Here is a 72,089-nt window from a genome sequence, read left to right as displayed (position 1 = left end):
TTGGCTCTTTTGAGTTATCTGGGCAAATATTTAAGTCTTCTGTTACAAGTATTTCTGGAACCTGCACATTATTTTGACGGACCAGCTTTCGGCTGGTAGGTTTAACTGATTGATGTTGGGGTTGGGTTTTAGAGATAGGACGATTTTCTTTATGAGGTGGAGAGCTGTTTGTTATTTTCAGGCTTTGATATTCATGACATGAAGATTCTTGTTTTTCAAATAAACTAGTGTGCTGAATCACAGAGCAGGTCTGAAGTGCTGGCCGTCTAGGGCCCTCAACAGCTACAATAGCCTCATCTTTGCACTGTCCTGATGAGAGAGCCGAAGGCGACAATGAGAGGTCATCAGAATCAAAACTCTCCTCTTTCCTTCTCTTACGCATTGTTGAGACTCCAGCTCTGACTACATGGTTACTTAGCTGTGAGCTCTCCATTGGACTCATTACCATTTCATTTTGGGGATAATGTGCATGGCATAGGTTTTGCTTGTGTTTCTTATAACCTTCCCAATCCTTGCAACCAGTGCCACAGGCCTCACATTCATACGGCTGTGGTTGACATTGCCTCTGTCCAGATACTGTGGTTACACTGTTGCAGGAAAATGTATGCAACATCTCTTGTTCTTCTTTTGTAGGCTCAGAACCTACAGGGATTTCGATGGCTGGTTGCCTTCTTAGTGTTCCAAAACGGCGCGGCGTTTGAGTTTCAAAAGGTTTTTCATCAAAGGACTGAGTTTGACGAAATTTACAGGGAACAGTACTTGAAGTGTCTAATGAACATGATGCAGATGGCATTGAAAGACTTCTCACCATGGAAACAGTAGATATTTGGCAAGAAGGTTGTTCCACTTTTAGGGATGCATGATGAAATTTTTCGCAGGGAACTCCCATACTGATGGAGCCTGTTGTTTTATACCCAATATTTCCAGATTTAGGGCTGTGAATAATGGGTTCTTTGATGCTAGGACTCTTTTGGGCCTCTGAACTATTCTTTCTAGTCAGTGAAAATCTCCTTGGTTTTACACTGTCGATTTTACTGGTATCCACCACAGCCTCATTGATAGTGATGAGTTTTGTGATATGATCAATAACTTGCTTCTTGGGGACACTGAATGAGATGTTTTTTTCCTCATGACTAAGGAGATTCTGGTCATGATGACGGGACATCCTCTGTAGTTGTCCAAGGCGTCCATATTTACCAAGGATGATCTCCGCATAGCTTTTGGCACTTGTGTTTGTGGGACTGTCTTGTGGTTGCTCTGTACTTTCAGAACGGGAGAAGTAGCCAGATTCTGTACTGCCTCTGCTACCTAAAATGAGAGATGAGTTCTTTTCATCAGAAGAGTCTTGAGAGCAACGTTTCCCTCTACTTAGACGAAGGGCTAGTCTCTTTTTCACTGCAAAGGAGTCATTGCTGGGTCCAGTTCTATCCTTTGTCACATCAACTTCAGGATTCTTACCCAAGGCCACACTGTTTTGTCTATTTGTAAGAGCTGAAGCAGAGGATAGGTGTCGTGTTTCATCCTCTGATTCAGTGACCTGCTCCTCTAAAGATTTTGGCTCCCCAAATGCTAAGCCTGCCTTTACCTTGTGGGTATGTGATTTGCGGTGTTTGTACAGATTGCTCTTTGTCTTAAAAGAGAACCCACAAGGGGCACAAGGATAGGGTCTTTCACCTGTATGAGAGCGAATGTGTTTCTGTAGAACACTGGGCTTTGCACATGCACGGCCACAGTAAGTGCAAACATATTTGCCTGGTTTCTGAGGTTTGCGCTCACGTTTCTGTTTGGGATTGTCCTCATGAGTTTCTGATGCAGACTGGATAGTAGGGTCTTGAGTGCAAGGTAAGCCTCCTAACGACGAACAGGAAACTGTAGCTTCTTCTGTTGCTGCTTCTTGTTTGTGTTCCAGCTCTGTACCAGAGACAATGCTCTGACGCTGATGCCTAAGACGTTTACGTTCACGGTTATGTCTTCTGGTCAGCTTGGGCACCTGTGCTGTACATTGAGACTTTGGGCAAGCAGTTGGTTGTTGTTGAGAGATCCGGAATGGAGACTTGCACTGCAGACCTTGGTGAAGAGATTCTGATTGATGTTGTTCTTGACCTCCAGTCTGCTCCCCAGTTGTTTTCTGACAATGCAAGGCCTCCATAAACAAGAAGGAAATCCCCAGGTAGACACTTGATTTGCGTCTGCCTCAACCAGGCCACAGAATCAAAGGCAAATCTTTATCTGGATTTCACATAAGGTGGTTTGGCCAACTTGCCTACCTCATGTAAGTGGCAGGCTTCATGATTGTTGCTTTATTGACTCAATCTTAATTGCTGCATAGCAAACAATATCAACTTCAGAGCAGTGAATTCAAATAATCCAGTTGTTTGGGGAAGGAATTCCTATGTAGTGCTGATCCAGTAAAGGTACCATGGAGTATTTATCCAGTCTTCAGACTCATTTGAATGTATGATTCCTGTCTTCTGAACATTATGATCTGTGAATACAAAAAAATTATAAGCTCATTAAAAAAAGATAGGAGTTAGTCAACAAATTATCATATTGCCTATTTCAAATGAATCAGAATCATAATTTCTTCGACTGTCATTGTGCACAAAGAAAGCACAACATAATTTAAAAACTGTTATACAGGTATAATTTTTCCTAATTATTTTTAACATTCTCCTGCCTTCTGATGATTTTAAACACAAAACCTTTTTGTGACTTTTGTAGAAAACATTATGTCAATTAATTTCAGAAAGCCAAGCTTTTCCTGTGTCACTTTCCTAAATTAATGACCAAAGTTATTCTTTGCCCCCAAAAAGAAGCAGTGCTCTTTTTACTTTTTGTGCAAAGATCACTTTTGGTAAAAAAAAACAAACAAAAAAACATTTTAAGATAGTGCTAGCTTTAGAGCACAGGGCTCCAAAGCATTTCGAGAAACAAACTGTCAAACATACCCTAAGTTCTACTTGAGGACCAACACAAACAATCCTAATAAAAAGCAACTCAATGTGCCTTTGACTCTGGCCTTTTATGTCTGGAGCTTTTTAAAAATGACCATCTTTACTACAATCTGGCCCCAGATACGCAAAAATGCGTAACAGAAACCAAGCTGTCATTATTTATGAAACGATTTTTTAAAAAATAGAGAACTTGTGTACTGGACTCTTGCTACTTTTTTTAGATTGAAAAGAAAAACAGTTGTTAGGTGTTACCAAACTTCACCTAAATATCCGACCGAGCAGGTGTGACTACCAGCATGCCAGCAGAGGGACACTCCGAAGATCTGGATCACACATGTAAGGAAATACATCAGTAATATTCTTCCAGAACTATTTGTTGCTTCCTCTGACATCAATCTGAAGTCCATATTTGTACAGTGAGAAAAATAATTCATAAGTGACAACGCTGTAGGGCAGTTCCCAAGCTTTCTATGATTGGACACCTAAGCAAATTCACCACACTAGCTGTGTTTCATTAGCCATAAAACTGTGCAAATTTGGTGCATTCCATTAAGCAAATATAGTTTTGTCATTTAAATCCATCCAATATAAAAACCAGTACTGCAGCATAGTACAGCGGAGCACAGCAAAGACGCATGTAGTGTGGGCTTACTGGTGCTTAAAAAACCTATTTAAAATAAAAACAAGCAGTGCTTACCTGGAGGACGGGGTTTTTTTTTTTTTTTAAATGTGTTTAACATATTACCAAGCTGTGGATTCTAATATCTGGTTCTTCTACAACAGTGTAAGCCTTTTAGAGTCACATTAGATCTAATATTTGATAAATATAAGCCATGTTTCTAGATCCTTCAAAGATCCCACCAAATGTAGCGGATGAATGGCCATTAGCTATCAGTTCCTCCATGAATAAATTTCCCACTGCTATTATGTGCCAGCACACTGAAACAGTAAACAAGGCATCCCACGCACAGACCAGCTGGTTTCTACACCCACATTCTGGTGGAAGACGGCGAAGCTGCTGGATAATATCCAAATGACAGATAACAGGTTGATAACCATCTTTGAATTAACTTGTGGGAGAACTATACATGTGAAATTTGAACCTTCAACAAAACCATTTATGTTATAATAGGGTGTGTGTGTATAGAGTTTGTGCAAGTTATCTAGTAACATTACAAACTATGCAACATGCTTTCTTTAACTGAGAACAGAAAAAATAACTGTAGACAGTAAGGTAGTTACATATGTACAAAAAGGGTCTTAGACTATTTTCAGTCTTGAAGATGTTAACAGCTAAATGCTGAAATACAAAAAACAACTGTAAATGCATTTTTAATAGGATCTTCTCCATTAGACAGTGTCTCATTTAATATCTTGCAATTAGCTAATCTCCATCTTCCTATACTGCAGCTTACAGACATATTCTGGTGACATCAACAAGTGAGCTGTCAAAACAAATGAATATGAATTTAGCTTGAACTAAATAACATTATCTTCCATCAATATTCCATCAGAAATAAGATTTTAAAAACACCTTTGTAATAGTGTTTTTACAAAAATCACTATTACAAAACATTTCCAAAGTGTTTATTTTTGCTTTTTCAGCTAGACTTCCCAAAGCATGACTTTAACTCAGCCTGTAGTCGGGCTGTTGCAAGTTTGAGTTGAGACTGATGTGATGCATATATCTTTGTAAATAAAGAGTACCATGTGGTAAATGTGTTTACATCTCACACTCACTCACTCAACGTGTGTTCCGGCAGCAATTGGCCCTGTGTCTCCGCTGTAACTTGATCATGTTGATGTAAATTAACCACACCACTAGCCAATCACAGACAACTCTTTCATCTAGGATTCCTTGCAAATCCTGCATTAACCCAGATAAATAACAACCAGTCACAAACAGAAAGTTGAAATACTTTCTGTATATTTTCTGTATACTTACTTTCGGTACCAGGCAGCAGCCAGTGCCGAACAAAGATTACTTATTACTTAATCTCGTTCACCCAGGAGGGATTCAGAGAATCGCCACTGCTTCTGTACATCAAGACGAGCCAGTGCAGGAGGCTCAGGTATCTGGTTAGGATGCCTCCTGGGCTGCTCTTTGGTGAGTTGTTTCTGGACACGACCCACTAGGAGGAGGCCCAGAGGAAGACCCCAGACACACTTGGAGGGATGATGTTTCTTAACTGGCCTGGGAACGCCGTGGGATTCCCCCAGAGGAGCTGGACCAAGTGGCTGAAGAGAAGGGAAAGAAAGTCTGAGGCTCTCTGCTACAGGCTGCTACCCCGCGGCCCGATCCCAGATAAACGAAAAACAATGGACGGGTGGATGTTGGAATACCATAGTATATATAGTGAATATTTCTTTTTTAAAAATTTTTTTATTACCCCTCCAGGGGGTCTTTTGTGGGCTCTAGTGTCCCTTATATGACAGTAGGCTGACAGGAAAGGGGGAAGACATGAGGCAAATATCGTCAGGTCCGGGAGTCGAACCCGCGACGGCTGCGTCGAGGACTGAAGGCCTCCAAACGTGGGTTGCACTAACCCCTACGCCACCATGGCGAGTATTTCTAACTTAAAACAGAACAAAGCTGAACAAAATATTGTAACATAGAACAGAAATTCCATAAAACAGAGCTTGGCATTAGTGAAACTTTATTCTATTTGACTTTTAGAACCAGATTAGATAAAGGCGATCATAAAATTGCAACACATAAGACTAGTTAAACCTAGATACAATGACTCTACATTGACTCCTCGTGATCGTCTTGTCTCGTCTGCCACCTATATCGTTACGCCGATTGAAAAATACCTCTATCAGTTTTGTCAAATGGCTTGAATGCAGAGCGGACAACACAACTGGAGTTACCATGCTGCATGGAAAATGCAACTAAATGCAATATATTTGACAAAACACACCCCGCCCCCAAAATTAAAAATCTGGAATACACACATACAGGATTGCTTAAAAAAGCTTTTTTTAAAAATCTTGACAATTTCCTCTTCTCACTCTAATGGGCACCCAGCAGTGGTTCCTATGGTAACGGCTCTAAACCATGTGGTAGCAGATGGAGGGAGAGCTGGAGGGCTAAATTTATCTTCTAGCATCCTAACGGACAAAAGACAGAGAGAGTGAGAGAGAGAGAGAAGGGAAGGCAGGCTAAGGTGCCTCCCCCTCAGGAGCTGCTTCTTTTTGGGAGAGAGTACATTGCTAAAAATCAATAGTTTAGAAGCCTTGAATTTGTACAGCTATGATTCTGCATCCTTGTAGATGGTTTTAGGAGGAACAATATCTCAAATGTAATGACTAGTATTGAGTTTTCCAATGAGGAAAAAAATTTAACCCTTCCTTTGCTACATTTTACCTATTAGGTATGACCAGCAGACACATTTACTAATTATTCAAGGATGCAAGATTCAACTTATTTCATCTTAATAACAGCGTTTAGCTCCCTTATCTGTGTTCCCACCATGACGTCAGCTGAGGAGTTCATCAGCACCTTTCCATGGTCCTCTCAGCTGTATTGTACACCACCTTCCCCTTTGTGTGTGTGTGGGGGTGTGTGGGGGTGAGTACGCAGAGTTAAGGACTGCTCCCACAGGTCTACGCGAGAAGACTGGCTGCACAACACAGGCAGCTCATTCACTCCCAGTGCGAGCTGCAGGCTGTAATACACACACATCCCACAGACTTCACACTGCATGCATCATCCTCTGCTCCATTCAGACACAGAGACACACACACACACACCCCATGCTTCTTACAGAAGATGCACCGCCTGCACACCTATAAAATCAGCACAAAATGTTCAGGTCCCCTCCGAGTCTCCCAGAGTACGACAGCGCAATAATCCTTGTTTTTTTCCCTCTGCCGATGCAGTGCTTGCTTGCAGCAACAAAGGCATGAATGGAGCAAACTGACGCCGTCACGTCACACACTTCAAATGGTCAGAATGAACGTGGATGACAAAAAAAAAGAAAAAGGAATGAGTGTGAGGGCTGATTTACCTGGCTGCAGGTGGGGATGTCCTCGGCTTGTGAATGACGGGAAGCAGAGAGGAGGAAGGAGAGACAGGAAAAGGATGAATGAGAGTGACGGTGACGAGAGGTACGCGAGTCTCCACTCTACGTGTGCTGCACTGACAAACAGGTAGCTGAGTATGTTACGCGTGTGAATGAGGAGGAGGGGACACTGTGTATACCCCCCCCCCACCTCGTCTCCCTCTCGTTGGGGTCAAAGCTAAGCAGCAGCTCCATATTTGTAAGTTGACGTAAGCTCGTGTTTCTTTTGGCAGGCATCTTGGTCTGCACAGCTGGCAGGGACGCAGGGCGAGTGGGTCGCCGTTTGATGCAAGTCGAGGAAGAGACTTAAGAAACACACTGTTCCCATTCAGGTCGTCTTTACATCGACGGGTGTGCTTTGCTCTCAGAAAACCCTGGGAAGGTTGAGGACATGTAAGGATTGAAGAATGGAGAATGTCCACAGTGTTCCTGCCAAGATCAGGCCAAAAAGAGTTCAGGCAAACCTGACATCATCGCTTTAATATGCTACTCTAAATGACTTAATGTTCATGCACATGTGGGGCATCGAGAGGGCACCAGCTAAGGATTACATAAAGGCAAGGAGTGAGCTAATCTGGCTAGCTGTTAAAGAAGAAAGAGGGGAACGGAGGAAGGCCAGATGCGTCCTTCCTTTAGAAGGCAACAAGTTCTTGTGAATCAGACTGGAGAGATGGTCAGGTTTATGGCCAAAGCTCTGGGTTCTAAGTGAAATCTTTATATTCAGTCATTTGGAACAAAAAGTTCCTGCTGTAAAACTTTTTACTTTCACAAAGATCAAAAATAATCCTACATCATTTCATCTGTTTCTTTTTGTGTCTTTGCTCTGTCTTCTGATATTACCCAGTCGCGGCAGATGGTTGTTTGTACTGAGCCAGGTTCTGGTTCTGCTGGAGGCTCCTTTAAAGGGGAGATTTCCTCCTCTCTACTCCACGGTATGAGGGATTACTGTAAAATCAATAACACAGTGCAAGCCGTTGTCTACTGTCATTATGTGCTCGTCCAGGAGGAGTTAATGCTTCAAGTCAGTAGCTGCATTGTTATTACAAATGTGCCCAAAACTACGTCGATATCATGCTAATGGCTTAAAACAAAAAACGTCAGAATTGTGGTGTTTCCACTAAATAGGAAACACAATTAAAATTATACGTTAATAACTGTTTACGCGATAAGTCATTAAAAATCATGCTGTGCCATCATCCTTTCAACTACTTCCTGTCTTTATGGTTTGATCCAGTGGCAACATCCTGTTGTTGATCACGTGACTCATGTGATGTGAAAAATGTGTTTCCATTCCAGGTACCTTATTCTAGCGCCAAAACGATTTAGCAAAGATTTTCAAAGTTGGCGTGCTTCCATTAAACAAATCAGTTTTTGAAATGTCAAATTGTGTGAGTGTATGGTCAATGGAAACACACCTACTGACTTGATGCAATCTGCTGGGCTTCCTTTGATAGAAACGGTTTAAACTATTTTGAATAACAAAACTAAGTGTACTGTACTATTTGGTAACTAGAATCAATAGATATGATTGAATTTAAATAATTTTTTTGCAAAGTGCTTCAATATGACATTTGTTGTGAATTGGCGCTATGGAAATAAACTGAATAGAAATTTCTTAACAGTCACTGTGTAACTTTGCCAAAACGACGTCTATAATTTTCTCTGAAACCATCTTTGATGTCACCAGTGACGACATCAATTGCTGGTGGTCTTAGTAAGTGGCCCCCAACCCTGGTCCTCAGGCCCCCTGTCCTTCATGTTTTAGATGAGTCCCTGTTTCAATACGCCTGACATCCGTTCATCACGGTCTCCATAAAAGAGATGTTCCTGCTCTCAGGAACATAAAATAATGTATCAAATTCTTAAATAATTATAACTAGTTTTTAAAATAAAATCAATACATTTAATTGATTCTATATTTACTAAATTATTTCTGTATTTATATCCAGTTTTAATGAACTGACATATTTAAATGAGCATTTCTTTGTGTGCTTTTAGGTCTCTTTTTCAACAAGAGCATTTCCACCGCCTTGTGGTTCCCATGAAGCATTGCAGGCAGTTGAGGCTAGCAGAGTTCAATGAACGCCTTGAATGTTCCTGGCTGTTTTCAGGAAATGGAACATGAGCTTAAATCCTCAGGATTTAAGTCCCACTGCAACACTGCGACATTTTGGCTATTTTAAGTTTACAACAAGATATACTAAACACTTGCCACGCCATTTTGACAAATGTTTACTGAGGTTCGGATCTGCTGAAAATAAAAGTGATTGCGACCTTCAATATTTTGGTTTGTTTATTCTTATATTATTTGACTATGACACAAAAACCAATATTGGTTTTAAATCTACATGTCTGCCTTCTTCGATGTGACAGAGCTGACAGTGTTAGACTTTTCCATGGACGATGCTCAGACTGTGCAGCTGGGGCTTATCTGCTTGGCCTTGTCACAGTGTGAACATCCTGCTAGATAACACGTTTCTACAACACTTTTATTCTTAGCTTTGTAGGACGGTGGTCATTGTGAGACAGGTCCATCCTGGACAGATGTCTACGTACTCAAAACAAAGCACAATTTAGTGAGACTGAATAAGCTGGCAGTCACGTTTTTGGACTGTGGAAGGAAGCTGGAATACCTGGAGAGAGCCAACACATCCACGGGGAAAGCTAGCAAATGCCAACCAATAGCATCGCCCCGAGGTATTTCAGCTTCCCAAGCTGCATTTTGTTTCTGATATTTTACATATGCAGTAAGAAAAATTTCACACATTTTTAATTTGGAGTTGTTCTATGAAAAAATCTGCCAATAGGTTAATCCACAAATCCTGAACCACGAACAGGCTGCCTACTTCCACAAGTCTCCTCCTCAGAGCCAAGCTTCCGGCTCAGAGCACCCCACGCCACGCAGCTCCTCCAGACTAGCGGCAGCAACAGTTAGCAAACACCAGGTGGAACTGTGAGTGCTTAGCTTATCATACAAACTACTCTTAAGAACGGTTGTGAACGGCATAATGGAGGAGAATTGTTGTGATGACGTACTGAAGCCTGAGTGTTGGAAAGAGTAGGAGTTCTTAAAAATGACAGAGGCCAATTTTAAGGCATCAAACTGCAAAGTCAAATTTCTTTTAAGTTATGTTTGACACATACTGGTGGTGGGACTTCATTGACATTTTTGATCAAGTAAATTGCATGGTTTGTAATGAATTAATCTTAAAAGGATTTTAATCGAAACCCACATAGACAAAATAAGCAATATTTTTAATTAAAAAGCCTTTTGCTGACAAATTGAGTCAACAGATATACAAGCTAAACAAGTACAATATTTATTGTTTCTAGTCTGTTATTTATGTTATTCAACCTTCAGATTGGTCCTAAGTGCTGTCATACCATTCAAATTTTAAGTGCTTCAAGAACCTTATTCATGGGAAAAAAATGTTTCATAAATGTGGACTGTGGGCGCTGACATTAGCGTTAGCATGTTGCTGCAACAGGTTTAGAATTGAGAAGCTATTAGGCTGTAGCTTTGCTCATAAGCTAACTCCTTTTAGCACAACTTGACCACAACAATAGTCTTTGCCAACATCCAATCAGATCCATTTTTGAAGTAAAAATGTATTTCTTTTTGGCCAAGCGGAGCGGCTTTGTTTATTGTTGCTTGTGCGTCAGATTTACAGGCGTTCCAGAAACACAGTACTAAAGTTCCAGATTGGGGCTTTGACATAGTAAAAAAGAAAATTTAAATAAAAATCTTTAATCTGTTCAAATCTGAGGAGCTACTTAATCAACATTAACATGTTTAAAACAGCATTTGTACAACTACTGAAGGTAACAGTTACTTAATTATACTAATTAAGTAATTAAAGTGTACCTGTAAAAAAAACATAATTCTATCCGTTTAAAAGGCCATTAAACGCCACTGACAACAAATTGTTGGTCTGTGCTGCTTTACAACCTCTGAAATGCATTAGTACTCACTATTTAGAATCAGCCACAGCATGTCTGAAGTGAAATGTTGTTGTTCAAACTGTTTAGATTGAGCTCAACATAAAAACCAAGGATGAAGAAAGTCTTTTTCTGGTCAAGACTTCCCAGCAATAAATAAAACTGTCTGGATCTACAAAGCAGGAGTGTGCCTTTTACTACAGTTTGTATGTGCAAAGGTGTACCCAACCAATAAATCGAGCAGTAGAACCACAACCACAAGGTCCTGTTGCCTTCCTGCAGACACCAAGCCACAGATTGACCAAAGACCCCCACCCTTCATGGCACAGCCACAAGCCATAACAGAACAGATGCACGTCTCAACCCTAACCTGCCTTGATGGCCACAGAAAACAGCAGCATGACCAAAGCAGAGCAGGCTATGCTGCCTCCATTTAAACAGTCCACAGAGATAAATAGTTACCTAGACTACAGAAACCTTTGCAAATGAGTTCTGTGTTGACAGATGTTTAACAGAACCCCGCTATGGTGGACACTGCTGGTTTAGATTCTGTAACGCAATTCTATGCTTGTACTTCTATAAGGTGGCCCTTTATAGAAGCCATGTTGTCTTCCACTAGCTTTTTACACTTGCTAGTGAATGCATCCATGACATCATTTTGGCACTAAAAGTGAGAAATATTAATCCAGAAAGTAGTTAGTGTAGTCAAAACGATCCATGATTTTAATGTGACGGTTGGTGTTTATTCAGCTTCCCTTCTGCATTACAGAATAAAACAATACAAAGAGCTGTGGAAACATTTAAAGACTGGGTAATGTTATATGTTAATTGGTTAATAAAATGAACTTAATTAATAACAAAACTGTTAAAACATTAATTGTGATTAGTCACTGTCAAGGAAACTCCCTTTACAAAAGAGACTTCAATGGCTTTGTTTTTACTCAGACTGTGTCTCTGTAAAAACAAGTGTTGAAATAAATTTTGTATAAAACATTCAGAATATAACTCAACTAAATTACATTACAAGCATTTATTTTGTATATATTTAGAGCATTCACTGTTTTAAAAGTGTTGTCAATTAGTGTGAACTGCAGTTTGGAACCTCCCAGAACATTTCTTCGATTCCTCCATCCTCAACAACAGGTCCAGAGTCCTAGCAATGTCAATCACAATCTGATGTGGCGCTGCTCACACCCTACCCGTCCTCTCCTTGCTCTCTGCTACGCTGCTGTTAGCAGAGCCTGCCATCAATGCTGAGGCTGGTTAGCATGGCCACGGATGGCAATAACTGGCTAACTTTTGTTAGCATGGCCACAGATGGAAACCGGTAAATGTTTTCTTGTAATGGTGAATCATTTCTCCACCATTAGCATATTTAACAGCGTGTACTTGAGGTTGACTGACAGCATTTAGCTCCTCCTCCTGGCTCTCATTGGTTGTTTCTGACCTGGAGAGCCGCGTTTATTCAAGCTCAGGGAGGAGCAGAAGGAGATTAAAAAAAAGTTCAGATTATCTGTCTCGTATCACACTGTCACAGCAAAGTGACAGCGTTACAAAATATGTGAAATACATATATATTTTTTAAAAGTTTCATACTGCAGCTTTAAAGTTTCTTTGTTTTCCCTAATGCTTTTTAAATTTGTGATTTATTAGTTCTGATGTTTTCTTATTTAATAAAGGAAGCAGCTCACATGCACAGTTAACAGTTCAAATAATAATGTGCTCCACCACAGCTGTAACTTTAGTGCAGCTCCTCAGCTGCTGAATCCCAGGCCAGATACTGTTGCTGCAGTTCTTTGGACGGCAACACGCAGATAAAACTGTCAATACTTTGTGGTCTTAAATTACAGAGCAGCAGCGCTGGCCATGTGCTGTACTAGCTCACTGGGCTATTGACCTCCTGAGTGTTACAGATAATTACGTTATCTTAATATTCACGGAGAATCAGTAACATGCTCATGTAAAAAAGAAGTGTGAAACTGCATTTACAGTTGCGATAAACTATAAAGAAGGATAAAGAATGAGGGCTTTGTTCACGGTTAGAAAAAACAACTTATTATAGAAAAAATGACCAGCAGATTGCTATATTTGACTCCATATCTAATTCAGGCTGTCTATGTCAGTGTTTGTGCTTTTTGAGAGAGTGGGTTTCTGTTTGACCTCTGACTAAAACTGAGCATACAGTTCAGGGTTTCCCCCAGAAAAAACCCAGTGATGGGGGCGCTGGACACTGGGTTTATTTAGTTTTTAAAAAATGGCTAAAAGTTTCAAAATATCACTAGGTGTTATCGGAAGACATTATTTACAATACCTAAACACAAACCATAAAGTCTTAAAAAAGGCAAAAAAAAAAAAAAGAAGGAAAACATGAAATCAACAAACAATACTTAGCCTGGTGGGTGGGAAGGTAAAGCCTGGTGGCCCCCCGGGGTTGCCAGGGGAAACCCTGCAATTATTACCTCCATGATGACAATCTGTGCTGCTGAACCCTTGGCTTCCTCTCACTGCATTGACCATTTTTCTGAGAACTAAGAATCAGTAGATCAGAAAATATCTTAACATTAATCTCATTGATGTCTGTATGAGGGATTTAAAATAAAGTTTGAGGATTTTTCAGCATTTAAGTCCTAGAATGTAAACTTAGGCAATTGTTGATCAATGACAGATTTTGAAGGAGCTGAAAAAGTGCTGCAGCTTGAGGAGGAGCTGTGTCACGAAGGCGGGGCTAGGTCCACCCAGGAGTTTTGAATGGTTTCCATGGAAGATTAAGAGATTTCTCAAACATGCATGAAAGAATCAAAGCATCACTTCAGGTATGATTTTGATGCAGGAATAACATTGTAACATGATGGAAGGTGCAAAAAAGGTTGATTTAATAAACCCTGAGGACATTTTACAGAGCTGCTGGAATTGTTATTAAGTTTTTCTGAGGAATATTTTGCAAGCTGTACATACATTTTATTCCACTTCACATACTTCACATGTATGTCCAAAAGTTATGTTCATTGACACATAAAATCTCAATAAACTACATTGCAGTTCGAAGAAGTTATGCGACAAAATGAATTGTGGACACTTTTGCAACAAACTTACGGCCATCAATAAAGTTTAAAGGAACAGACGTCTCTGTCTGACTGAAGTCATCAATCAGTACTTCACTGAACATACCGTTCTCCAGTCAGCTGTCATGCTAATTAGCCCCCACTGAATTGCAGCACACAGTGGCTGTGGCTTGTTAAAAAAAGTTGCTCGTCAGTTTGCTTAGTGCTTTATTGGGGTAAAAAAAAAAAAAGTTGCTAGAAAAAACACTCTGTTGGCAACAGTGTAATTCGAGCAGCCTTCCTCCTGTACACACTCTTGTATTGATTTATTGTGCATCGTTTGAGAGAGGGAGACGGTGAACATGAACAAGTGCCATGAAGTTGAAGCTCTACTGTACAGTAAAACATCATTTCACTGTTGCTTTGTTTTCCTAAAATCTTCTTTTAATTGTTACCGTTTGATGTTTCAGTGTAACAATCAGCCTTTAGTGTCCAGCTAACTGACACGCAAAGCTAGGTTCACAAGAAAATGAGATTTCAGCACCATATTTAACAAAACAAACCTTTTCACAAACAGTGAGAATGTTTGACAAAAGCATCAACTGTGTTGTAAAGAACATATAATCAATGTGGAATATTTCAGACCAGACGTGAGCACTCTGTATAGAAGTCTTTGTGTTTTTCTAATTTGATGCAAAGAAATGCTAAAAATGCCACTTTTGTGTTTTAAAGGAACTTTGTTCAGTGTAGAATTACGCAGATAATTCTACACTGAACTATCTGTGTACCTGATCGTTCCAGGTACGTTGGACATCTTAGAGGATCAAACCCAGAGGATTCTAAATAAACTAAAAAAGGAGAAATCATTTCAGTTTACAACAGACCAGGAGCTCTGAATCACATCCCAACTTCAGTGCGGCTAACTGTTAGCAAGTTGTAATAATCTCACAATCTTTACAAATTTCATCTGTGACTTGGGTTTTCTACCGATATCGCCAGTATAAAAAATGTCATACTTTAAATTTGTCCTTGAGCTGTGTGCAACATTAGCCTAGCTGTTGCCGCCGTGTGGGATTTCTCCCATTGAGCTGGATTTCTCCTGTAGAATTTCTAGCAGGCCAATCAGCGAACAGAAGCAGAAGTTGTGAAGGGTGATGTCGATTTTCTGATCTTTCTTAAAATTGTAGTCTGCCTGTAATTTTGCAACAGCAACAGAGGAAGTGATGAATGCTGTTCAGTCCCTTAATACCGGCTGTGGACACAAATTTTCTGAAGTTATTACTAATCTTTGTAAATGTCCTGCTGTGTGGCTGTTTCACACCTTTTTTGGCATTTGGTCTGGCATATCTCAGCTTCAGTGGAACATCTATAACTCTTGGACTTATAAAATGAACGTATCCTACTGGACTAAGTGCAAATTACACAAAAAACAGTCTGTGAAAAATTCTAAGACCCACTGGTCTAGTTCAACAAAGTGTGTGACCTCATGCCTGTAGGCCAACAACAGAAACCAGGAGTTACATTTTCTCAGAAACTTTGAAGACCTTTGATCTGAGTTTTGAAATATGACCTTGACCTTCCTGGTTTCAAGTCTTCAATCTGGTTTCAAAATGCTGAAAAGTTCTGTATGTTTGAAAGTGTCCTGATTGCATTGTTTTCAGGTCAAAGGAATAAATTATATAATGACAAATTGTTCTTTTCTACTAAACCTTGCAGATAATAAATATGTTGTTTCCACAGCCAGTGAGAAAAACTTCTCCGGCATTAAAAGACAAGAGAAAGCTAAACTAGAGGGCTAATGGAAAACTAGTGAATAGCTGATAAAAACCACATGCAAAGCCAGGCTGCTCACAGCCAGCAGTAGGTCTGCATGATGTGATATAACTCATATACTGTAGATCAATACTAATACAGTTGGGCCTCATGCATCTAGCTGTGCTGGGTGCTTGGCTTAAGCAGATTGCAGATTATTAAAAAAAAGTGCATCACAGGCTGCTGGTATTTTTTTCAAAAGAAAGAAAAGGTTTACCTTTCTTTGCCACCACTTCATTAAGAAGCAAATTTATTTACAGCGTCACACGCCGAGTTTATACTCTGTACAAACAAATTTACAAAAAAGGAGGGTTAGGGTTAGGAGGAGTAAATTTCCGCCAAAGAAATCTCAAAACTTTTCTTGAAAAAACCTGAAAATTTTCAAAAGAAAAATTCCAAAAGTCAAATTTTTTAAACTCGAGATATTTCCTCTCCTTCCTCTCCCTGGGCTGCCACCTTATCATGGTGGAGGGGTTTGAGTGCCCCAATGATCCTAGGAGCTATGCTGTCTGGGGCTTCATGCCCCTGGTAGGGTCACCCAAGGCAGACAGGTCCTAGGTGAGGGACCAGACAAAGCGCAGCCCAAGACCCCGATGATGGAAAAGGCCTTTGGACTTCGTGTTCCCTCACCCGGACGTGGGTCACTGGAGCCCCACTCTGGAGCCAGGCCTGGAGGGGGGGCACGATGCCGAGCACCTGGTGGCCGGGTTCTTTCCCATGGAGCCCGGCCGGGCTCCGCCCGAAGAGGAAACGTGGGTCCCCCCTCCCATGGGCCCACCACCTATGAGAGGGGCCAAAGGGGTCGGGTGCAGTGCGAGATGGGTGGCAGCCCAGGGAGGTCCTGGCAGTCCGATCCTCGGTTGCAGAAGCTGGCTCTTGGGACGTGGAATGTCACCTCTCTGGTGGGGAAGGAGCCGGAGCTAGTGTGTGAAGTTCAGAGGTTCCGGCTAGAAATAGTTGGTCTCACCTCGACGCACGGCTCTGGTTCTGGAACCAGTCTCTTTGAGAGGGGCTGGACATATTTCCACTCTGGAGTTGCCCACGGCGAGAGGCGTCAGGCAGGAGTGGGCATACTTGTTGCTCCCCATCTCGGCGCCTGTACATTGGGGTTTACCCCGGTGAACGAGAGGGTAGCCTCCCTCTGCCTCTGGGTGGTGGGACGGGTCCTGACTGTCGTTTGTGCTTACGGGCCAAACGACAGTTCAGATTACCAACCCTTCTTAGAGTCCTTAGAGGGGGTACTGGAGAGTGCCCCTCTTGGGGACTCCCTTGTTCTGCTGGGGGATTTCAACGCTCACGTGGGCAATGGCAGTGAGACCTGGAGGGGCGTGGTTGGGAGGAACGACCCCCCAGATCTGAACTCGAGCGGTGTTCTGTTGTTGGACTTCTGTGCTCGTCATGGATTGTCCATAACAAACATCATGTTCAAGCATAAGGGTGTCCACACGTGCACTTGGCACCAGGACACCTTAGGCCGCAGTTCGATGATCGACTTTGTCATCGTTTCATCGGATCTGCAGCCGTATGTCTTGGACACTCGGGTGAAGAGAGGTGCGGAGCCGTCCACTGACCACTACCTGGTGGTGAGTTGGCTCCGGTGGTGGGGGCGAAAGCCGGTCAGACCTGGCAGGTCCAAACGTGTTGTGAGGGTCTGCTGGGAACGTCTGGCAGAATCCCCTGTGAGACGGAGCTTTAACTCCCATCTCCGGCAGAACTTCAAACACGTCCCGGGGGAGGTGGGGGACATGGAGTCTGAGTGGACCATGTTCCGTGCCTCCATTGTCGAGGCAGCTTATCGGAGCTGTGGCCACAAGGTTGTCGGTGCCTGTCGCAGCGGCAACCCTCGAACCTTCTTGGTGGACACCTTCAGTGAGGGATGCTGTCAGGCTGAAGAAGGAGTCCTATCAGGCATTTTTGGCCTGTGGGACTCCTAAAGTAGCTGATGGGTACTGGTGGGCGAAGCGGCATGCAGCTCGGGTGGTTGCTGAGGCAAAAACTTGGGCATGGGAGGAGTTTGGAGAGGCCATGGAGAAAGACTTCCGCACGGCTTCGAGGCGATTCTGGTCCACCATCTGGTGTCTCAGGAGGGGGAAGCAGTACAGCACCAACACTGTTTATAGTGGGGATGGTGTGCTGCTGACCTCGACTCGGGACGTTGTGGGCCGGTGGGCAGAATACTTTGAAGACCTCCTCAATCTGACCGACTCTGCAATATCGCATGGACATTTGGGGCAGTTCCCCTGGATTGGCAGACTGGGGTGGTGGTCCCCCTGTTCAAAAAGGGGGACCAGAGGGTGTGCTCCAATTACAGGGGGTCACACTCTTAAGCCTCCCTGGCAAGGTCTATTCAGGAGTCCTGGAGAGGAGGGTCCGTTGGATAGTCGAACCTCGGATTCAGGAAGAGCAGTGTGGTTTTCGTCCTGGTTGTGGAACACTGGACCAGCTCTACACCCGCAGCAGGGTCCTGGAGGGTGCATGGGAGTTCGCCCAACCGGTCGACATGTGTTTTGTGGACTTGGAGAAGGCGTTCGACCGTGTCCCTCAGGGAGCCCTGTGGGGGGTTCTCCGGGAGTATGGGGTACTGTATGACCGGTGTCAGAATCTGGTCCGCATTGCCGGCAGTAAGTTGGGCTCGTTTCTAGTGAGGGTTGAACTCCGCCAGGGCTGCCCTTTGTCACCGATTCTGTTCATTACTGTCATGGACAGAATTTCTAGGCGCAGCCAAGGTGTTGAGGGGATCCGTTTTGGTGACCTTAGGATCGCATCTCTGCTTTTTGCGGATGATGTGGTCCTATTGGCTTCATCAGGTCGTGATCTGCAGCTCTCGCTGGAGCGATTCGCAGCCAAGTGTGTAGCGGCCGGGATGAGGATCAGTGCCTCCAAATCCTACTAGGTTAGGACTATGTCTCTCGGCTGGCCTGGGAATGCCTTGGGATTCCCCCGGAGGAGCTGGAAGAAGTGGCCGGAGAGAGGGAAGTCTGGGCCTCCCTTCTGAAGCTGCTACCCTCACAACCCAACCCCGGATAAGAGGAAGAAAATGGATGGATGGAGGGATATTTCCACAATTTTTCTAGAAAATTTATGACATTAATCTCGAAACGTTTAAAAAAATTCTGTTTTTGGCCAGAAATCTATTACTACTTTTTTTTCCTATCTAAACAAACTCACGCAAACACAAAAGTTTCTTGTATTTCTTGAGCTTGCCTGAAAAGGCAAACCAGCTTACTTACATTTCAAGATGATGTAATGCAGACAGAGAAGGAGAGACAGAGAAAGAGAGAGAGCGACCCATATGTTCTCCTATTTCACCAACAGAGAATCAACAGACAGGGACTCAGCAGCCTGCCAGAGAAGCCTGGCTGTTCAGGAATCCATACATTCACACACACAAACACATATCGCTGCTGTAACTCTACACAGAGCGAATGTTTTGACATCCACTTATGATGCAGAGCAGTAATTGGGACAAGGCTGGCAGAGATGCCGTGGTTCACCTGTAGGAGCTGCTGCAGCAGAGCCAGCAGCAGCTCCGTGGGAAATCAGGCTACCAGCGCCGCAGCCTCTATCGCACAGAGATCACGGACCACAGACCCACAGAGGGGCCGGTCCACACCAACCCACAACTGCTGTTACGTAACACTAAATCCTGCAGTCTGCTTCCTGCGCTCTGGAATCCTCCCAAGCTTTAAGGACGGCGGGGTAAACATGGAGACGACGCCCAACAAACTCAAGATAATAGCATCAAAAAAAGCAGCTCCAGTTCTGTCCTGTTCTGCCTGCCTGTGCAGCCGGGGAATCCAAAGTCATTTTTTATCTGGATCGACTCGCCTGGCTCAAACAAGAGAGAGAGATTTTTGCAGAAATCCAATGCTGCACATCTTTCTAAAACCACCTTGTGGTCTGGACTTCCTCTGGCCCAGTCCAACACCTTCTTTTCCAAACTTTTGTTTTTTTTATTAGAGTTCATCAAATCCAAAGCACTTGGAAATCTGTAACAGTTCAAATGTTACTGTGTGAAAAGATGTGTGTGAAACTGGCCCAGAGGACAGTAAACAATGACTGGGATTAATTGTGACAAATTGATGGGTTTTTTTTAAATTGCCAACTGATTTAGTAATCGATTAATCGTTAACTGCAGTACACAGGCTCAGAAACGGCCATTTGCTGAAAGAGGTAATTAAGCCAAAACTACACACAATGTAAAGAAATAAAAAAAGACTTTTTGTCCTATTAAACAAAAACTGTTTAATAGGATCTTTTTAAACAGAATTTCAACCAGGTAATGCTAAAAATTTGCCACACGAGAAACCTTTGGTAGAACATATTTAGTTATCCAATTGTTAATCAGTTAATCCATAAAATAATCAGCAGATCAGTCCTTCAGTGTATTGATGTTCAGTCCAACAGAAAGGCCTGAGCTTCTCACATGTTGCTGTTAGAAATGTTTTTTAGCTGCAGAGTCCTCCTTTGTTACAAATGATCAAGCGTTTACTAAGGGAATGCTGTTACCGCATGTAGGGCAATAAAATGTTAATTTTCTAATTTAAATAAATGTTTATTTGTATATTTTAATGTATTTCTAAGATTGTATGAAAAGACCTAAGTGGCTAAATAATAAAAAAACAATCAGAAAATCCCATTTTTAAAAATCTGACTAGATTGATTAATCGTCTGAATAATGTTTTTATCCTCAGAATAATTGATTAGTAAAATAATCGTTAGCTACGTTCCTGAATGAAAGCTGTGATGTTTGCAGAACGGCCGTCTGACTCCAGGCATGAATGCGGCTTCGTGTCGTGGCTTCTCTTCATGAGTTCACGAGGTGATTTGTGAATGAGCGCTGCAGCTGATGGACCTTCTGCCTAACAGGCTGCTCTCTCTGCAGGGGCCCCGCAAAGCAGAGGCCCCTTCCACCTCGCGGAGCAACCCAAGCTGAGTCCATACGCTCGCCTCCGGGGTCACTGATGGCATCCTCTTCCTCCTCCTCCTTCTAGCAGAGGATGCTGCTCAGCCAAGGGAGCGACACACGCTTCCCTCCACACACACGCCGTCCCTGTAGATACAACATCGGAGGGAGAACAGTGCACAGGTGCAAGCTTTCTTTCCACTAAGCTTCCAAAAATCACCGGCGAAGAAATATGCAGCCAACACACTCAGATGTAAAAGAGTGTGTCCTTTCGCTAACAATGAAGGGAGTGGGTTTTTTGTGTAGGGCTGGCTGCTGGTGAGGAGGGAATCTGTTTGCACACTGGTGAGCTGGTGTGTCAGAAGCCAGGGAAGACCAGGGTCACCTCCACCCTCCAGCTACACACACACAGCTGTGTTTGCCCTGGAGATCCTCACACACCTCGGTGCTCGTTGTTTACGCTACGTCTTTAATCCTGCGTTCTTAAATGATAAATGTGTGATCCACGACAAGGGATTTGTTTAACCCCAGAGTATATCAGAAGCAGATTTATTCCTCTCTCATAAGCCAAACGCTAGCTCAGCAGTCTCCGCCACAGCACCGAGCGTCTCTTTCATTGTTTCTGGATGTAGATTTGATGTGTTCACCTCTGGCCGAGGCATCAGAGTACACCGAGGTTTTAAAACGGTGCAGTTCCAAACCTGCTACGATATTCCACTGCGCCATTCCTTTGGTTTAAATTCATTTTAGTGGAATTTTAGTGAGAAAGCGGACTCTTCTCCAGCTGTATGGAGCAGAAAATGTCACTCCAACCCGTGACTTCTGCACTTGGAAATAAAGATTTTCCAGTTATGATGCAGAAGCTAAAGGAGCATCACCCGATCAAGGTAACGCTTCTAAAAGCACACGGGGAAACTTGGAGTATTGCAAAATGACATCATGATCTGCACAATAATCACTGGAAAAGTACATGTGTGTTTATCCACATGTACAGGAGATCCAGAAAGTATTCACAGAGCTTTACTTTTTTAAGTTCCAACTTTTTTTAAAATTAATATAAACTAATCTCAGTAATCAAAATTCAACATAAATACTATATTATGACAATGTAGAAACATTGTTTTGAGTGTTTTGCTCATTTATTAAAACTAAAAAACCAAGAAATTACATGTACTAGTGATGCACCAGCATAAAAATTTGGCTCAACATTGTTATTATCATTATTGACGTGATACCAATTTTAAGCATAAATGACCCCATCGCTGACTTCACCACTCTGTTTCAGTTAAACTCCCCACAATCCTTTGCTGCTTCACTATCACTGTTACATCAAACAGCAGATAATGGCCTCCAGAAACAAACGGCAACAAGATGGAAATAAATATCGATTGTTAATATCGGCCCAGTTTTTTTTAATAGGACCAAAAGTGATATCTTATTTTTTAAAAATGACAAACATCGGTTTTGTTTGTATTGTATGTTTCAAATGTTTTCCAGTTCCTGTGTTAAATGTTCTTCAAAAATGACATTATAATTATTTGTCTTTAGCAGACATACTTCTATTATTCCATTAATTGAAAATGGTCTGAGAATACTAATATTATCATTTATCGCAATCATTTTTGGGACAATTTATTGTCCAACAAAATTTGTTATCATGCCAGGCCTGGATGAGACTCCCAATGGCTACACCATAAGACCGAGGCCCCTGAATACCAATGTTGTCCTCTCCGGCTCTGCTGCACTCCGCTCAGCTCAAAGGGACCTTTGATAGAGACATTGGAAAAACTCAGACAGTAGCATTTCATAATTCAGCAGGTTTCAAGACACACTCAGAGACTCTGCAGGCAGCAGAAATCTTTACCATCCCACCACTGTGTGTGTGTGTGTGTGTGTGTGTGTGTGTGTGTGTGTGTGTGTGTGTGTGTGTGTGTGTGTGTGTGTGTGTGTGTGTGTGTGTGTGTGTGTGCGTGCGTGTGTGTGTGTTGCTGGGTGAGGCCGGTGCTCAGACTGGGGTTTTTTCAGTCCTGACTCATGTCCTGTATCAAGAAACCCTCCGACATGAAGCAACTGCCATTGAGCGTAACAATACGGTCATTATACGTCACTAAAACATCAAGGAATTCTGAACACTGATGAAGCCTTGTGAAGTGGGAACAGCAGAGGATACGCGCTTATTGGGCTGGGCAATAAAACAATAACAGTAGCTATCGCGATCGACACCTGATCAATATCAATAGAAAATACGTCTGGTAGAAGTTTGATCATTTCACTGAATGTTAGCAAGTGAACTTATCGACCAACGACCTGGCTTAGCTAGCTGCTCAAGCTCTCATGGCCAACGAAGCTAGGTTGTTGACTCACTCATTGGTTACCAAGCAACAACTTGTTGCATAACAGGTGCAGTAGCAGTTTCCGTTTTGTCCCCAACATGGTGGGACGTTCTTCAATCGTAGAATGTCCCCACGTCCTCCGCAAAGCGGACGTCCGCCAAACAAAAGTCTAATCAATTATTATCAACACTAACTGATGTGACAGGGTTTCCCCCTTTTCAAATTACAAAAAAATGTGTGCACAAACGTACATTAATACTACTACTAATGCCAATAATAATTATATATATATATATATATATATATATATATATATATACATACTGTATATGTACATGATAAAACAGTCAAAAATATTTAAATGGTATAAAAAAGACATTTCATTTCAGTTATCACCTGTGAGCTTGAGCGGTGCATGCATGGCTCCTCTGTGTTTACATCTGGACCATCTGTAGTGTATACCACTTTAAGACAGACACTGACATCAATGACCTCTTACTGCTGGCTTTCCCCCCTACTTTCAGTATATCTGCTTATGATTAAAAATGTTTCTTTTTTCTCTCCATCCATTTTAGAATCCAGGTGTCCTCAGCTGCCCTCTAATCCAGCAGCACAAGGATTTACCTGTCCACTAAATTATTTTCTTGCACCACCCTTGTACCATTACATCTTATATCCCTTAGAATACAAAAAATGCCTTCAATGTTATAGGATTCCATTAGTGCCAAAAATACATTTAAGTGTTTATGTAAGATGTGTGTAGAGCCTTTATGTAATGTAACATGTCTAAGTGCATATGCAAAAAAGAGATATGCAAACGTAGATTGGTGCAAAATACTTTCATAGCCACTCAGTTTTCTAGTGTTTCAGGAACTCCTGATCAGTCTTGTACCTCCCTTGAAAAAATCCATCTTTAGAAATGTGGACTGTGGAAGCTGACAGTGATAGGGACATGTGCTGCTGCTACATGTTTAGCACTGAGATGCTATTTTTGGTTTGAAGAGATTTGCTGATAGTCTAACTCATTTTAGCATTTTTTTTAAAGAAAAAGTTAGACCCCAGTGGGCTAAGAGAAACAGCTTTGTCATTCATCGCTTTGAATGCAGACTTGTCCGTTTGATTTACAGGTGCACCAGAAACCTGCAGCAGAGGTTCCGGCTCGGGACGTTTGTACGCTAAAGAAAAAACGTCCCAGACCTAATATATATTTATAAAACTTTTCTTTTCTTTTCCTATATTCTTAGTTGAACAAAAATAATCAAAATGTGTTTTTGTAATTATATTAAGTAGCTCAATAAAGTTAGTCACAAATTATAACTTCTTTTTTTTCTGGATTTTGTCTCTTTTTCATATGACACATTTTTTATAAAGAAAAGCTAATATTTTCTCTGTTTTTATTTCATCCCAGTGTTCACCATTTTGCCTGGAATATTTCTTATACACTATTGTTACATAAATAAATATCCCATGGTGTTTGGCATTTTGAATTAATCCGACTTGTTTATAAAGAAACAAAAAAACATTTTCCAGTTGTATAGCTATGAAAGGTTTGCATAACATATCACTTAACATATCATATGCACCTTACTTATACATAGATGTCAGTCGTTCAAATGGACACAAAGGTGTTACATTACATAAGACTGCTACAAAAAAATCTTAAATAGATATATTTCTGGCACTAATGGAATCCCATATAATGTTGCCAAAATAATCAGACCCAGTGAAGGCTTATCCACTTGCTCCTCACACTAACATCCAAATAAGTGCAGCATTTTAAGCTGAGCAGTTATTATGTAATGTTATCGGCGATTTGATCCCAGAGCGGGACTGTTTCTCATGCATGATGTCATGTTGGATTCCTGATGTGCAGAACCGGGGAGCAGCAGTGGGAAGGCACAACGACAGCGCTGGGTTCGGTCTGAGGTTTTTTCTCCAGCAAATCTCACATATGTGAGTCTGCGAACCGTTAGGGACGTCACCTCCAAACACACGAGCAACAGAAGAGAGTAGAAAAACAAATGTATAAAAATAGAATAGGGTATGAAAGCATCTCCGAGCATGCTCTCCTCGGGCATGCGCACTTAGAGGCGTTTTATTAAATAGGAACTTTGCAGATTTTTTTTTTTTTTTTTGAATGGAGGCTTGTTTGCTCCAGGCGATGCGCAGAGAGCTCCTGTCGCCAACAGCAACGCCGCGTAAGGCGGACTACCAGCGGCCAATAACCGCAGCCGTGACCGATGACACACCTGTCCTACAACCTCATTTTTTACAATTATTTTTTTTATGACTACAGCTACTCTTATTGATTTCAAAATCCTTAAAATACGCGTTTTCAACACACAGCAGCGTATGTAATTGCGATCTAAATTAAAAGAGCATATTACCACCGCCTGAACTGCGCTGAGCCATTTCACCGTCAAGTCAGAAGAATTTACAAGCCAAAGAAAATTAGCTTTCAAAATAAGACTCCATGACTGAAGAAAGCTTGCTACCATGTTCGTGTTTCCGTCAGCTTCCCAGCTATTTTTTAAGCAAAAGAATGTGTAAAGCCAAGACTCAATGCTGCGCGCGCCTTATTCATTCAATGTAAATAAGATAAAATAAAAAATACAAAAGCGTTTGTTTTGAAGCGCAGCAGCTCCAACTTCCGGTCTGTCTGTGCTCGACTTGCCGCAGCTCGCCGCCGCCTCTTCTCCTCAGCCTCAGCAGACAATGAATGAAATCAGTTTTCTGGGGGTGAACGGTCCAGTTCCGGTCCAGTTCGGGTCAAAACAACGCAGTTAAAACCAAAGGAAACAGAGAAGCTCCCAACCATTCCTGTCAGCCTCCTCCTGCAACAACCGCTTAGCTGCCTTTTATTTCCCCCCGTTTGAAACAAGATGATGGAAACCATGCTCAGCTGTCAAAATGTAGCCTATAGAATATTTCAGGTATGTAGGCGACGCAGTAAATGAAGCGTTTGAAGCCATGGCCGGCTGAGCCCTCAGTCTACAGCCTAATGTGGCTTACCTGCTGGATGCTGAAGTTCACTTCTCTGCGGCTCTTTCACGGCTTCTCAGGATCCGTCAAGCCGCGCGACGTGAACTGGGACAAGGCCGGAAGTGGTTCAAAGGAATTTCAAAGTAAAACCCCGAAGGCAAATCTTATTAACGCTTTAAGGACTTAAAAACTAAGTAAACGTCTATTTTTGTTTTAAATTCAAAGTCTTCAAAGCCAAAACAAAAAACTCTGTGTTTTACTGAAATTTTACTTTTCATAGTGTAAAGCACTATTGATTCGTCCTTGCTTCACTACTGCAGGTATCACCAGGACAGAAAGTCTTTGAAAGCTGATGCAACAATTTTGCCAAAGGTCCTGTTAAATGTATATCAAACATTCCAGGGCTTATATTCTTTTTTTTTTCTTATTGTTGTTTTTGTTTGATTTTATTTATTTTATTTTTTGCCTATCAATTCTGTAACGTTGGTACATTTTAAAATCAGACAAAGGTAGTGTAATACTAAGTGTACTTTCCAAATGATGATTTCATTTATTAGTCATATCAGCTTTATTTATAAACCACTTTAAAAACATCAGACACTGACCAAAGTGCTTTAAAAAAAAATCCACCAACATGACTTTTTAGAAGTTTTTTTTTATTATTAATCTAAAAGAAAATTATTAAAAGCAGAAGCAAAATACAAGTAGTGTAAACAAGTAAGTATGACAGAGACATGAACAAAATCAGAAAAGGAACAACTAATACATGGTTGAAAATCCAAGGAGAAAAGGTGGAGCCTATGCAGATTTATAATTTGTACTGGCAAATTGTTTCATAATTTGGAAGCTGACAAAAGCCTGATCTCCCCTGAACTTCCAGCATTTCATTTGGTCCTGTGTAAAAAAAAAAAAAAAGAAGTGTGCCATCCTTGGCAGCATTTTAACTTGTAGATGAATCTTGGCACCACATGGCAGAAGACATAAAGAGGCAAACCTCCCCTGGAGCAGACAGACAGGGGAGAGCCCTGGACCCCTGCTCACTGTAAACAGTGGAGCTCACTGTAAAGCACATGGTTGTAGACCCTTGGCTCCCGGGTCTGATCTGGGCTAACTCCAAAGAAACGAGAAACACCCTCCACTTGCACCGAGTCTTACATACCAGACTGACAGGAATATGGGGCTACCACTCAGTCTGCACCACAGGGCCTTCTGACCAATAGAGGCAAAGCGGGTCAAATGTTTTGCCTAAAGACATAACACCAAAGTGAGTGAGATGGACAAAGCGGGGGTTTGAACTGGTAGTCCACCGGTTACAGGACAAACCTCTACCTCCTGAGCCACTGTTGGCCAGGAAGGTACAAGAAGCCCCCTCTGCTGGCCCATCACCTACAGTGAGCAACGTTGGGTTTTGACACCATGTGTGCTGAATACATGGGCGTAGGTTTGGGTATGGACGGTCGTGACATGTCACGACCAATATTCAAGGGATATAAAATAGTCCCGACCAATTTTTGCCATATAAATAAAAAAAAAAAAACATATGTATTTTTTAACAAAAACAAAATAAATAAACAAAAATCTACATTGATTAGTTTAATATTTCAATATACTACGCAGTGGTAGTATTCATTTTAAATGCTGGTGAGTTGGTGAGTAAGTTGTAAGGTTCCACCAAAACTTAAACCAAACCTACGACCTTGGCTGAATACCAGATAAGGGCGTGGCCCTGGTGTGTCATTTCGGAGGGGAACAACCTACAGTAGCATTGGGAACATCAAGCATTACTTCTGTAGTAGATAAGGACCAAGTACTGATGTGTGAGATTAATTCATTCCAGATATGGTTGCACTGTGATGGACTGGCGGCCTGCCCAGGGTGCACCCTGCTTGCAGAATAAGTCATGTAACTTCATTATTTTAAAATTGAAGAACAAAGGATTTGTTGGGGCTTTGTAGCGTTTTCCGCTTATAATTCCAACAGTTTTTTTTTTTCAAAAGAAAAACATAATTTGTACACAATTCACAGGCAATCTCCCAAACTTCTACACAAGTTCAGGTCAACGAACAATCAGTGAATTGCATAATATCAACAATCCTTCATCATTCACTTTACATAATGCAATTTTCCTTGATAAGTTTTGTCTTTAAATTGCCGGTGAGTGGTTTCCAGTTTCTATTCGCTGTAATCCTCCGATCTGTTTGAAGTGATTTCTCCTCTCCGGTGGTTTTGAATTTATTCCTTCACGAGGGACTGACAAGTTTGACTCATGATTCCAGAGATACTGGAGCCCAGATTCAAGCAGAGAAACTTTAACTTTAATAATAATTACATTAACAATAAATTATGAATAATTATATAGACCAATTTTGATTCCCAACACTGTCTAGCCACTCTTTATTCCACCATGTATGTGTTTGTGTACCTGTGGTAGAGGGCCCAGCGGTCTACTTCAGTTAAAAACTCCATGTCAGCCTGGTCCTCCGTCCTGGGAGCTTAGCTCAGTGTTTACCTGCTCCTCTGTGAGGGTAACTGAAGGCTCCACCATATCTCCTCCAGAAGGCCTTTCCTCACTATCAGGCACTATAGAGGATGCACTGGGAATTATTGCAACATTTATACGTTCCTCCCCACACTGTCCCACTTTGCTGTGGAGTCCAATAAGACTGGAAGCCCCCCAGCCCAGCTGTGAGCAGCAGGCCAACCTCATGTTGTTACATAAGCCAGATGAGGCTCTGATCAGTTGCATAAGCCAGTTATAGAATCAGGCTCCACTGGGGGAGACTCTCCTCTGCCGTTTTGTGATTTCATATATTCATCTCTTTCCCAAGAGGATCATCTGTCGACCGCGCCCACCCAGCATCCTGGAGGACTCCGAGCGCCAGGCAACCCAGGTGGAGAAAATACACGCTGCAGCAGCCAAGTGGGGGATGCACTTCTTTAAAATAGCTGGCCCCAGTGGTATTCATTAGACTGCTGTGTGGGGCTCATTTTTAAACTTGTCACAGGAGTAGGTGGGAAGAGAACAAAATGTTGTCACGGTGTACAAGAAAAGGCCGATGGGCTGGAGAAGATAAAGCACTATACAAGTACAGACCTTTCATATTTAACATTATATACATAATTGCACTAATATTCACCCCATTGCAGTCAGTGTTTAGTAGAAACACCTTTGGTTGTTATTCCGCTCACCAATTGTGGGAAGCATCTGCATAGTAGATGCAGCTGCCTTGGGCAGTCGGACACCATAATCAATGCTAAAGCTAGTTAGCATGACCACCGATTACATATAAGCAGTCTTCCTCTAAAGGCAAGTTGCTTCTCTGCCTTTAGCACAATGAGTATACAAGCTTGACTGACAGCAGTAAGACCCTCCTCCTGGTTCTAATTGGTTGTTTCTGACATGGCGCATTTCTGCAGATAGCAGTAGGACCACAGAGAGGAGGTGGAAGATCTGGACTGTTTTCACAAATGATGTCTCATGTACTATTGTCGATATTGTGACAGCTTTAACAAATATGTAAATATAAAAAAAAGAACACGTTTACATTACACATATCCTCTTTAGAGGGAGTATACAATTATACATTTGCATTTGCACTTTTTAGAAATCAGTTTTGCAAATTTTTTTAATCATGATTGATTTGTAAAAAAAATCAATAAAATAATTCAAATAAAATGTCCGGGAATGAATACTTAGGCTCTGCAAATTCATTTAATTTACAGCAAGCCTATGTGTTTACAGGAAACAAATAGGCTGTTGAAAATAAAACGAGCCAGTTTGATTCAAGCAACGAAGATTGAAACCAAGGGGACAGCTGAGGCGTTGTTTGAAAGTAGTTTAATAAAAGCCATAAAAAGACAGACAGTAAACCAGTCTCAGATTTAACCAGCAGGAATAATACAACCTGATATTCATTTGTGTTATTACATGAACTAATATTTTTATTAAACTGTTCTAAGAAAATATCTTTGGCAGATTTAATACAAAAAAGAGCCTTGTGTGCAGAGCTTAAATTTGGTTGTTTAGTTCAGAAATCTGTTTAAAGCAATAAACACAAGTCAAAGATTGTCCCTCTGGATGAGACGTTGGAGCATCAGTGCGGCTCTGCAGAGCCTTAGAAAGAAATTAGGTTTCCTCAGCAGCATAACTAAACCTGGAGGAAATATGCTTGAGGAAGCAGCTAAAGCTTGTGATTGCACGTTGTTTGTCAGTGTTTCACCAGGAGAATCATGTGATCAATGAAGAAAGTGAAGCAGGACTTATAGGAATCCTGACTAGCCTGACATGGTGGCTTTGTGAGAAACCAGGGTTAAAAACAGAAAGATGAGGAAATCTTAGTAAGCCAACACATTAACTCAAAAGGACAACAGCGTCACCTGGAGGACAACATCTGATCTTCACTCTGCTGTAACATAGTAATTGAACAATACAAAGGCAGAAACCAACAATAAGGTACTTCTGTTGCGACTGGGGACAACAAACCCAGCAGATGTGTTTAGAAACATTATTATTTCTCAAAACACACTAATTAGAGCAGGGGCCAAAGTGTGTCCTAGGGGCCCATTTATGGCCCTTTAAATGATTTTGTTTGGCCCCTGACCACAAGTCAAGAGTGATCAAAATTTGACCGACATAATAGAAAACAGCTGACTCAAAATTTGAAAATGTTTTTTCTTTTAATAAAGGCAACAGTTTGTGTTTAATATTTATAGTAATACATAGACTTGATACAAATGTTTTGTTGAGTAGGTAAAGCTGAAAATCACCAACTAATTTTTGCATTTTTAATTTTACACATTTTGTGGAATGCCAGTTTTGGCCCCCAGGGAAAAAAAAAAAAAGTCTGGACCCCAGTGAACTAGAGGGATCTGTCCTGATTTCTTCAGCATGTAAAGCTCTCAGTAACTATGACTAACAGGGAAAGACCTGAACAGAAAACTGGAATGTGATTAAAGCTCAAACTTCTAAATTCAACATCCCATAACTACACACACACAGTAACGTCAATATATGGACAGTTGGAGGAAACACAGCGGTACGTGCAGCGCGCTGAGATTTCTAGCTGAAGTCTCGGCCAGGAAGCGCCACAGGAGCCACCAGGGTCCACAAGTAGAGGGCCAATCCAATCCAGCTGGAGCTGATCTTCACCCACACGGCCGGCATGGCCGTCTGCATGGTCTTGTTGTCGGTGCCGGGTCTGGGGATTCACAGGGCAATCAGCTCAGCAGCGGGGAGTTCAGGAGTCTGGGTTATGGGTGGGATACTTACTGATACCAGTTGGTGAGGGTCATCATGATGTAGAGAGAGGCCAGGAAGAGGCTGACGTGGAAGAAGGAGTAGCTGTACGTGACTCCTTCCTCTTCGTTGTCCACGGCCCGGTGGACTCCGTCCTCCCCGGCTGAGACGTCCTGGTCGGCAGTCAGACCCTGGCCCTCCTCCGTCTGCATCAGCTTGTTCACCTGGGAGTTGTTGGAGGAGCGGATGCTGCGGGGAGAGAGAAGGCAGCCGGTCCAACAGCAACACACTGCAGCGCAGGGCGAGGAGCCCTGGAACTGTCTGAGACTCTGCAGTCGACTCACCCAGAATGAGAGCGCGCTCACAAAACCCTTAAAGGCTCACAAAACCCTTAAAGGCTCACAAAACCCTTAAAGGCTCACAAAACCCTTGCAGGTGTTTGGAGTTAATTAGCTAGTTAGGGTATGACGGCAGTTTTTATAAATTATATTTTTCACAGTATTCTAGTTTTCTAAGACACTAAATTTAGAGTTCTCATTATCCGTATACCACAAACACCAAAATTACAAGAAACAAAGGCAATAACAATAGAGTACCTGGCATAGATTGTGCAGAACAAGAAGATGAGGAGTCCCACAATGCTCTGCGCGTCCCACCACTGCACGTTGCCTGGAGCAGGTGTGGGAGAGGGGTCCACAGGTGACGCAGTAGGCTTGGACTGGACCAAACTCAACAGGCTGGGGTTACATTGCTTGTCTACGGTGAGGAGAATGCATAAGGATTACTGACTGTTTTTACTCTACTTGTGAAACAAAGCAGAATGACGTCTGCTGGGACTTACTGGGGTTGTTGGTCATGGCTGACCAGGTGAGGTACATGGTGTAAAGGGAGATAATGGAAGCCTGGAGGAGGCCTGAGGTGGGCTGAGCCTCCTGTGAGCAAATGGAGCAGAGAGGCGCTTTAACAGGGCCGAGCCCACTGGAGACACTCCAATCAGTCTCCCTAAAAAGGTGTGATCGCAACTACTAACACAAATTCAATCATCATTCATATATTTTGCAAGTTTCTCCAGTCATCAACACTTTACTGCAACTCTGGCCAATCACCTTAATGTTTTCTGTATTTCCTTATTCGTCTCATGTGAACTTTAAAGGCAGCTTACGTACATAAAGGTGTATTAGTGCCACCTAAAAGTTCCACATCCTATGACTTCTTAAATCTACAGAAAAGACACCTAATATTTGCCTCCACAAACACTGGATTGCCAATCCAATACTACATAGAAACAATGTGTGATACTTGAGTTGCCATTTGGTCCAGCAAATGTTTCCTTTCATCCAAGTCTTTACAACAGTTTAAGACAACATGCTTCACAGTTTCAATACTCTGACAAAAGTCATAACACATAATATAAAAAGAAAAAAGAAGAAAAAATAACTGCCAAGATAAGAAATAATTATCCTAACCCACATGTTAAACAATTCCATTTTTGTTGTCACCACTTGGTTATGTTCTGTGTCTTAAATGTCTCCATTAATTTTTTTTTTCTTTCACACGCCTTTGTTGTTCTTTTGTTTTGGATATTATCTTTGTTTGCTCTTTTTGCTTAATATTTGCTATAGATTAATACCTCTGTTTGCTACTCTGTAATGTTTGTTTTGTATGCTAATTGGTGAATAACAGATCATAAAAAAGCAAACAAAAAATCCACTGGCATAGAGAGAACACTCTACAAAAAAGAAGATACATTGGCGTGTTATTTGTACTTTAAATTCTAACTGTGCTAAAACCCATCTATGCAGTGGAATGAGTACCTGCTTTTAATCAATATTAAGAAATTACTGGCTTACAACAAGCTTCTACAGTTAGTTTTGTCTCATTTCAAGTGTACCAAGAAACTCGCTCTAGAAACTAGACCAACAAAAAAAAAAAAAACTTGATCAGATTCAGTGTTTTTGCAGTGCAACGTTACCTGAACTTTGGGCAGAATGGCCACAATGGACACAGCGATGCAGAAGAGGAAGTTGAGGCTGATGAAGACCTTGTGCTCAGTGCAGTCGGCAGGTTGGGTGTAAAACACATAGAAGAGGACGACGGCGGTAAAGGCCAGGGCGTAAAAGGCGAAGGTGAACGACAGCAGGGCTGGAGAAGGAACGACAGTCACGGAGTCAGAGAGCGGCTCCGCTGGTCGGCCCTACGACACGTCGACACGGGAGAGCTTTCTACCTGCAAACCAGCACTTTGTGTTTCCGTTCTCGGCCTTCTCTAGCCACGACTGGTTCCAGGAATGAGCAAAGTCGACCAGCAGGATGAGCTGGATGATGATGAAGATGAAGGAGCCCACCACGCCAAAGTAGTACCACACTGACAACACAGAGGAGGCAGCTAAGTGACACTTGTGACGTCACGCAGATGCTTGTTTGCTGTATACAACAGGCAACGTACCAGTGTTAAAGGTGCCATCAGGAATGTAGAACGCTCCCACAGTCAGACCAACCAAGGCCAGAAACTTGAAGAACCAGAACCTAGAAAGGGTCAAAGGCCACCGTTAGGCCTGTCACAATAACACATTTTGCTGGCTAAAATATGTTTAGCGCAATCAAAAATGATTGCGATAAACTGTAATATTGTCATTGACTAGAGACAGACAAGCCATCATGATAAAGACATGATAACACAAGTTCACCTTCTCAAACACTGATGGAGTGTTTGAGAACACTTTATCAACATGGCGAACCCTCCACACTGGAACCGGAAGACATTTTAAATATACAAAATAAAAAACACACAACAACCAAAAACAATAAATACACCCGAAATAAGAAAACCACACATAAACCATGAATAAAATGGTTTATAATGTCTGGTTCAACAAAATCGTCCTTCAAAAAAATATTAATCATCAGAATGGAAGCTCATTTCAATTTATCACACAAATAATTGATTGATTATTGTGACAGACTTGGTTACAGTCTTGATTAGAAACATTCTCACATTTCATTTGCTCCAACTATTTATATCTGTCTTTTTCTACAGCACATACATTTTTAATTTTCTCTTCAACTTTATTTACTGAGAACTGGTTTGAAGTTCAGCAAACGTTTGTACTCAGCAGCTTTTACTGACACCTTTAAATAAAATCTGATGGAACAAAGCCTTCCCAAATCTCTAATCAAATATCTGCTGTGTGTAATTTCGTCTCAGCTTCAGAGGTTTAGAAGAAAATATCAGAGAACAAACAGCTTCCTGAAGACAGCAAACAGGTCAAGGGTCAAGTTGTGGAGAAGCACAAAGCAAGATTAAGATGATACTTTCAGAATATGGAGGCACAAAAAACACAATGGTTCATCCATCACACGTACACCCATGTCAGCTTGAGGTGGCAACAAAACAAAATGTCTTTACCTTTCTAAAACAATGGCCTAACTAATTCTCAGAAGGTGATTTTGGAAAAAAGATCACTTTTGGTAAATAATGAATTAGACCATTATTTTTAGAAAGGTGACTATGGGGAAAAAAGCCAGTTCACAAAAAAATCTGCAATGCACACATTTGACCATCAGATGTCAGTGTGGCGCCTCTCTGCTGTACCAACCCGTTTTGGATGCTCGCTCGGGGGTCCTTGCTGCTGCGCACTCGGATCATGATGATGGAGAACAGGAAGAAGAAGCAGGCCATGGCGAAGCACATGCGGTACACAGACTTGTAGCCCACAAAGATGTCACAGTTCACACCCGAGATGATGGTTCCACTACAGAAACCTGGAATCTGGGGTGTCACAGAACACCCACAAAAACACGGGCCCGGGTTAACAACGTTGCTCGTCTTCATCTACTGTAACACATCCCTGTTGTCCAATCAGATTTTATTTCCTGTCAAGTACCTTGTTCAGATGTTCCTCCATGCCCGGAAGAATCATAATGCCAGACACCAGAGTTCCCAGCAGCAGCAGGAAGGAGAAGGCCAGCCGGCTGATGGTGGAGTTGTATGTGGAAGGACAGCATGACGACAAGAGGCAGGAGGCCGAGCCGCACAAGCAGGACGCCTGGAGGAGGAATGGAGTGGGGATATTAGGACTGGAGGTAGAAGAGTGTGTAGGGTGGGATGCATGTGTTGGTCAGGCATGGGGGGAGCAAAAATGTTTGCTCCTGGAACCCACAGGAGACCAGAACCAAAGAGCTACTTCACAAGTTTTAATCAGGTTAGGACAAAAACAATCAATCCTCCTCAGCAGAGCACTGCAAACCGGGTCACAAGGGAGGTCCAGCACGAGTCACGAGAAATACACCGAGATCATCCATCCTCTGTACACCATCAGCGCGCATCACCTCACACTAGTAGATTTAATAATAATTATTATAATATTAATAGATTTTGATTATAATGCCCTTTATATCTTGTGATCTTAAAAGAAATTTAAGGGGTGATCACAGCAGCTATCAAGTTTCACACTTGATAGTCCGGTAGACTAGTTCGATTGGGTTTAAGAGTTGCAACATCTCTTTCCATTTTTAGCTGCTGCTGCTCTTCTTCACACTGCACTGTCAAACCAACCAAACACTTAGAAAAACCTGTTCCCCAAAATTCAAGAATGTTAGTGAAAGCTTGGTCATTTGTAGCAAAAGATGGATCCTGTAGCTAAGAAAATACTTCTAACATCAACATGTGAAAAGCTCAGCCCTTTCTGCTGGATTCAGCATCAATACACTATTTTTAGCTTTCAATTAACCGATTAATATTTGGATAGCAAAAGGTGCTAAAAAGGAGTTTTTCTTTTTTCTACAGAACTTGAACCAGGTTTCGCTAAAACTCTGAAACATGAAGAGTTCTGGGCAGAACACGTGTTCTTCAAGCAAGGCTTTTCACATTTGACCTCGATGTTGAGTCACAGAAGAAACTTTAGCATTGATAGAAATTTCGTCCATTCCTGTTTGGTACAAACAAAAACAGTGACGTCATGTGCCAAACAAAACACGGAAATGACGCTGCAACCGTTTAACTCGCTGTTTCTAAAAAAGTGTTCTGTTGACAGTCAATAAAGTTATAAGGTCCGCCACAGAGGGCCACTGTTCCGAAAACCGAACAATGAGTCAAATATTTAAAAATTATACTTTAACGTAATTTTGCTGTATTAAACGTAACGAGAGTTGATAAATTATACAGCTTGAAGACAAAAATTTAAACACAGGCTGAACTACGTAGCCACTTGTTTAGAGCAATTGTGCTAAAAAAAAAACAATAAAAATCTCGTACGCTAAATATTTTTGTCTTTTTGGGGCGTAGTTTCACTTGAAGCGGTGTTGCTATCCAGACAGGCGTCTCTGGTCGAACAACGCAAAAAAACAAAAAAACTTTGCTAATTGATCAATAGTAACGAGAGAACCCATATTATATTCTACGAAGGAAGCAGAGTTGGTACTCACGCAGCTGGCAAGAGAACCAACAGCCAAACAAGCTCCCATTATGGTTTATTTCTCCGTTCGGTCTACAACTGTATGAGCTAAAAAAGTTCAGGAAGAAACTCAAAGAAAAACGGCGACGTCAAGTTGCTGTAAAATAGGAGACATAAATCTGTCGGTTTCTTTCAAAATAAAGGCGCGTGAACGTCAGACTGCGCTGCGGCTCACTGTTGGTTTTATTTTGTTACTCGTTCATTTCCGGTAGTGTTCGGTTAAATTCATACAAATCTCAGTTCAAGAGTTGGTTGTTCTGGGCGTTACTTCTATCAGAAACCCACTCGTGACCTCATTAGTACCGCTCCGCTCTTATTCACGGAGCTTGTCAACAAATTTCCTTCTCAAACAGTTAAAGCGCGATTAGCATTGGTTTGTGTCCATATTTCAAAACAATGTAAATTATATTAAGAAAAATGTCCTAAATAGGCATGCCTTATGTATGTAACTGCGTGAAATCTGTCCACTTAGAACTAAATCACTTTAGAGCCCTTTCCATGTTAGGCCACTGTTGGCTTTACGTTTAACACGTCGTGGACACGTTTAACATCAAGCCACAGAAGATACTGTATGTGCGGCGGCATGATGAGGGACAGCAGCAACCATGGTCTAACAGCAGGTGGCGTGAACACCTTTAAAAGATATATCTTTAACTGAAGAAGCTGTTATCTTCCTGAAAGAAGCGATGAACCTGGTTGGTGAATAAGCTGGGATTTGGGACATGTATGGCTTGTCTGTCTCTAGGGCCGGAGTGTCAAACCCCTTTTTCATTTTGGGTCATGTCAGGATCGTATATCCCCAAAGGAAGAGGTGGAGCAGAATGTATTGCTAAACCCATTAACAAACTCAAAAATATTAATACATAACTGTCTTTGCATTCGATGAGTACTTCTTGAAATTAAATAAAATCGAATTTCATAGTTATATAATTTGGCTATATACGGATAAAAAGTGATTTGATTTAACTGATAAAAAAACAAAACCAAAAAACATTTAAGCACACAACCGTTACTTTAAAAAGTACGGGCCGGTCGCCGGATTAAATTAGAATGACTTGAGTGCAGTTATGTACATTTCTCAAATTTTAAATATGAATTTGTAGCACTGTTGCCTTGCAGCAAGAAGGTCCTGGGTTCGATTCCCGCCCCGGCGTCTTTCTGCAGTTTGCATGTTCTCCCTGTGCATGCTGGGTTCTCTCCGGGTTCTCCAGCTTCCTCCCACAGTCCCAAAACATGACTATCAGGTTAATTGGTCTCTCTAAATTCTCCCTAAGTGTCAGTGTGTGTATGTGTGTGTATGGTTGTGTGCCCTGCTGTTTCTGTGTTGCCCTGCGACAGACTGGCGACCTGTCCAGGGTGACCCCGCCTCTCGCCCGGAACGTAGCTGGAGATGGACACCAGCACCTCCTGACCGCTCTAAGGACAAGGATGATAGAAAATGGATGGATGGATGGATGGAAGAAAATATGAATTTGGCTGAATATAATAACCCTTTGGAATTAACTATGAAAGAAACAATAGGATTCCTGTTTAGGTTATATTAGACTGACTTTATTGTCATTTTGCATGCACAGGGTGAATACAGAACCAAATTTCGTTGCATACGGCTCAGGACAATGTTTTGAGGTTCCAATGTTGTGAGGTTACTCCAGAATAAAATAAAATACAGTATAAAATATGAATATAAATATGAATATAAAATATAAAGTGCAGGACTGACAGTAAAATGGAAGTTACTTAGCTATGTACATGTGCAAGGTATGAAGTGGAGACCAGATTTTAAGTGCAGTCCAGTTAAGAGTTCAGGAGTCTGATGGCAAGTGGGAAAAAGCTGTTTCAGAACCTGGTGGACCTGCACCGGATGCTGCAGAACCTCTTTCCAGAGGGCAGCAGGGAGAACAGTCCATGGTGGGGGTGTGAGGGGTCACTGATGATGTTTCGGCCTCGGGACACGCAGCGCTGGGATGAAATGTCCTGAATGGAGGGAAGCGAGGCCCCGATGATCCTCTCTGCTGTCCGCACCACTCTCCTCACGTTCTTCCAGTCGGAGGCGCTGCAGCCTCCACACCACACAGAGAGGCAGCTGGTCAGAATGCTCTCTATGGTGCTTCTGTAGAACGTCTTGAGGATGGGCGGGGGCAGGTGTGCTCTTCTCATCCTCCGCAGGAAGTACAAACGTTTTTGTGCCCTCTTGACCAGAGACGTGGTGTTCACAGTCCAGGTGAGGTCGTTAGTGATGTGCACCCCCAGGAATTTGCAGATTACAGGTACAGACTGAGCTATCCTAAACAACTATGTGTAGTATTATACTAAAGGAATTATGTTATTTCTATTCTACTCTAGTTTTTCCCCATTGTTTTAGTAAAAACATGTGTGGTTTGCCTGAAATCATTTATCTGTATTTCATCATGATCATAATCAACCAACTGAAGTGGAATCACCAAATTATCCAGTGATAATGACATTAAATAAACAATAATATCGGTATTTGTATCTGCGACACTAGCTCTGTAATTACTTGATATTTAATCAATAGCAAAAATTCCCAGTATTGCACGTGCTCGCTCATGGTGCATTTAAACACGGCTCGGAAAAACTTACCACACAGCATTGAATCAAACAGGTGTAACGGTTGAAAAAAGTGCAGGGGACAGAGGAAAAATGACGCGCAGCCCCGTCCGTTCCGGCCATGGCTGTTCTCACACCGAGAACTATGCAACCAATGAAGGGTCCAGCCATCTGGCCTGATCTAAACCCTCACAGTATTCTATTAAGGGAATCTAAAACCCGCAATGAACCCCGACCAAATATTTAATACATACTGTTAAGAACATGATCATGCTATTCAGACTAAAACTAATAATTTGCTAAAATTTTATATTTTAGATTGAAATATGAAATTTGTTTCCATGTAGCTACAATATAATAATTAAAATGAACAGAAATAAATAGTTATGTAATATATAGTTATGTTTGCATAGAATTTGTAGATTAAACAAGCTTCTTTTTATTTGAGTTACTGGAAAAACTTTATAATAATATTCTGTCATCCATCAGAACAATTCACTTTTTTCCCATTTGCTTTTATTTTGAAGTATCCTCCTCGTGTCCGCGCTTTGAGCGCGCTCATCTTCAAGCTCTTCTCCGTTGCTAAGCGCGCGGCTGAGCGCTCGAGAGTCAGTCAGTCTCCGCCGCCTCTTCTAGCGCGCGCAGGCCTGTCGGAGAAGGCTTTGAGCCAGCCGCGGTGATGTGCGGTACCGGACGGACTCGCTGACACGGCGCACTTTCTCATCGCTCCCTCCCTCTATCTCTCACGCCGAAGATGGTGGCAGTCGGCTAATTCCAACTTCGGACTGCTTTGTTTTTCCTTCTGCGAAGCGCACTTCATTGGTGAGTGTTTCTGTCTCGCGCACGTATACGCGGTCACCTGTTCTGCTCCACAGGTAGGACAAGCTGGTCTCAGCCAGAGACCCAGCTGCTGCATTAAATGACAGAGCCGCTTTTACCGAGGAGTCAGTACAGCGACTTGACCTGCACATAAAGTATCGTCTTTATTTGAAACTAACCGATAACAGAAGCTTTAACAAGAACTTCTTATTTGGTCAACATGTCCGCCGTTATTAGTTGCAGGTGTGTATTGAAATGTGAACTCCAGCGGCTAACCTGTCACCTTCGTATGAGCTGCTACTGTGTGCATCAGCTGTTCCCATTCAAATGCCACCGGCGCCCAGCAGTGAGCCCTGGGGCAGTAGGATTATCCGCTTTGGTTTATTTAAATGTATGCTGACCGTGACCTTCATCACACACTGAAAAAAGAAATTATGCCAGAATTCATTTTTTGTATTTTTTTTCACGCATCTCATGTAAAAGAGCTGCATCTGGGTAGTCATTTCCAACTTGCACCATGTTGAGTCAAACTGACCGCTTTTATGTCAGGTCATAACCTGGTGTGTCTTCATGTTCTCATCCCTGGCTCAGCATGCAGCTCCCTGCTAAGAGCCTCAAACAAGCCTGAATCTTTCTGCTTTGGTAAATGTGGAGCTAAAAATATTCCCTTCCGAATTTTACACCCAGTCAGGCTGTCTGCCTTTGTCTTGTCTCCTCGTCTGAGCTGCTTAGCAGATCATGAGTTGTGCAATGCCAGGTGTAGAGAAATGAACTCTGGGTGGGTCTCTTCGTATTCAGTTTAGCTCCAGGGCAGTTGCTTTAATTTTGTGCTATGAGGATTTAATTGATTCTGCTTAAGGGTGAATGTCAAAAACAAAACAAAATAAACAACAGTCTTTATTTATAGTCTTAGTTCAGTAGCAATGTTTAGTTGCCTTTTGCCTGCTCATTGTATTTGCTGGCATCACAAATGGCGGAAGTTTAAATTCCGCCATTTAAACTTCCGCGGAAGTTTATAATTTCTTATGAAATCATAAGAGATCTTATATTTCTTATAAAATCCAGTTTCATACGAGATATGAAACTGGATTTTAGAAACATCACAGTTCTTATGGTAGCCCAGAAGTGTCAAAAAATGCAAAAGCTACAACACAACAGCAAAAGGTCATAACTAAATATATGCTAAAATATTAGCTAACAAGTTTCTCACAACTATTGTTATGGGATAAATTCTCATCTCCCTTTTGTGCAAGTGTTCAGAGAATTTAAGCTTCCTGAAAATGTTTTTCTACTTCAGGAATAAACCTGCAGATTCAGCAGATCTCCTTCTGTCTGCTCTTTAGTGGTGACCTCCTTTTATGTATTCTTGTACGTCTAAATCGGAGTTGGCTGCAACTTGTAGCAGCAGGTCAAAGCTTTACCTTGATCCGCCTGGAAGACTTCTCCAGCTTTTGCTTTCTTTGCCAATCTATATTTTCTATATCAAAGATAATCAGAGTAAATACAAAATGCAGCTTTCAATTATGACTTAATTTATTAAGGGGAAAATGCTATTCAAAGCAAGCCTTGTTGAACCAGGAATTATCTTTGAGTCACTTTAACAGTTGGCAAAAACGTCTTAACAAAAAAATGTAAATTTTAAGTTGTAACTCTTTTTGTTATTTTGATAAAGTAACAAAAACACGTTTCTCGTTTCTTTTCAAACTTTTCCATCTCTCCTCCTCCATCAGCTCTGTACACCAGTGTGCCTGACCTTGTACACTATTTCTACTGGGTTGATCAGGCAGCTAAATGACTAGCTTGAGCACTGTTGCCACCTAGTGTTTGGAGGCATGTTTATTGTTCAAGCATAAATAAAGACACTGATATGAAAAAATACTCCTGCCTCTGTCAAATAGCAGAATTCATCCACAGCAACATGTAAGTTCAATCACTATTTATTGGAAACAATTGATATTAGTTTTTACATTTTCTTAAATATTAAATTGTGACAAAATAGCAAAAAAAAAAAGTCTATGTAAGTAAGTAAAGTGAACCAGGATGTTTTCCCACCTGAGGTAGACTCTGTTAGATTGGGGACCAAAATTGCAACATTTGTTCTCTTTCACACTGAACTGCATCAAACAAACAAACAAACAAGCCTCCTCGCCTGTGGTGGCGCTACACCAAGAACCATTGAAGAAAAAGACATGAAAACCTCTGAGGAACTTCCCTCCTCACCAAATAGAAACAAAGATGGAGTGGCATCAGATTTTTGTGGATTTTTCTTCTTATAAAAGACCAAGAGCCATTTCTCCCTCTAGTACTGGACTAGCGCGTTTGTGTTGATTGTATTTACCCAGAATCAGAGTTCAATTGTGCATTCACTCCTCCCCAAATGAACCGGACTTTTTAGACAGATGAACTTGAGTTCGATTAAAGCAGATTACACAGGGCTGGTGTGAATGCACCCTTAATGCACTTGAAATAAGACAAAACAAACTTACATGTAACTTTTTAGCATGCTATAGGAGATTGGTTTAAGCCAGTAATTCATGAATATTCACATAAAGTACCATTTTCATTTTCTGACTCTTTTTACTCGTGGGAAAAACGAATTTTGGTTTTTAAAGGATTTCTTGCAGTGTAACTATTTGAGCACTTCTTTGGTCTCTAACCTCTGGGAATGCTGGGATCCTCTGCATTTTTGTTTATATAGCTCCTTTTACGATTAAATTAAACAAAAAAATAATTAAATGTGAAGAATTAAATAAAAACAATACAATAAAAATATTTAAGAAATATACATCTTCAGGTGCCTTTTTAAATGATTAAAAATTGAAGACAACATAAAAGCAAAAAAAAAAAAAAAAAAAAAAAACGTGCTCCAAATACTGTTCCACATCTGAATGAAAACAAGCTGCTGTAAATAGAAGCTGGCACACAGAGAACCGCAGAAACAGGGAAGAAGTGATGATAAATGTTTATGGTCAGTCAGGTTTATGGTCCTGTCCAGATCCAGGTTAATATTTGGTTTTACAGATGGATGCCTCGTCAGCCACACACCCCGCTGTCTGCTGTCACTCTGGGTGAATCATGTGGCTTCCTCTCACCCTGCATCCTGCTCTTTCTGAGAAATCAGACCACATGTCACCATGTGTTACCACAGATGAGGACTGACAGAACCATGGCCTCACCTTGCATGAACCTCCCCAGCAGCACAAGCCAGAGAGCGACTGGTTGCTCAGCTGTTTTTCATCCAGCACCTCACCAGTCCCTCTCATACGGTCTGTACGTACAAAGGCTTAAGGTTGCTGCTGTTGTCAGCGCTCTATCTGTAGATGTACTTCTATCCTGCTTGGCTTTTGTTCTGGTTTAGCAGCTTATCTTCATCCGCTGTCTCACAGTTTCTCATTATGGAGCACAGAAGACCAGATAAAGTGTATAAATAGTTCTTCATATCTGAGCAGGATATGCTCTAGATGTGGTTAACTAATTGAACGTCAGAGACTGATATAAACTGTTGATCATTGATCATTGTGACGTGTGGGGAAATCATCTAGATTTGTTTATAGCTAATTCACTTTTCATACGGTGGTTGTGAGGGATATTTCCCATGGCTTTGTTTATGGTGATATTTTCATATCTTTGTGTTGCCATAAACACAGGATGGAGTTACTAAGTTACTGGTAAAAACCATCCCCTTGTTCTACAATCCGCTTTGTCCAGAGGGTCTGGACCCTCAGCTATTGAGAAGCAATTGCTTTCTGGAGGTGTGGCCTCTGTTGAAATTTTAAATTTTAACCAATTATATTTTAAAATTTTAATTTTAAAACTTTAGCATTGCTAAAGTTTGGCCGTGACGTATGTGATATGCCATACGTCTTATAAGAAGCTTACAGGTGAGGCTTATGGTAAAAGCAGAAACTGCCTGCGCTGTAAACAACCGTCTTCCACTGCGAAGTGCCGAGGCGAACGAGACAACTGTTAATGCTAATTCAATATTTGGAAGCGTGACGTTAATGAGTCAAAGAAAATATAGAACAGATCAATAAATATAAATCCAAACTAATTTTGGCCAACAGAAACAGTCTGAAATCAGCTACTGACTACTAAGTGTAAATAAAATACTTAAATACACAAATACAATATACTGCTGTGGTTCAGCAGGACATTAGTTGTACAAGATGCTAAAAAGTGATTCCTCCTCATGTTTTCTTAAGAACTCAAACATCATGTGGAAAACTAAGAATCTTGTTTTAAAATACCAGGAAATCATAAAGAATAATGCTCAACACCAAAGTCATAACACATAAGTTACATAAAAATCCTGCAAAAAGTAAAAGCCTGTTCTCCTGTTTCATACATCTCGGTGGCCCTGGACCTTGCACCAAGCTTCTAGATATTTATTTACTTTTTGGGAAGACGTCTGTGTTTCAGAAAGTTTTTCTTACTGTGGCTGATCAGCTTATATTGCCTGTGTTGAGACTGTGGAGCAGCTGACCAGCTTCTCCCTTGTTTTAATGGCAGTTGGCAAACAGCTATAGGAAGCATCACCTCATAGCGCCTCGCGCTGCACAGGTCAGGCTCAGCTAAATGATGTCGTCATTTGATTAAGGAATATACATTTTTTCACCATTGTCTAGAGATCCAAAGTCGGCCTTCTATCACCTGAAGAACATTTCTAGGATTAGAGGAGTAACGCCTCAGCAAGATCTAGAGAAACTCACCCATGCATTTATCTTCAGTCACATTGATTATTGCAACAGCGTCTTCACAGGTCTGACTAAAAAAAATCCATCCTCCAGCTGCAGCTGATCCAGAATGCTGCTGCTCACGTTCTCACTAAAACCAGGAAGAAAATAACACCAGTTTTAAAGTCCTTACACTGGCTCCCTGCAGCTCAAAGAGTAGACTTTAAAATACTGTTAGTTTATAAATCACTGATTGGTTTAGCACCACAATACATTAAAGATCTGCTGTTGCTGTATCAACCTTCCAGACCTCTCAGGTTGTCTGGTTTTGGTTCTGCTCTGCATCAGCACCAAAGACGCAGCATTCAGCTTCTATGCACCACAAATCTGGAACAAACTTCCAGAAAACTGCAAAACACTGAGTTCCTTTAAATCTACAGTAGACTAAAAGTCCAGCTGTTTAAGGTTGATTTTGAAACCAAATCATTAAACAATCAATAATCTGATGTGCAAAATGTAATGTTGTTGACTATGTGTTCTATGACTTTGTATTTTTGTGTTTTTAATGATGTAAAGCACTTTGAAATGCCTTGTTGCCGAAAGATGCTATACAAATAAAATTTGATTGATTTGATTGATCCACTGTTATTACTGTAAGCAAGACAATATGTCACACCCCTAATATGTGTATATCTATTCTGCACATATAGATATAGATGTACATCTTAGTGCTAATCAGATTAATCACACTCCAATGCTGTGATTATTGATAATTAATTACAGTAATTAATTAATTTGTAAGCTTGAAATGTAAAGAATTAAACATTTAAAACAATGTTTAAGAAAATATTTTATTATCTCAAGTGAAACATCTCACCTGTTTTCCAGGTTTTCATATTCAGGAAGTCTTAAATTGTGTTTCCAAAATCTGAATTATATGTGCTTTGTTGGAAGGATAATTCATCATTGCAATAGGCTACATACCTTCTTGGGTTTATTCAAACGTCCATCGCTGTGTTTTTCAAAGTAAAATTTGACACTGAGCTCACCACTCTGACTCGCTCGTTTTTTTACTCCTGTTTGTGATGCTGCATGCTTGACTGCAGTACCAGACTGTGTACCATTCTGCTTTGAACTATGTAACCCTCCACGAGAGACAGGCTATTAGGTCAAAACATTTAATGTGATTAATCCGTAATGTAATATTACTTTTTTGATTAATTGCATGCATTATCATCAAATCACTTCTGAAGGTGATAAAAGTGAGCTTTTAATTACAAGTCAGAGCTGAAACAGAAAAGACAACACTAGGGTGTTTTTATTTAGAATTATGCAACAATGACCTGAAATGAATTCATGCTACTTTGATGAAGGAACAGTCTAGTCTAGTCTGAGCTTTAAGTGCTTTTTTATTATTTGACCATATTGAAAAGTGACTTATAAGAATGTAGGCCAAAGCTTCTGCTTCTGTAAAGCCCATTGCCCTTTCATTGTGACCTTTTTTCACTGGCTGCCATTTGGCTACAGCTGCTTTTATCTTTCCGTCATTAAAATGTGCCAGTCCATTCTTTCCCCACTTGGCTCTGAGAGGCATGAAAGACAGAATGTGTTACACAGAGATGCAAGGGAGGACAATAATAGCAACAGAGGACACCTTTTTCCTCTAAGAAATTGTGTTAGACTGTTCCGACCCTGACCTTTCCATGCCCGTTTTCCCAGCAGCTCAACTTGACGACAGTCAGTGTGGTTTGTTTGTCACACAATAGGCTGTCTGACCCCTCCACCACTCTCCATGTGAAAAGATTGGGGTTTGTCAAAGTGGACAATTCTGCTGCCTGCTTCCACATACTGATTAGATGAAAAGGAATAGTAGGTGACGAGAGTTTTTTTGGGGGGGGGGTTGACAAAGGCAATGGTTTGTTGTTCCACCATGTAAAGGACTCGTTCTGCTGATTGGTAGGTGGAGAGGTCGGAAGAGGGGCACTTGCTGTTCAAACTGCATTGGAGCAGGTATTATCAAGCTAAAGGGGTTTATTCAAGGTAAACCGCTGCGGCTCTTTGAAAACTGTTGGACATCATCTGTTAGAAATCCAAATAATTTCGCTCTTATTCCTTGTTAATGTAGATATGTCAAAATTACATAAAGAAGAGTGCTTTTTGAGGATATGTGGTAGGTGGGAATTCCTGACGGTCTGTATTGAAAATCATTGATTTATTTTTTTTGTTTTAAATATCCAAAATACCAAACTGGTAACATGACTGTTCCTCCTTTATCCACAATTTCTTCTAAAGTTGTTGTACTCATTTTTTCTTTTCACTCCACCCTGATCTTTTATTCACTTTTAAGCAGTTATGGGGAAAAACATGAAGCCGCTCCTACATAGTCGCACATACTGAGTCTACTCTATGCACCATGCATAATCTGCCGGCGGTTGAGATTTCATATTGAAGCGTACAACTTGCCTATATTTCTTGTGAAATTCTTCATTTCGAACAATGATAATGGATACTAGCAAGTTTGATGAGCTAGTTTGGTGTGTAGCTTGTTTATTCTGCACCAGGACAGCCACTGCTCACCTGGTGGAAGAGACAGAACACTTCAATGTGAACACTGTTTCCTGTCAAGTAGTTTCCTGTGCGAATCAGTGCATCACTGAGTATGCGTTGGCTGTCGTAAAACTGTATCTCTGGGACGTATCTGGCAGACATCCACACCGAGTCTGCCTTGAGTGCATGCAGACCTCCGTGTATTAAAGTACACCTGAATATGTTGGGGGCAACCTGAAACTGCTACTGCACATTACTCAACAGGTTGTGGCTAGCTAGACACAACCTGAGATGTCTGTGAGGTTTAAAGTCTGTCCTCTGCCTACATCCCCCAGAATGCCATTCAGTTCTGAATTGAAGTTCAGTGAAAATATCAAAACTCTATCAGACGTATTTTCTATTGATGTGGTTCATGTGTCTATCGCGATAAATATTATCACTTTATTGTTGAGTCGTAGCTCAACACAGAGACAGAAGGCCAACAACAATAACACTCATTCTATTGTATAGATATTAAGGTATAGATATTAATAGTTTATTTTCTTAACCCTCTAAGTCCTAGACATAGTGGTGACGATCCAGCCAAATTTGTAGTACCGTAACTCCACCCCACTTTGCGCAATCTGAAAAATTTCAACGGTTTCTGAAAGGGGAGACGACGTGCTTTCCAGCCAATATCAAGTTATTACGATAATTCCACCCCCGCTGTCGCAGAGACTGAAATTAAACTGAGGGGCATTCTTTTTATAGACGGTAATTTGCAAAAATAACTTGTTAGATATTAAAAGTTCCAGTTGTTATGGATATATGGGCAAATATACACTGCTCAAAAAAATAAAGGGAACACTTAAACAGGTGTTTCACACTTAAAGTGTTCCCTTTATTTTTTTGAGCAGTATATTTACTCACAGAACATTTCAAGAACTGAAATGTTCTTGAAATTTCAGTTCTTGAAACTTGAAAATTATTAAGATAAGCAAAAAATATCCAGGTGTAGATTTTAAATTTAGGATAATGGGTCAATAAATTTTTGACATTCCTGTGCTTGCTTTGCCTATTACTCAACCGTTTTCTAATGCTTCCTGTCCAGAAGGTTTGCAGTCAGAAAACCCACCAATCTCAGGACATTGTTAGGCCACCAGCTTGAGTGTGAGCTGCACAACTGTAAAAGGCAAGCGGCAAGTTTTGGTTTTTTAATTAGGCTGGTGGCAAGTTGATCTTTCATTTTTAATAACTTGGAGCTGGTCACAAAAGAGTCATAAAAAACATCTAAGGAATAAATGTAGGAATGCTTGATATGTTGGTGTTAGCATCTGTACCAAACAATGTCACATATTCTAAAAAAAAATCATAGTAAGCTCTTAAGCAAAATTGGTCCAATATTAACTGATATTTATTTTTGATCTTGTGCTGATTTTGTTTCTGGAGAGACAGAAGATGGGTTGGCCATGTGGTGTTTGATTGGTCATGGGACAGAAGCATCATCAACTGTATCAGCGTTTTTTTCAGAGCTCAAAGAGTAGGGTACCTTCTACAACATAATGTACTAATGTCATATAGTAAGTATTGGTGATTGTTCATGGCAACAATAATAAAACCAGATATGGTCCAAATTTTCACATTTGTGCCTCCCTATTGAAAATTCAGGCAATGAGCTCAGACGCTACTACAAATACAAAGTATTTGATCGTCATGTCGATGTAGCCTTTTTCATATTTTACTGAAATTTTCTAAGCACCTATTTTTATTACTATGTAAACTCAATCACAGGAGAGCTGATAATACTATATCAAAAAGATAAAGAACAAAGAAAATACTTTTAACAGTTTAAACCAGATGTTTACATACACCTGTTTTCCCTTCCCTATGTGAAATGAAATGAGACCAATCTTCTCTTGTTTCTGGTTGGCTGGAATCACCAAGATCATTTCCGTTTGCTAACAACCTCAGTAATAAAAGTGAGAATATGTCAGAGATTTATTTATCATTAATGTCTTCAGAATTAGAAGCTCACATACATTTCATCAGCGAGGAAGAAATTCAGAAAGTTTCTTGCACTTCTTGTTTTATCCCACATCACACACTCATAAATTAAGCCCAAGACTTCGACTCTTCTGCTGACGAAGACTGGGAGCGTGTGTGTGTGTGTGTGTGTCCTCACAGAATCAACTGTGTGTCAGCCGTTGCCCCATTTGCCCCCACTGTGGTCGGTGTGTGCCAGAGGCCCATTTGTGGCAGCCAGCGTGCCGGGGCGGCACGTGCAGCAGGATCTCTGTCGACACCATGGTCTACTTCGCAGAGCGCCTGGGGTACAGGACGGCCTTGGCCACGCTTGTCCAAACAAACAGCTTACGTGCTGAAATATGGATGTGACGGAGGCGCACATTATGCTGCCATTGTCAACCATGCATTAGCAGATTTATGCTCAGGGTCTCGCTGCTGCTACAAGGATCCTGTGATAGAAAACCTAAGAAAGCTGATAATTTAGCTTGGACTGAAAGGCATTGCTGCAACACTTTCTTTGTTTTATTTTTATCTTGCTTTTTAACAGCAGATGTGTTCAGGAAGAGAGGAGGAGGAGATGTCACCTTGGACTGAACAACGGGATCAACAGCGTGTACGCTGCAGTAGCTATTCACTTCACAGGTGTTGCTGCTGACAGATGAAGCTAACTGAGGTCAGGACGCTCAACCTGTGGTCAGGAAGCGCAGATTATAAAAAAAAAAAATCCATGACCTGTCTTTATCCTGCGATCAACAATTCATTCCAGTTTCACTTTTAATTGTCATGCTAAGTTAACATAATTGTAAATTGATTACTGACTAAAACAGTAAGTTACAATTTAGCAAACATTTACTGAAGTCTCATATTTGTGTGCAGGATCCTGTGTGAGCAGAAAGATCTGACTTTATTTCACTTCTTGGTCTTTTAGGGATTTTGAAATGAAAGCTCCAGACTAAATGGTTGATGACAGATATGAAGAACAATGGAGGACTGTGTATACATTGTTTTATGATATTTCCTTTATATTTTTCCACTGAGCTGACATCTAGCACTGTTATTTGTTTAGCTTCTGTATTTTGTGTTGCGATACCAAACACATAAAACAAACTCTGTTTACAGAAAGATTGATCATTTCAACTTTTATGATTTTCAGTGTGTGTGTTAAGCAACCTTGGCTGATTCACTGCCCACAGCAAAGGCTGAGCTCTCTGCCAGCAGCTAAAAAAAAGACTTCAGGAATCTAAAAAATGTACTACTCAACATTTTTTCTCCTTGTTCGTTTTAATGTTACCTCGTTCACACCATTGAAACCAGTTTAATTTACAGTGACAGTTGGGCCATGTGAACTAGAATTCAGAATTGATCCATTCTGTTTTAACACCTCAGTTCATAATGTTGTCACTCGCATAATGTAAAGACATCTGTGATTTTATTTCGGCTGTATTTAATGCTACAATAGTCAGAGAGCAAAGTTGAGCTAACATCGCTCTAAAACAGGCTTTAAGTGAGTTTTGTCCTGAACATGCCTGCTTCAAATGGGAATGATTTTCCAGAGCAGTATTTGTGTTTGTGGCGCTATGAATCCTGTGCCATGCGCTCACATACAGTTACATAAAAATCAAGTAATAGTTTTTTTAATCATAATTTTTTATAACTATCACAATAGTACCGCAAAATATCGCGATAAAATTTTAAATCCATATTGTCCTCCCCCTCTCCCCCGCCTAGTTTGACCTGAGGACCGCACGCTCGTTTTTATGCTTGATTCAGATAATAGTTTCACTGCTCTGAAGCAATCATAGTATGAAATATGTTTGACCCAAGTAAAGTCTAGAACCTCATGCACTATACGCAACAGGAGCACATCATAAGTTACACGACAGGAGCTGATGTCACACAAAATATATTTTGTTTCCTTATGCTTACATTCAAATTGTAAAAAGTGTTTTTAGACACACCGACATACTGTATGTAGCAACAAATCACTTACATTAAGGTTGCTTTTAAATCTGTTTACCTTGCATGTAGCTGTAAATATTCACAGAAAATACATACCTATGAATTATATATTATTTCTTTTTGTTAAATTAATTCTGGATCCAGAATCAAGTGAAGATAAGTTGTGGTTATGTTTCAGTTGCCTTTTAGGGAAATAGGACACTGTGTAGTCTGTGTCACAGATAACTAGGACCATAAGTTGCTCACAATGTTTGCTGACAAAGGAACACCAACTGGTGTAAAACTGCAACACTCGGTAGTCTCAGTTCCCAAATTCTTGAAAAACGTGTTTAAAAAGAAGAGATTATGTAATACAATGTTTTATGCCCATTTTTAGAGTGCTCTTTGGGCATTAGTGTCTTCATTAGCAGTCGGTATAAATACAATTCAAGGAATTTTAGGATTAGATTTTATCTGTGTCGCAGAGTAAAAGTCCAAAGCTCTATGAAGAAGTTTTAGATTCAGTGTAGAAATCTTGTTTTGCAAAATCAGTGCAGCTTCCTGAAACAAATGAGGCTTCTTTGTCTTTTTTCCGTGAAACATAGCTGCAAAGTTCCACACACTGATCAAACTCAACAGGTAGTGATTGGTATTAAAGGCCACCATCCATATTTGCTTTTCCACTCTCTAATTAGACTAAGTAATCAATACCCCACAAGCAGGGAATTTTGTAGGACGGGTCTCTAATTTTCCCGTTTGACCTTTACCAGGCAGGAGCAGTATCTGTGAAGTCATTTATAACCTGAGCTCATTTAGAACATGATGCTATAAAAAAAAAAGAGCCATACATTTCCGAACAACGTGTGTTGCTGCTTGTCCTGTCCTGTTCTGTCTTGCTCTTGCTGGAGCTGCTGCCAGTGCTGCTCACCTGCCATTCTTTCCAGCTTCCTGTTGAGTGTGCTAATTGCTGTGAACAGCTGAGTGCTCTGTTGTTTGGATTTGACCCTCATGAAAAGCTGCTCAACCTGTTTCGCATTTGATGGCATTTGGCTGTTTGTGTTCCTCTTCTAGTTTAATGATTTGTTATTATCGCATATTAAATTCATTACAGCGAGGGGCAGCTAGCTTTTAGGCTTTAATGGAGGTTAATAATAATAGGAAAAACTTATTAGGATTAATAATTAGCAGCTTTGAGTGCTATTCTTGTCTGTCTTAAGTTTTAGAAGTTTGATCTTGTTTTGTAACAGGAATTCTGAATGACCTTTTGGAGTAATTGTAGACTCAGTAGACTTGGTTTGATTTGGAAATAAAATTACATTTTGTTCCATTTCCAGCTGCTGTGGTTCTCTTTTTCACTGCACTGTGTCAAAGCAACCAAACCCTTTGAAAAACCTGTTCACCTCCTGCCCTGTGGGGGCACTGCGCCAAGAACCACAACAGAAAACAACACAAAAGAGCAACTTCTTGTTTTACAAAATGTAAACAAATGGATTAGCATCAGATTTTAGCAGTTGTTGGATTTCTATTTTGTCTTTGGTAAATGACCACACATTTGTTTTGGTTGTAATTACCCAGAATGCTCTGCACTTCTTCTCTTCCTGCTTAATTACTTGTGTCTCATATTTATTTGGATGATTATGACTCAAAACTATGAAAATCCAATATTCAGTTTTTCATAAAGAGAAAATTTTAATTTTTGTTATGGCTGTACGATATTAGAATTTAGGCAGTAATATTCCGCCTAAAAGAATTATAGAAATACATTCCAGCCATTGGAATATATTGTTGACAAATATATTCAAATTTTTGGAATATATTTGTCAGCAGTTACTACATTCCAATTCTTGAGTACAAAAATATTTTACAAACTGATACTGGGATATCCACACTGTATTCCTACAGAATACCGAAATAAACCCCAACTTTTTCAGTACAGAAACATCAATCTACTCAGAAGTATATGTGTGGACTATGCAGCACATGCATGGAATACCTGGTCAGGTCTCCATTTCTACAACGCATTCTCCTTCCACTCAACTTTCCATTGAGAAGCTTGTTAATAGCCAACTTCTTTAGTAACTGTTTCCGACTTGCTTTCTCTGTAGAGAGTGTCAATTTGTTTTAATTACAACTTTTGCTTTTTAAACTGACATACAGTATTGTAAGAAGATGTCTTGTGTATCTACTGTTGTCCCAAATCATTCTTTTCTAGTTAATACTTAGCTCCTGCAAATGTCTTTTCCTGTTGAGTATAATAGCGGTGATTATGTTGTCTGGAGCCAATCTTGAGCCGGCAGACCTTGAAATGTCTCTCTGAAAACATTTATCCCCCAGAAGCCAAAGAATCTAGAAGGTTTGGATGTTACTCTGGCTTCTCAAACATTAAAGGAGGAGAAAAGGCTGTGATCGCTCCCTCTCATTAGATCAGACTCGCCTCTGTTCCTCCATCGCACTTTACAGAGAGAAAAAAAGACTTTTCCATTTCCTTTTTAACTAGTCACTAATGTCTTAGTTGAACTTCACCATCCCACACATATGCAGGACCCTCTGGTCTTTTTTTTCTTATATTTCTCATTCGTCCACTGCATACATTACATGCCTTTTTGTCATGCATCCTGCATCAGTTATGCTTTGAACTGATTTAAATAACCATAACACAATTCCTTGAGATAATCAGGTTTGTCTGTGTTGCTCCTATATTTTACTGCCGACCTCTTTCTCCCCAGACATGAAATGACTGTCTCTAAGAAAGACTACCACTGCAAGCTGAGGAAATAACAATATAAATGCCACAGAAAATAGTCTTCTTCCAATGTTGGCTCCCCTCCTCCACTATTTAACTGTCTTTGTACCAACGGTGCCGTTTCCATGGCAGCTAGAGCATGTTGAGCTTTAGGATAACAGTGAAAAAAGTGGGGAGAAGGATGGGGAGTGATCACTGGCTGAGAGGGACTAAAAATAGTGAAGCACCTAATCCAGGGCATTATTTATTCATCCGAAACTTCTCACGTCTGTGTAAACATTTCTTGTGCAGTTCCCTGTCGAGCTAGCTGCCAGTCTTCCAGCCTCAGCCCCCTCGGTCTTAGTGGCTAACGCCCCGGCTACAGGACGGCCGTTAGCCGCCCTCATGGTTGTCTTCAGCAACACGGAGACAAGACATCGCCAAAAGTGACCGTTTTGGTCAGAGATGAGTAACTGTTACCAGACAAAGTTTTTGATTCATAGGAGAATACATGTGCTGTAGAGTTAAGTGACTCCTTAAATGCAGGAAAAAACTGAGCCAGTCTAATTTGAGCGTCGCAGGGAACAGTAGCCTCAGTGGTCTGGAACTATCACTCCGTGGGTGTTAGATTGATGAGCAGCAGAAGAGAGGTCAGCCTCGGGCGGCAGGCAGAGCTGGGCTGTTTGATTCCTGGAGCTGATAGCTAACATTGCTCCTGGTTTCTCACAGCTGCAGCTAATTAGCAGAACCACAGACCAGTAAGGAGTTCATATTCAAGAAGAGACTGAGGGATGTCAAAATATCAAAGTGGTTATACATTATACAAGACATTTTTCTTACCCGCTTGGTAAATTAACATTAATTTGAAAATAAAATAATAGACTATCATCTGCAGTCAGAGTCTCTTTCAAAGCTGCAGCAATACAGACTGCTACAGAAGATCTTTCCTCCCCACAGCCATCATCTACTGTAACTGTTAGAAGAATCTTGAATTGATGAGTTACAGCAACATTTCACTTCCCCTTAAAAATAAAGTATTTTTAAACCGAATTGAGCTGAAAATGCAATTCAAAAAAAGTTACTTAGAATGAAGCGTTGCAAAACACAACATGTAACCAATCAGATAACTTATTTATTTAGTTGTTTTTTTTTAATATGTAAAAATGTGAACAGTATTGTACTGAAAGATGGAAAATAAAATAACACATACATACACATATGCATTTTAAGTTTTTACACATATTCAAGGGGTGAGCTGAAGTATAACTAATGATGTCTCGCCCCTAACTAATCATATAATTACTTTATTCTGTTTCCAATGTCAAAAATCCCATGCAAGTTATGATTCCTGTTGCTCTTTTACAACACCATTAACATATGTACCATTTATATCTCATGCAATAATAATCAAATGCTATGGAGTAATAGAAATAATGATAGCTACACCAATAATGATGATCATTTTAGTCTACTATTCATTTCTAACCATATTTTTATGCTGGGATATGAACCATTTCATGGCTGGACATTCCTTTGAGCTCCACATTCAAAGCTTCACCCCACAAACAGAAACACAGAAATTGTTTCTTGTTTTTCTGATACAAACTTTCTGATAGTTTGTGTTTGATATTGATATACAAGATATCATCTTGAATTTTAAAAAAATGTTCAAACATGTGTCATAGTTACATCGCAACAGATTAAGAAAAATAAAACAATTCTGCTCTAAAGACCGGAGACTTGACTTGGACTCATAATCTGAGGCTTGAGTCATATATAAAATCTTCATCTCCTGTAATCTGGAGTGAAAGCAAGCTGGTATGTGAGGCGCAGACTGCAGTCTGACAGCTGCATATTTTCCTGTGAAAGCTTTAGTTACTAACCTAGTAAATTAGAACAATTATTGGTAATGATTTATAACAATATATTAATGTTAATAGTGATCATGCAGATGTCTTTGCAACTGTATTATACCAGTTTAGTTTCAGTGTAAACGAAACTTCTGACATTCTCCCACTGCTAAGCTAGCTGTTTCAGTACAAATTCACTTTCAGCCTATCACAGTAAAAGCACTTCCTGTTATGTTCATGTTGAAAATTGACATTACTCACCACGCTGTACATAACTCATAGTGACATTTAATTAATAAATTTTTTATTATTTTTATAAATATGTTTACCGTTTAGACTTGTCAACAAACATTCTTATTATCCTGTCACAATATTATCTGCCTTGTGTTTTTCGGGGATATAAAGATCCCTGAAAGCAGTTTTACCTCTACCTTCTTGCAGCAGAGCTTTAAATTCTGTCTTCCATGGCTTTTGCCATTGAGAAATGTAGTAACTATGGATGGGTGATAAAACGATAACGATATCCATCGCGATATCTATCGCTGATCAATATCAGCCTCTCACAGCCCGCTAAGAAATGTTGGTGGCATCAACTGACTCGCTCACTCTTTGGTTACCTAGCAACAAGTTGTTGTGGAACAAGAGTAGCAGTTCCATGTAGCCCCCAACATACCAGGGTGTCCCTCACTCCTCGGAGGTCCGCGGGTTCTTGAGGCGGGCTCAATGCAGACCCAAAATGGACATCCGGACAAGTCTGAAGAAAGGTAAATCTTTACCTGGCACAGGAAACGGCAATCACTGCGAACTGTTTTGTATGCAACACCGAGCTGATAATGTTGAGAATCAGCACAACCAGTCACAAGAACACGCAGCGTGACTGCCGCTCTCTGTTCAGAACTAACAGGTGAGTGGCGGCTGCCCGGGTTTAGAAGAAACAGGGCTGGTTGCCTAGCTCCTCAAACTAGCTAATATCCATTTGGATTGTGGGAAATGAAGGATTTTGTCAAGAGAAATATTGGCAATCAGTACACTCCACAATCTCAGCCGTCCACAGACAGTTTGAGGTCCACAGAATAGAGGCAGTCTGTCTGAGTATGTGGGAACAGTTTCATGATTTGCTATCGTGCCCCATAACTAGACATGTACCAATCCAATATCAATATCTATATTGGTCCTGATACTGAATTCCAGTCTGCATATGGGTGACAATGTTCTAGATCCATAAGAGCAGATCTATTCAAACTAATTCTATGCCTTGTGCTCTGAGTTATGTCATGCTTTATTATGTATTTTATATTGGCTCTTTTACTCTTAATTGCACTGACTGAACAAATGAACGTTATGTTGTTTTTATGTTTGACCAAGCTATTGGTGCATTTAAATGTGCTGTACTGCTGCAGAGTTATCAGGTTATTTTGTAATTCAGTACATTTATGTCTGTTTTAGGAAAAAAAAACTGTTTTAAGTCATTTCAGCTGTTTCTCTGTATCAGATGGGTATTGGACAATACTAATATTCAGGTAACGGTATCAGAAGTGAAAAAAGGAGATGGGTGCATTCATACTTATAAATGCTTAAAAATAAAAACGATTGTGGTGGCATAAAAGGAGAGGAAAACCCCAGAGGAGCTGGTTTGACTGTCATAAAATATAAACCCTTTTTGGTAATGTATTTATTCGCTGATTATATAAATTTAATGTTAAATTTAATCAAAATAACAATAGCTGTTGACGTGTGTGCAGAGCATCATAAGCAAGCAAAGTCATAAAAACACAGAGCGACTCTAACTGAGAGTCCAGTCCTATCGTTCAGGATAAAGAGCCGTTCAAAAGAGCCAGACTGTAAGCTGAAGATGATAACAAATACAACGTGTTACATGATGGGGGTTTTTAGCCCCAAGAAAGCTGGATGTGAATAATTATTTTATTTTTGGTGTTTAAAAATACAGGATGCAGTTAGTCAGCATAACTTGTCACTCTGTTAAACTCATGTACAATAGTACTACTTTCAAAATCCTGAATAAATACAAATATTGTCATAATTAATTTGGTGGCTGTAGAAAACCAAATTACTGCTATGCTAACTGATTTGGAACATGGATTTTGCAGCCCTTTGTCTTGGTTTATTCTTAAACATAGCACTGTTTCTTCTGCAATCACTCGAGGAGATGAGACTGAAGAAAACATGTAATTTATTCTGACATGATGACTGATTGTATAATGGAGATGACATTTTCCAGGATCCTGCTGCATGTATCTGATTAACAGCTGGTTAAATCCACCAAAGTCCGTTAAGAAGCAACAACATGTAGCTTCTGCATTTGGTTTTGGTACTGATCACAGATTATTGATCAACCCAGATACAAATCAGTTTTTATTTTTTCTTTATCAACCAGTGATAACTAGTAATGCCCCGATCAAATACTGACCACAGTAACTTTGGATTAGGCACTTGCTGATATACAGTTTCTGTCTAATACTTCATTGAAACCTGGTTTATGTTCATCACTGAGAGCAGTAACTTGGGGTGTGATACAATAACATGCTACATGTCATTAGCATTATATTATATGTAGGCCTCTAGAGTAAACTCATCCATGATCTTGCTCTTCGGGTCATGACTCAAAGCTAATGACCATAGCTGAGGGTAGGAAAGTAGATCCACTGTTAAATCGAGAACTTCGCCTTTTGACTCTACTCTCTCTTCACCACGACGAGAGTGAAGCAGGAACGGTACAGCTCCTGCTTCACTGCAGACGCTGCTCCAATCTACCTATTGATCTACCGCTCCATTTGCCTTCATTCATGAACAAGAACTCAAGATCTGTAAATTCCTGCACTTGAGGTAGGACGTTTTCCCTGACCTGCTGAAGGCACTCTACCCTTTTCCAACTCAAGACCATGTCCTCAGATTTGGAGGCACTGATCCTCATCAGTTCACACTGAGCTGTGAACCGCTCCAGTGAAAGTTGTAGATCACAACCTGATGAAGCCAACAGAACCAAATCATCAGCAAAGAGCAGAGACACAATCCTGAGGCCACCAAAATGGATCCCCTCAACACGTTGGCTGTGCCTAGAATTTGGTTATGGACACAATTGGTGACTAAGGGCAACCTTGGTGGAGTCTAAATCTCACTTTAAACAAGCCAAACTTACAATGTGGACCAACTTCTGACACCGCTCATACAACAGCCCTGATATTATATATATCAGGGCTGTATATATTATATATATCAAGTAATATGTATATTACTTGAAAATAATTCCACTGGTGTTATTGTATTTTTCAACAGTTTTAAGGACATAATAGAGTTGTTTTCATAATTAAAAACATTCATGTCTGAAACTGCCTCTAAACAGACTATTTTGTACTTTAATGTGTTTAAGGCTTTTTGTGGCTGTTTGCAGAAAAAAACAATATTAAATGCTAGATTGATGGAAAACAAATATTGTTAGTAGTCAGCCTTTCACACAGTCATGTTCTTATGGAAAACGCAGACCCAATAGATAAATAGAAAAATGTTCACACACAGCTTATAATTCAGTTTCATTCTATGTACAATTGTATGTGATTTTGATTGAATTGGCCTCACAATTACTGATATTCATCTGACTGGGAGTGGAGACAAATTCTCAGACTTTACCCCAACAACAGGAATAAAGATTAGAGCTTTTATGTCTTTGCACCTTTTCAGGTGAACCAATATAATATTTGTGAAGAAGAGGACAAAAAATATCTTAAATTTTCCTTCATCTAAGACAACACCAGTGAAGTAAGATGTCTTGTATTCCTGTTTTATCAGTCTCGTTCCGTCCTCTTTGTTAGGGGAGATGTGCTCATGCTGGAAACTTGGATGAAGTTTGGTGTTCCTCAGATCTCCAGACAGCAAAAGTGACAAGATGTTAGGGTTGGATGCTGAATGCAGAAGATATACAGCTCTAAGCATCGTTCTTTTTGAAGTTGCTGTTATCTTTTCTGTGCCCTGTGGGTGAAGTTGAAATCTTTGATTCTCTGTCAGTGAAAGTGTAAACAGAGAAAGGTTTGCCTGATCTGGGTCTTGAGAGATACAGCAAAGCGTCTGCTGCAAGCTGAGAGCGCTAGGCTCATTCGGTGTCGTTGGTTTCTGAAGCAGTACTTCTAACATTTAATGGGTTTGGGGGAGTATGCAAAAGACTTCCTCTGTTTTACTAATCGTAGTTGGCCTCAATCCCAGTTCCACTGCTGGAACCTTAAACCTCATACTAAACCTTTCCATTTCAAAATGGCCGCTACTGTAGGAATCCTGAGTAGCGGCCACCTAGCCAACCAAAGGCCTCTCAGTATTGTGGCTTTCATTACCAGATTACCACATTTCCAATTAAATGAAGCCACAGAGGATGGTGGTCGGGTCTAAATCTTGATTATAATCATGACTATTGCTACTTTTGTCTATTTCTATACAATTAAGAAATACTAAGTGTCACAGAATATTTGTTCACATTAAAACAGTTGATCTTTTGTAAGACACTCTTAAACTCCACCAATGGAAAGTTTTCAGTGCACTACATCGTTGCGTAACATACCTGCAGCCTAGTCGTGTCACTGGGATAGGAAGGACTTTGTAGTATGTGGGTCAATTTATTTGACAAGATAATCCCCTCTAACCTGTTGTTGGATTACAATCTAAAATAAACCTGTTCACATGATAGGTCAGTGCCTGTTTAATGTTTAATCCTCCAGCTTAATGAAAGTTACCAGATGTTCTCATTAGAGCAAGACCGGCAGTGGTTTTCCCAAGGCTTATGCTGCTAAATATACCAGGCCTTAGGCCGCTAAGATGGTACTGTTGTTCAGTTTCTATGGCAACAGTTTACAGCAGGATAAACAGTTGACCTGTCGACCATAGCTGCATTTTTAAAGTCTTAAAGTTGAACTGTAGCAAAAAAATCCATCACATTGCAGATTTTGGGCAGCACAGCCAACCCAAGGAATTGCAAGGGCTAGGGACTAGAGCCACCAGTGAACAGCTAAAGTTCACAAATGCTAATAGGTGAGGTCCACTGTACCAGCTTTTTTTTTGCATGGACTTGATGGTTGATACCAGCCAAAGTCACCTTTAAGAGACCTACTGGTGTTTTTCACCTGTAGGCAATCAGTTTGATGAGCCAACCTGACTAAAGCTGGAGAAATGGATCCAACTCAATTCCACACCCTTTTACCCAGCAGAAAGAGCAGATTCAGCATTTGAGTTGATAGGGAAATTTGAAATAACATTAATTCCCTGGACACCCACAGCACTCTCCTACTGATGGACCTAAAATAGACGAGTAGTCAGAGACTGGAGAGCACTTCATTCCAGACCTGAATGGAGTGGTAATGAAGGAGAGGGCATGGCCTCTGTATGTTTCTGTTAACTCATGTTGTTGAGTAACCGAGATTGTTATGGCCCACATGTTAACTGGATTTCCAACAAAATGGAGCTAAATTATTAATCAGCGTTTCAGCAAATGAGAGAAGAGACAAACATGCATTTATTTTGGAGCCAAAAGTTAAGATTAGAAATAAACTCCAGCATACTCTGTATTCTGTTGGCTTTGAATTGTCAGCTGATGAACCAATGCCTACATTTCTTGTGACAAATTCCTTCATTTCCCACAATCGTAATGGATGCCAGTTTATTGAGCTAGTTGGGACCCTTCCCCCGTTTCTTCTCCACCATCGCAGCAACTGCACACCTATCAGTTCTGCACAGAGATGTGACTGGTTGTGGAACTTGAAACTGCTGCTGCGCATGTTACACAACAAGCTGTTGTGCTACATTGTACATGCTAGCTAACCAAAGAGCGAGTGAATTAGTTGATACCACCAACCTACCTTAGCTGGTCATAAGGTGTTGAACCTTTCCTCAGCCTACACCCCCCAGAATGCCATGCACTTCTGGACTCCAGTGAAATTATCTGAATTTTATCAGACATATTTTCTACTAATATTGGACAAAAACAGCCACAGTTGTGGTGGTAATGTGACAAATTGTGAAAAACTTTAACAACATTTTTTTATAAGGCAGTTTGCATGTTTTTGGGCTGTAAGAGAAAACTCAAACACCCAGAGAAAAATTGAACACAGCCGGGTTATTATACATTTCACATAGTGTTCATTTGTTTTAGAAGTAAAATTAGTTTTTCTCACAGAATGATGTAGTTATTTAAACACAAGCAACAGAACAAAAAACAGTGATGGGAAAGTGAAAAGTGTGATAGCAGAAAACAGATTTGAGTCATGTGTTTACCTGCCAGTGGTCCTTTTTTCCGTATTGTTGCCATAGCAACAGCAGATTCTTGTGTTTGTGTGTGCTCCTCTGGGCTCCAGTGTGAGCGTGTTTGAGACAGGGGATGTAATTCTGCCTGTCACCAGAGCCGACTCCTCAACTGCTGCTTGCCAAGAGACCAGACAGACACATCCTCTGGCTCTTCAATGAGAAACCCTTTTTCTCTAGATTCCTAAAAACTCAAACATACTAGGATTTTATTTATTTTCGGGCAAATTTCTACATGAATACGTCTATTTGAATCTCATGAATATGGACCATGTCAGTCCTTAAGACATGAAAGAAATGAGCTCTGCTAGCTAGATCATGTAAAATGTTTTTTAAATAAACTTTTTACAATCGTATTAATCCTTAGGTTTTTTTGTTTTTACATTGCATATCTATAGGAACATGATAAACAGGCTTATTTAATCTTTCCCACCGTGTCAGCCTGTTATAGCTCAGGCTACAGTGAATGTTATAATTATTAAACACAGTTGGCTCTTATGCTGTTAATACAGAACTACTGGTCTAGCTGCTGATGCTCATTGGTTAAGCAAAGCTAACAAGGCCATTTGTGCTATAAAAGAGTTGAGTCCAAAATTATTCAGAGCTCTGACAGATTTTGGATTTTTGTTGATGCAAGACGTTTGTCTTTGATACAGGTGTGTATCAAAATATGATAAAATATGCAACATGTTCTTTTTTTTTTTAAATCTGATTTTATTTACATTTTATTCAAAATGTTTTGCCCAAAATTATTTATAACATTCTCAACAATCAACTATATTATAATAACAGAATCACCTTATGAGTGTTTCCATTAGTAATATGAGGAATTATCTTTGAGACCGGAACACCATCTTGCCATCACCCTAATCTTTAGCTCCCTCCACAGATTCATCACATTCACATTGGGATTGTGTCTGGCCTACTTCAAAACAATACGAATGAGTCAGAAGAAGCAACTTTAGATTTCAGTTAAAAGATTTTTTGAAACATAAATCTGGCAGACGTGTGGATACTGTTGTTTAATTTACATCAATATATATTACAGGTTGGGACAGTGCCTGTCAGACGCTATAGTGAGGTGCACTTGCAGGCACCATTATTATGCATTCTGTTGCAAAAATGTTGATTTTTAGCCCATAATTTAAAACTGAGAAAATTGTGGATGTTTCGATATGTGAAATACATGTTCTTCTACCTACACATAAATCTATAAACAGTTTGGTTTCTGTCAGTTCTGTTAAGATGCAAGAGAAGACTAAACAAATTTCACCTTTGTATTAGGCAATTAATTAAATTTGACAAAACTGCCGCTGTAGGAGCCACAGTTTTAATGTACTTTATTAGTCTACAGGCTAATAAAGTATTTTCCACATTTGTTACTACAGAAGGTGGAAAGTACAGAATAAGAGCAACAGAAATGCAAAACAAGAGAATAAAATCTTTAATTATTTAACGTACAGACAGTTCATAATTTTGCATCTGAAAAAACTGTTCTTGTAATTTATTAGTAATTAAGCTTTTACTTTGTAACAAAACAGTGCTGCTTGCTTTTCAAATGCTGTGGTGTAACATTGCACTGTGTGTTTCTTTTTCTCCTACAGTGAGCCTGTGATGACGGAGGTGGAGCCTGTACTGGACTTTGCCTCCTCTGGGCGCTCTGGGAGGAGAAATGCTCTTCCGGACATCCTGGGATCTCCAGCAGGCGTGAACCCCGGCGACCTGCCTCTGAAACTGGCCGAGCTCTCTCTCGAAGGTTTAAGAACTTTCTTTTGTTTTCCAGGTTTATTTTTTTTCAGTTAAACTGTAAAATGTTCTGCAGATTTTGAAAATCTTTGGTTTTAATAATCTCCTCCTAACGAATCCCAATAGGAAACCAAAACCTATGATTATATGAGTCAGTTCCCTCCATAAAGTCAGACACTTTTCTTGTCTTTTGCACCAAACAAATACATGTGGAAACAGTCTGATTCTAACAGCACTTTCAAGAGTTCAGTCACACTTCCTATCACTAAATGTCACTCATTATACTTTATCTCCTCATTTTCATCCCACTTAAAATCTGTTGTCTTTGTGAGCCTTAATTTCCCAAAATTAAGAGAAACACACTGAACTATTTTTAATTAGGGACAGCACCACAGGGCATTTGAGCTTAGCACACCCTAATGACTGGCACCGGTCCTGTATACCTTTATATTACTATACCTGTTTATTGGTGATACAACTGATGCATTAGAATAGACGATCACATAAAAACGCCCATGATGTCATGTACTCTTAAAAAGCCTCTTTGGACCGTTGGAAGAGAAACAGGCCCACAGCATCACAACTGCACCACCATACCTTACAGTGACCGTGAGGTCATTTTCTACTCATCTTCTGTTTTAAGCCACCAGGAGTGTTTATTAGAGAAAAACTCTAATTCTCAACTGGCTAAAGAAGGTATTACTCCAGGGTGGTGTGTAGAAAGTGTCTGATGGTTGCTATGGAGATTTAAAGACCCCCCCGCCAAGATACTAATCTTGGCTGTAGGTTTGGAGTCTCCCTGCTCTCTGTGTGTGGTGACGAAATAAACCTGGACACTTCTCCAGCCCAGGGGTGAGTGACTAAACATAGTGGGAAATGGGCCGTGTCATATTTATACCCCAGGAAAACAGAAACTCTCTAATTATAAGTTCCTAGTAACCCTGATCAGTTCAATAAAGTCAGAGAATTATTTCCATTAAATTGATTTCCTGAGAGCTACCAGCTGTCTAGCTACCATTAACTTTGGTAAGATGGCTATTTCTTGTCATGTATTATTAACAGTGCTCATTTTAATGTACACGTTAACACTGGATTTTGTCAGGTATCTGTTTTTGCTTGAAAAGTCCAGTTTTCACTGTCTTCTTAGATGGCCCGGGAGGAGCTCAGTCACCCACGGCGGAGGAGACCCCCGCGCCACCGGAGGGCTCGGAGGAGAAAAATGGATCGTAGACGCTTGTTCATTAACCTCCCTGAGGACGATGCAGAGGTCAGCTGAGCAGAGCGAGGCGAGGGGCGACCTGTGGAAGAACGAGCGACGATCCGCGGAGAGTTTGCCTGCGTTGCGGTGCAGCAGAACCACAGGGGGGAAGGGAGACGGAGGGACTCCCGAGAGGACTAAAGCCCGCAGCGTTGTGCTGGTTAAGACTTCGCACTATCTGAAAAGGTTCAGATGACACTCGGCTGGTGTTTATGTGTTCAATGGTGACTCATACAGACCACTGAGAACACAACCCGGAGAATCAAAGGGACAGTAAAAGATTGCACACTGTACAGGACTATTTTTATATGATTTATTTAAAACTAAGGAACTTGTTGCTGTAATTTCTCCTGATTTGCTGATTTTGTTTTTGTCATGCTGTGTGTTTTTCCAGCTTTCACAGGATTTGGAGTTTGACAGATTTGAAGCTTTTTCACCCATTTGAGTACAACCTGATGGTAACTAACCAGAGTGAACTAAGGAACTGTTTTGGTTGTTTCTCACAGATATGCTGTAACGTTTAGGGTATTTTCACACCTAATAGTCCTGTAGACTTGGTTCGATTGGGAACCGAAACTGCAACATTTGTTTCATTTTTAGCTGCTGTACTTCTCTTTCATACAGCACTGTGTAAAACCAATCAATTACATTGAAAAACCTGTTCCCCTTCTCGCCTGTGAGGGCGCTGCACCAAGAACAACTGAAGGAAATGACACAAAACCCTCTGAGTGCAGCTTCCTTCTTGAGGAAATGTAAACATAAATCAGATTCTAGCGATTGTGGAATTTCTCTTTTGTCTTTGTAAAAGACCACGAGCCATTTCTCCTGTTAGCGCTACACTCGTGCGTTTCTTTTGGTTGTGTTTACCCAAAATGCCCTGTCCACTTCCAGTCTCTGGTCCGCTTGGTGCTTGCACCAGCATTCGCTTCAACTGAACCCAGACCAAGGTTTTTATAGGCGGACCAGAGTTCACTTTTTAGTTTGGTTATACATTCACACATCCCCAATCGAACCACAGTTTGATTAAAGAGGACCGAACATTTCTGGTGTGAATGCACCCTAAATGGGGATAATCTGCTGTATGTATTTAAATCTGAAGCTGGGCTGCAATTGTACAGTTTCTACCTGTTTGACTGTTTCAAGTCAGAAACAATTTAGCTGACCATGCAATGAGGCATGAATGCTTTGGGGGGGAAAATCCAGCATGGTTCCACATCTTGAGACATTCCTCTAGAGAACCGTGTTCTACTGCCACTGATGCCCCAAACTCTTTTATAGCACTGCTCATATAATAGTTATTTCAAATTTCTTCAGAATTGTGATGAAGGCTGCTGAATTTTCCAAATGTATAAAAGTTTGTGCCTAGCGGCAACTTCGTTGTTGAGTACTGTTATCTAATGACTTTGGGCTACTGATATTTCCTCAGATTTAATTGGCGGTCCATGTTTACTACTGTGGGACTCGTGGACCTGTTCTGTGTTAGCTGTTTCTTCTCCCGACTCCGGCATATGCCCGCTGCAAACAATGCGTTTACCCCGCAGGGAGAGCGCTGGCCGTCTGCCTGTCCAACCAGAGGAAAGTCTGTTCGCGGTTATCAACACTTGAGCGCGAGCTGTGAATTGGCCGCGGGACTGAGCGCCACAGACAGACACGCAGTCCCGCCTCGTCAGCCAGCAGCTAGGCTACTGTATATAAACCGAACTGTAGTGTAATGTGTCATACGTCGCTGCGTGTGTGCTTAGCAGACCTTACCCACAAAGAAACGCTGTTGTGTAATTGTGTCTATTGGGGCATGTGTTACCGGTGGCTGTGTGTGTGTCTGAGTGTGTCTGAGTGGACATTATCTCACCAATGCAACAAGGTCCCATTCAGATTCTGAGTTCCCACTGAGATGGTTTCCACTGGAACCGTCTCAAGGAATCAGACTTGTATGTTCGGTGGTGCATATGTCTGACTTTGCTGGACTGAATCCATAATGTTGATTCTATCTAGTGGTGAAAATTGCCATAATAAACCCACAGGTTTTATGTATTCCTTTGTGTGTGTCACATCATTTCTCTGGTGGGATTTTGATTTTTCTTTCTTCAATCTAATGCTTCAGTTATTGAAATTTTATACCGATCAGGGAAAGTCCTCCAGATCTCTCTCCAACTTCTAGGTTTTCTCAGTAGACTTGTAGATACTTTAGAGTTAACCACAAATAAGAACATTGCTGCACTTTCAGAGATTATTGTGGAACCACCCTGAATGACAAGAATCGTGCCTTTAATTATCAAACAAAAATTCATTTTCTACATTTTCTTTGTAGAATGTTTATTTTCACCATGCTGCGGTTTCAAAAGTTGTTGACTTTTTTAAATGTTCCACAGCGGCAGCAGCGCCTCCTGCTGCTGTGGAACATGACTGCAGGGTGCCCACACAATGAGGACAAACTGAAAAAATCCACCGGACAGAGAGTTTAACTGCAGATCAGGATGAGGAGGTGGAAGGTGATCCAGACTTTCCTCTGTTAGGTGTCATAAAAGCAGGTTAACATTTTTAGGATAGCTTGACGACTGCACCGCTCTTCACCTGCCCTTACATAATGCTGCAGTTCCTGCTGCCGGGCAGCAGATGGCGACATTCCCCGCATCATCCGTCAGTCTGATGCCTCCACAAAGATGGGAGGATTTCTTCTGTCTGTGGAGCAAACATAATGACGGAAATTCTATTTCGGCTCTAATTTGGGCAAAAAATGAATAAATAATTTATAAAAAGAGCAGGGTTTTGGATGGATCTGCTGTAAAAGCTCATCTTCAGACAGCAGTTTGAAGGTGTTGGATTGACACTTCTGCTCAAGTCCTTTATGTCCTTCTAGACAGTGAAGAGGCTGAGTGGGACACACCCAGACTGGTTATTTTTCATAGGTCAGCCTCAACTTGTGGAGGAGGTCTGTGTGTGTGTGTGTGTGTGTGTGTGTGTGTTGGGGTGTGTTCTGGTTGTGCACCCAGAACCCTTCTGCCTCTTTGCAGTCAAAGACACAAGGCTCAGATGTTTTAGACACTGATGCTCTGCTGCTCATTAAATATGTAACAAATGTTCCTCCTGTACATGGCAGCATGATCTTAATAAAAGAAAGACAAAGATGAGACAGGCACTGAGGCCATGCAGACGCAGGACGCAGGCAGGCGGCCCAGCCAACAGAGGATTTCACGTGGATGCCAACGTGCCGAATCTAACATGAGAAGACCAAGCAGCAGAAAAAACTAGATGCCAGACATGAGAGGGAGAAAATAGGAGAGAGGGTGGAGCGTGGTGTGACGACACTTCTTATCGAGGCAACATTCTGTGTTTTTTTGTCATTCATCAAAATGGGAAAAATGGAGCGACAGATCAATAGTCAGGTTGGTGCTGCGTCTGCAGTGATGTGTCTGAAAGTGAAAAGAGAGCTGAGTTAAAAGATGAAGTTCTTGATTTACTGGTCGATTTACTCTCCTATCCTCATCTATGGTCATGAGCTTTGGGTCATGACCAAAAGAATGAGATCTTAGATACTAGCGGCCAAAACGAGTTCCATCACCAGGGTGTCTGAGCTCTCCCTTAGAGATAAGGTGAGAAGCTCAGACTCAGAGTAGAGCCACTGCTTTTCCATATTGAAAGGAGCCAATTGAGGTGGCTTGGAAATCTGGCGAGGTGTTCCAGACACATCCCTTTGGGAGGAGATACTATGGAGGGACTACTGTATGTCTTTCTGTTGGCCTGGAAAAGCCTTGGGATTCCCTAGAGGAGCTGGACCAAGTGGCTGGGGAGAAGGAGGACAAAGATACTTTTATTGAAAAGTGTTTGATGTCACGTTCAACCAATCACTATAAGCTCCACTCTAAACAAAGGAAAAATAAAAATATTCATGGCTGGGAATAAATGTTCGGAATATTACTGGATTAAAAATCCATTGCCAACTTTTCCAATTTGCCAAAAACCCAAATATTGAAATAGAAGGCTTTAACCTAGCCTGGTAAAAACCAGCCCCTTGTTATATGTTTTGCTTTGTACAGAGTGTCTGGACTCGCAGCTATTGAGAAGCAATTGCCTCCTGGAAACATGGAGTCTGGTGAAGTTTTAAACTTTACCCGGTCGCTAACGATTGGATATGACATATGTACAGTTATGTGCCAGTTCCACTGTGAAGAAGGAAGTGCTGAGCTGAACGTGTCTGATAATGTTAATTCAATATTTGAAAGCATGGCCAACGCAGACTGAACGGCTTCGTTCATTCCTTCACTGCCTTTGTTAAAACTACAGGCAGAGTGTAATTTTAAAACAGTGAAGAAAATCAACGTCATCGTTCACAACTTCTTCTTCTGTTCGCTCATTGGCCTGGTAGAAATTCTATCTACCAGAGAAGATCCAGCTCAAATGGAGAAATCTCTGACGGAGCACCTAAGGGAGATGAGCATTGAGCGGAATTATGTAGGAAGTCAATGGCCAGGCAAGTTTTAGAGAAGGAATGCTAAAAGTTAGCCAGCTGTCCTCATTGTCATCTCTGCTGAGAGGAGAATCTCTGCACAACAGCTGTTGGAACCCACCTAATGGGAGTTCTATGGAAGGGAGGAAGCATCTGGCTAATCTGGCTCAGCTTGTTGGATGATTCTCCACTTTGAATCACTGTGAATCTAAACTGGACCCAAACAACAAGAGTAATGCTTAGCAGATCCTAGGAAGGAAAAACTGGAGATCCCAACAAAAACTGTATTTGAAAACGAAGCAGAGAGAACACTAACAGCTTCACACCAGACTCATCAGGCCTGCTTCCACTTGGCAGAACGTCTTGGTTCAGTGTGAAGCAGATTGAGAGCTTCGCTCTACTGTAAATTGGGTTAGGATTGATGAAATGCACCAAGACAGGACACAATGGTGGCCTCCTGCATAATCCTGCATTCATGTTCTTGAACGGAGCGGGTTTGAACTCAAACAGGGTGTGTCAGGAGCGGTGTGAATAGTTTGATACAACATGGACATGGAGTTCTCCATACTGCTTTTACGTTGGGTTCAGCCACTGGTGGCTTTACAGAAACATCTTCATCCTCCAGTCACAGATGGAGTCTGAGAAGCGTTTGGCCATGTGGCAGCAAGCAGCCAATTAGACAAGTGGAATTGTTTTTTTGTATTTTCTCTACATCATCCCTTAAAGTCACAGGAAGAGAACAGAGCGTAAACAAGGTGTAGATAATAACATTCCCCTGGCTAGGGGTTGCATTTCCAATCAAGGGTACCAATACATCATCGTCTCAGTTAATAAAAATGCGAAGAAGATAATATCCAAAATATAATTGCTCTCCCTGTTAGATTGCGAATGAACTATTATGAACCACAAGTGGCCACATTCAGGTCTGATCACTTACATAGTCTACTTCCTGACTGGAGGAAGTAGCCTGAAAGATCTCAAAAAGTTTCAATCTTACCACGCTAGTATCGATCTGATACTGATACAGACTTGGTGCTGATTTTATCGATGTCTTAGATCGATGCGCCCAGCTCTAAAATGCGTCATAGAGAATAGATGAAAGAGAATGTCTAACTTGTGAAAGAACAAAATAACAAAACAAGAAGTGTTTACATTTTTAAAAAATGTGAACACATGCTAAGTGTAAGCATTTCTTAACAATCGAATATTTAAACCACAGAACAGAAAAAAACAGTAAAATTAATGAATTAAAAGAAAAAAAGCTCTGGGGTTTATAATAAATTGAATTCTGACATAAGTGAGAAGTTTGACTGATTTACTTAGATTTTACTTTGATTTAGAAACTGACAAAAGTGATTATTCATTTTGTGAAATAATATAGAAATAATATATATGAATGTAAAATTTGTGAAAAATTTAAGTGAACAGCATACCTTGGTATATATAATGACACCATGCTATCAAAATCAATAAATTTTAAATCAAAGTTAAATCAATTAATTTTGATTTAATTGGTTGCTGCAACCAATTAAATCCTGCCCCACCACTTAATTGACCAATCCATGCCCTCTATTTACCAATGATTGTCATAAGATGCTCAGCTGTCCTCGTTCTGACCGTGTTTCATCATGATCAGGGCTGCTGGATCACAAAGGATTGGGTGGGTCCAGTTTCAGCTCAGAAAACTTGTTTAACTCCATTCTCTCATGCAGACAATAACCTGATTATTATAGCTGATATCTTAATGGTTTATATGGGAGTGATGAAAGTCAGGTAAGCTGATGCTGGAGGACCCATAACCTCCTAGGTATAGAAAATATGCAGACTGTGGCAAAGCTATGGAAACAACCCAGTGCAGATTACTACTGGCTGTGTGGTAATCTATGAACAGACTGGTGATCAGTGACCCCTCTTTAGCAAAGTTAAGTAAGTGAAACCAAAGCATCATTCTAATCTCCTGTCTTCAGAGAAGGAAGTAGACTGAGACTATAGGCAGTAATTGGACTGGAACTAATGTTGTCAGGTTTTTCCTCCTTGTTTCTCTCTTTAACGTGTTCCCTTCCTTTCTCCTGATTTCATTCTTTGTCCGGGCCTGGATCACAAGGCTGCCAACACACACATGCTCCCACAGCCAAACATATGACATCATCCGAGCAGCAATGGGGTGGAGACTGGCAGAGTAAGCCTTGCATCCCAAACGCGCGCGCATACACACAGTGTGTCTTTCTATCTTCAAAAGAATTGCATTGCATTTCTACAGCCTAACCCTGACTTTTACCTTAGACCTTAACCCATTACCACTGCACCATAACCCTAAATCTAACCTAAACTCTATTCACACCTTAGTCCAAAACCGAACCCCTAAGTCAAAAACAACACTTCCTCTTATAGGGCCCGCGCTTTGGAACTGGTTAGGAAAGTGGACCTTGCACTTTATCAAAAATGAAGATCACACATACACACACATATTCTTGCACTATCATCCAACTGAGGACTTTGAAATG

The 72,089-nt window shown here is 40.8% G+C and overlaps 2 protein-coding genes across 5 annotated transcripts; one reads left to right on the top strand and one right to left on the bottom strand.

Moving 5' to 3' along the window:
- Positions 1-29,852: 29,852 nt before the first annotated feature.
- On the bottom strand, positions 29,853-36,836 carry LOC114156314 (serine incorporator 1-like). Its single transcript, XM_028036679.1, has 10 exons — positions 36,691-36,836; positions 35,151-35,312; positions 34,863-35,035; positions 33,713-33,792; positions 33,494-33,631; positions 33,240-33,409; positions 32,109-32,199; positions 31,864-32,023; positions 31,301-31,516; positions 29,853-31,229 (listed from the first exon to the last, which is right to left on the bottom strand). The coding sequence occupies exons 1-10, from the start codon at positions 36,727-36,729 to the stop codon at positions 31,091-31,093; spliced, it is 1,368 nt and encodes a 455-aa protein (XP_027892480.1). The 5' UTR covers positions 36,730-36,836; the 3' UTR covers positions 29,853-31,090.
- Positions 36,837-39,886: 3,050 nt separating this feature from the next.
- pkib (protein kinase (cAMP-dependent, catalytic) inhibitor beta) lies at positions 39,887-67,172 on the top strand. Of its 4 annotated transcripts, none has more exons than XM_028037126.1 (4): positions 56,485-56,604; positions 59,668-59,749; positions 63,742-63,893; positions 65,031-67,172. In XM_028037126.1, the coding sequence occupies exons 2-4, from the start codon at positions 59,742-59,744 to the stop codon at positions 65,111-65,113; spliced, it is 243 nt and encodes an 80-aa protein (XP_027892927.1). In that variant the 5' UTR covers positions 56,485-56,604; positions 59,668-59,741; the 3' UTR covers positions 65,114-67,172. The 4 variants fall into 4 exon arrangements, with proteins under 4 accessions (XP_027892930.1, XP_027892926.1, XP_027892927.1 ...); XM_028037128.1 differs by lacking the exon at positions 56,485-56,604 and adding an exon at positions 58,642-58,684; XM_028037129.1 differs by lacking the exons at positions 56,485-56,604; positions 59,668-59,749 and adding an exon at positions 39,887-40,109.
- Positions 67,173-72,089: the final 4,917 nt, after the last annotated feature.

The sequence above is a fragment of the Xiphophorus couchianus genome, chromosome 13, assembly GCF_001444195.1.
Source record: "Xiphophorus couchianus chromosome 13, X_couchianus-1.0, whole genome shotgun sequence".
NCBI classification, from domain to species: domain Eukaryota; kingdom Metazoa; phylum Chordata; class Actinopteri; order Cyprinodontiformes; family Poeciliidae; genus Xiphophorus; species Xiphophorus couchianus.
The sequence above is the reverse complement of the archived record's forward strand: the minus strand, read 5'-3'. Positions and strand labels throughout refer to the sequence as shown.

Coding starts and splice junctions, on each gene's coding strand:
- LOC114156314 (XM_028036679.1), bottom strand. CDS start 36,729: ATGGGAGCTTGTTTGGCTGTTGGTTCTCTTGCCAGCTGC. Junction 33,632..33,712: donor TGATGGCACCTTTAACACTG/GTACGTTGCCTG, acceptor CTGTGTTGTCAG/TGTGGTACTACTTTGGCGTG. Junction 32,200..33,239: donor CCATTCTGCCCAAAGTTCAG/GTAACGTTGCAC, acceptor ATTTGCTCACAG/GAGGCTCAGCCCACCTCAGG.
- pkib (XM_028037125.1), top strand. CDS start 56,564: ATGCAGACCCAAAATGGACATCCGGACAAGTCTGAAGAAAG. Junction 56,605..63,741: donor CCGGACAAGTCTGAAGAAAG/GTAAATCTTTAC, acceptor TTTCTCCTACAG/TGAGCCTGTGATGACGGAGG. Junction 63,894..65,030: donor GGCCGAGCTCTCTCTCGAAG/GTTTAAGAACTT, acceptor CTGTCTTCTTAG/ATGGCCCGGGAGGAGCTCAG.